We start from the raw sequence: 64,107 nt of genomic DNA, 5'->3' as shown, positions 1-64,107 counted from the left end.
TTTTGCACACCCCCTGATTCCTGTTAATACCCCCCTTGGCTGTAATTTTTTTTATTTTTCATGCATTTCTTTGCATTTTATTTTCGCATGCCTTTTAGTAGTTTAGGCCCCATATTCAGTACTTTATTATCATACATGCATATTTATTCGCAGTAAGAAGTGATCATGGAGGAGAATTTGAAAATGCTTTCTTTGAAAATTTCTTTGATGAAAAAGGAATCTCATAATTTTTCATGTGCAAGAACTCCACAACAAAATGGAGTTGTTGAAAGAAAAAATAGAACACTCCAAGAAATGGCAAGAACAATGTTAAATGAATCAAATGTAGAAAAATACTTTTGGGTTGATGGCATAAATACTTCTTGCTATATCATAAACATGGTTTCAATTAGAAAATTTTTAAACAAAACCCCATATGAACTCTGGAAAAATATAAAACCTAACATCTCATATTTTCATATTTTTGGATGTTATTGTTATATTTTAAATAATAAAGAAAATCTAGAAAAGTTTGATTCAAAATCAGATAAAGGAATATTCTTGGGATATGCAACAAACTCCAAAGGGTATATAATTTATAATTTGAAAAATCAAACCATGGAAATAAGCATGCATGTTATCTTTGATGAGTTTGATGACTTGGTAATCAACAAAGAAGATGAAGAAGAAACTTCCCAAAAAGAAAGTAATGATTCTCAAGAACATTCTTCTCAAGTTCTTCCAAGAAGCTGGAAAACTGTTGGTGATCATCCTCCTGAACAAATCATTGGAGATACATCTGATGGAATAAGAACAAGACGATCATTTATGAACAATGATGTCAACATGGCAATGATCTCTCACATTGAACCAAAGAATATACAAGAAGCAATATGTGAAGAATCATGGGTAAAAGCCATGGAAGAAGAACTCTCTCAATTTGAAAAGAATGAAGTATGGAATCTTGTTCCTAAACCTCAAAATCAATCCATCATTGGAACAAGATGGGTATTTAGAAATAAACTAAATGAAGAAGGAAAAGTTATTAGAAACAAAGCTAGATTGGTAGCTCAAGGGTACAATCAACAAGAAGGTATTGATTACGATGAAACTTTTGCTCTGGTAGCCAGGTTAGAAGTAATTAGAATTCTTCTTGCATATGCATCTCATAAAAATATTAAATTATTTCAAATGGAAGTCAAAAGTGCCTTTTTAAATGGATTCTTAAATGAGGAAGTTTATGTTCATCAACCTCCTGGTTTTGAGAACACAAATAAACCTAATCATGTGTTTAAACTCACAAAAGCACTATATGGTCTTAAACAAGCTCCTCGAGCTTGGTATGAAAGGTTAAGTACATTCTTAATCAAAAATTATTTTTCTAGAGGAAAAAATGAAACAATCCTTTTTAGAAAAGATGACAAAACAAATTTTTTAATTGTTCAAATTTATGTTGATGACCTCATATTCGGTTCAACAAATGATAAAATGTGTGATGATTTTTCAAATCTCATGCAAAGTGAATTCGAAATGAGTATGATGGGAGAGTTAAGATTCTTTCTTGGCTTGCAAATTAATCAAGAATCAAATGGCATTTTTATTTGTCAAGAAAAATATATAAAAGATCTTCTCAAAAAATATAAAATGAATGAAGTCAAAATAATGGCAACTCCCAAGCATCCAACATCTAATTTAGATAAGGATGAAAATGGAAAAACCATTTATGAAAAGGAATACAGAGGTATGATTGGATCTCTGTTGTACTTAATTGCTAGCAGACCAGATATTGTTTTTGTTGTTGGTTTATGTGCACGTTTTCAAACCTCTCCAATGGAATCTCATTTAACTGCTGTAAAAAGAATTTTCAGATATCTAGTAGGTACTACTGATCTTGGCCTTTGGTATAGCAAAGGTTCTTGTTTTGATCTTATAGCATATTGTGATGCTGACTATGCTAGAGACAAAATAGAAAGAAACAATACAAGTGGAGCATGTCATTTTCTTGGGAATGCACTTATAAGTTGGTCATGCAGAAAGCAGAACACTATCGCTCTGTCAACTACAGAAGCAGAATATGTGTCAGCAGCCAACTGTTGTTCTCAAGTTCTCTGGATTAAAAATCAACTTGAGGATTTCTCAATAAGGTACACAAATATTCCAGTATTTTGTGACAATACAAGTGCAATAAATTTATCAAAGAATCCCATTCAACATTCAAGATCAAAACATATTGAAATAAAACATCATTTCATTAGGGATCGTGTCAATAAAAAGGAAATTGTATTGATTTTTGTTGATACAAAAAATCAATTAGCTGATATCTTTACTAAACCTTTAGTTGAGGATCACTTTAATTTCATTAAAGAGAAATTGCATATTATTCAAGATCCTTGCAAAGGATTAAAATAGGAAGAGTCTCTCTTCATCAGAATGTTCTGAAAACATTCTTGAAAGAAATCCCCATTCATAAGACATACTTGATGGCCACGCCTCAACCATGTCCTTTCACATTTCTCTATAAAAGCTGATCTCTAAGTAACTAGGTAATTACCAGGATCAACTAGAAATTACATCTAATAAATGATGTTGTCCTCTCTCTCATCATTAAACCACTAAAAGTCACTTCTCAACTTTTTCCCTCTCTCAAAACCGGTTTTACTTTCTCTCTCTAAAAAACTCCCACTCTCTTCCTTCTTCAAACTGTCTCTTCTTCTTTTCTCAAAACCACCATCTTCTCCACCACAAATGGCTCGAACCAAAGGAACCGGAAACACCAACCCAGATGACTTTCCTCCTTCACCATCACCAACCCGTTCTCCTTCTCCACCATCACCTCCGGTGAAGAAACCTCTGTCATCTCCTCCCCTGTTCGATTCAACCCCACAATCACCCAAGGAAACCACTCCATTCGAAACTCCACCACAATCACCCAAGAATTTTCAGATATCTAGTAGGTACTACTGATCTTGGCCTTTGGTATAGCAAAGGTTCTTGTTTTGATCTTATAGCATATTGTGATGACTATGCTAGAGACAAAATAGAAAGAAACAGTACAAGTGGAGCATGTCAGTTTTTTGGGAATGCACTTATAAGTTGGTCATGCAGAAAGCAGAACACTATTGCTCTGTCAACTACAGAAGCAGAATATGTGTCAGCAGCTAACTGTTGTTCTCAAGTTCTCTGGATTAAAAATCAACTTGAGGATTTCTCTATAAGGTACACAAATATTCCAGTATTTTGTGACAATACAAATGCAATAAATTTATCAAAGAATCCCATCCAACATTCAAGATCAAAACATATTGAAATTAAACATCATTTCATTAGAGATCATGTTAATAAAAAGTAACTTGAATTAATTTTCGTTGATACAAAAAATCAATTAGCTGATATCTTTACTAAACCTTTAGTTGAGGATCACTTTAATTTTATCAAAGGAAAATTACACATTATTCAAAATCCTTGCAAAAGGTCAAAATAGGAAGAGTCTCTCTTCATCAGAATGTTCTGAAAACATTCTTTGAAAATTTGTCTCCCAAAGACTGACTTGAGGGTCACGCCTCAACCATGTCCTTTCAACTTAGTTCTATTTAAGATAATCTCTAGGTAGAAATTTAATTACCAAGTTCAAGGAATTTCTTACATCTCATAAATGCTCTTGTCCCTTCTCTCATCATTAAACCACTAAAAGTCACTTCTCAACTTTTTCCCTCTCCCAAAACCGGTTTTACTTTATCTCTCTAAAAACTCCCACTCTCTTCCTTCTTCAAATCGTCTCTTCTTCTTCTCTCAAAACCACCATCTTCACCACCACAAATGGCTCGAACCAAAGGAACCGGAAACACCAACCCAGATGACTCTCCTCCTTCACCATCACCAACCCATTCTCCTTCTCCACCATCTCCTCCGTTGAAGAAACCTCCGTCATCTTCTCCCCTGTTCGATTCAACTCCACAATCACCCAAGGAAACCACTCCATTTGAAACTCCACCACAATCTCCGCTCAAAAACTCCACTGAACCAATCATGCAAGATGGTTATCTCACCACCGAACCACTCCAGAAAAAACTCCATCGAAGAACGATGAAGAACTTCCCTTCATCCCTGACCCAGAATCTTTCCATCCTCTCGCGATGGTGCTGTATGTTGAACCACAACCAACTTCGGTCAACCTAAATCTCAACACACCAAGAGAAGTTGTTGAAGATCAACAAACCGCTCCTCTGGAACCTCCAAACCTGAACCAAATGACTCCTTATCTCAGAAACGCCACCAAAAGGAAGATGCCTCCCAAGAAGGCTAAATTTGCTCCTAATCCAAGACCTAGAAAATCTCTAAGGCTTCACTCTATTGTTGGAACAAAGAAAACCTACAGTGTGGACACAACTGTCCAAGAAATCTCTTATTTAGATGAAGAGATTGAACCATCTACCCCTTTGGCTGAGAAAACTCCTCCTCTTAAGCCTAAACCTAAGAGTAGCAAAAAGATCTCTAAACCTTAAATCAAGGCTTCTGTACCAAAACCAAAGCCTAAACCAACTATGAAGGACAAAGAAAATCAGAAGCAAACTGCTCAACCAAAACGTTCTCCAGAAGGTTCTTCAGAAAGATCTTCAGATAAAGATCATGAACTTTCTTCAGAATGTTCTCTAAAACGCAATACTGCTTCAAAACCAAAGAACATTAAAATCTCTAAAGGAAAGAGTGTACCTTTGTATGATCCAACACTGAAAAAGGACTTCAAGGAGAAATGGGGAAATAGGTCAATTGGAGTTGGAAGATATTACGACTTTGTCAAGCTGGAAAAAGACAAAGTTGTTCTTAAAGAGTATGTTGATGAGCAAGGCAGGACCAAGTTCCTACAACTTCGTAAGAGACACTACCCAAAGCTCATTCAAGCTTTCTACTTCATGGTAGAAGCATACCCTGAGGAAAGCCTTATTGTGTCTAGAATCAAGGATGTAGAGATTCGTCTCACTCCACAGGTAATTTCTGATACTCTTGGTATCTCAAATTCTGGTCAAACTGTCTTTGGTGATGATTGGTTTGAAAAAATTGAAGTCAATTATGAAAATGTCTACAAACTCCTTTTCAAACCAAATGTCACTGAGTTTGTTTCTTCGAACCTTCTGCCAACACCAAAAATATTGAATGGCATAAGTCAACATTGTGTCTTGCCTAGAAATGGCAATTTTCAACAAGTCAATCCAAATGATCTCTTGGTCATGTATCATCTCTCCATGAAAGAGAATTTGAGTCTACCTCATATCATTATTCATAACATGATCAATGTTATTCAGTCTCGAAACAAAAAGTCTTGTCTGCCATATGGAATGGCTCTTACCAAAATCTTCTATGGAAATATGCTCTATATTTCATTGATATATAAAATAGTACATAGGAGGTATTTATAGAATACAAGGGACTGTAGGTAGAGTGCTAGTCTAGCCAGAAAATAAAACAAATTATTCTGTCTATAAATGCTACTTATTCTCCCTTTAAATTATAATTCTAATACAGCTAATTACAATTAATTAGTATTTACAACCAGTTATAATAAGTCAAACAGCACAAAATATGATTGATTATGTGCTAATATTCAACACTCCCCTCAAGCTGGCATGAATATGTCATTCATAGCAAGCTTGCACACCATGTCATCGAACTGTCTCTTAGGTAGGCTCTTTGTGAGGACATCTGCTACTTGACTTTTGGTAGGTATATAGGACATACAAATCTGACCACTGTCAAGTTTTTCTTTAATAAAGTGCTTGTCCACTTCAACATGTTTCGTTCTATCATGTAGAACAGGGTTATGAGCAATAGAAATAGCTGCCTTATTATCGCAAAAAACTTTCATTGGAGTTGGGCCTGCAATCTTCAATTCTTGCATGAATTTTTTGATCCATAGTACTTCACAAAAACCATGAGCCACCGATCGGAATTCAGCCTCTGCACTGCTCCTGGCTACAACATTTTGTTTTTTGCTCCTCCATGTAACTAAGTTTCCACCTACAAAGGTACAATATCCGGATGTAAACCTCTGATCATTTATATTACCTGCCCAGTCAACATCTGTATAGGCTTCAACCTGTATATGCCCTCTGTTTCTGAACATTAACCCTTTTCCTGGAGTTCCCTTTAAATATCTCAATATTCTTAAAACAGCTTCAAAGTGGGCTGGCCCTGGTGCATGCATAAATTGGCTTATTACGCTCACAGCAAATGCTATATCAGGCCTTGTATGTGACAAATAAATTAGCCTACCAGCCAACCGTTGATAGCGTTCTCTATCTATTATTTCATCTTCAGCAACTGATTTTAGTTTCACATTGGGATCCATTGGTGTTTCTGCTGCCTTACACCCTGTCATCCCTGTCTCTGTGAGTAAATCAAGTATATACTTCCGCTGGTTGAGGAAAATTCCTTCTTTCGATCTTGCAAACTCCATACCGAGAAAGTATTTTAATTTTCCAAGATCCTTGATGTCGAACTCAGCCTCAAGTCTTCTCTTTAGATCACTAATCTCTCCAATATCATCTCCTGTCATAATAATGTCATCAACATACACTATTAAGATGGCAATCTTACCTTCACGTGACTGTTTGAAGAACATAGTGTGATCAGCTTGACTTTGAGTGAAGCCATGTCCCTTGACAACACTTCCAAATCTCTCAAACCAGGCCCTTGGCGATTGTTTTAATCCATACAAGGATTTCTTCAATCTGCAAACTTTACCTCTTCCAAGCTTATCTTCAAATCCCGGAGGTAAGCTCATATATACTTCTTCATGTAATTCTCCATTCAAGAAGGCGTTTTTAACATCATATTGATGTAGGGTCCAGTTGAAATTTACTACAAGAGAGAGAAGAATTCTGATGGAATTGATCTTAGCAACCGGGGCAAAAGTCTTCTGATAATCTATACCATGAGTTTGAGTGAATCCTTTTGCTAATAAACTTGCTTTGTATCTTTCCACACTTCCATCAGCCTTGCACTTCACTATAAAGACCCACTTACATCCTACTGCCTTTTTGTCATAAGGTAGATCAGTGATACACCAAGTGTTATTTTTGTTCAAAGCATTCATCTCTTCTTTCACTGCTAATTTCCAATTCGGATGACCTAATGCTTCCTGAATAGTTCTGGGCACAAACAAATTAGAAATCCTAGACACATATGCTTTGTGATTGTGGGATAACTTCTCATACGACAAGTAATTAGACATGGGGTGTTTAGTGCATGTACGGGTACGTTTTCTTTCAGCAATAGGAATATTGAGGTCAAGGATATTTTTTCTCACAGCAATCGGAAGATTAATATCAGGAAAAGACAAATCAGGTAAATCATTGGATGAGTGAGCAGAATTACCGGAGGAACTAGAAGATGGATTATCAGTAGGACCTTCACTTGGAGAATCCGATTGAACTTCTGCTGGAAAGACAATGGGATCTGTACCATCTTTATGAAATTTTTTCCGAACATACACTCTAAGTTCAGGATTCTTAATTAGTGTTTCTCCCTCTTCTCCCCCTGTTTCAAATACCATATGTTCTAGTAATTCAAGGTTAGGATTTCTAGGTTCTGTTATCTTAGCATCTAGATGATCATTTGTTACAATATCATCAAGAACTGGTAAAATTTCCCAAAAATTATCTTCCTCATTACTACTCTGACTCTCCCCCTGAAGAGAATTTTCTCTAAAAAAAGGTTGATCTTCAACAAAGTGGACATCCATACTTTCACAAAATTTCTTTGTAACTGGGTTAAAACATTTGTATCCCTTTTTATTGGAAGCATAGCCAAGAAAGACACATTTTTCAGCTTTAGGGTCCAACTTGGAACGAAAAATATTTGGGATGTAAACATAACAGAGACAACCAAAAACTTTAAGGGGAATATTTGTAATAATGCGAGAAGTGGGAAAATTATTTTGTAAAACCTGCATGGGAGTCTCATATTGTAACACACGGGATGGCATTCGATTGATGAGGTGACAAGCAGTTAATAAAGCATTACCCCAAAGATACTTAGGTACATTCATAGAAAACATAATAGCTCTAGTAACTTCTAGGAGATGTCTATTTTTTCTTTCAGCAATACCATTTTGTTGTGGAGTATCACGACAAGTGGATTGATGAATTATCCCATTAGTTACTAGGAATGTACTTAAATATTTGTTGAAGTATTCAGTGCCATTGTCAGGCCTTAGAATGCCAATCGTGGTATGAAATTGATTTTTAATCATGTTAAAAAAATCTTGAAACCTTTGTTCAACTTCTGATTTCTTTACCATGAGGTAAACCCAACAAACCCGTGTGTAATCGTCAATAAATGTCACAAACCATTTTTTTCTAGATAAAGTTTTATTTTTTGAAGGACCCCAAACATCACTATGAATTAGATAAAAAGGTTTGGAAGCGGAATAACCTCTTGAATTAAAAGACACACGATGATCTTTAGCTAAATGACAAGCATCACAATGAAATTGTGAAGAACTTATTTCTTTGGAAAATTCAGGAAACAAATGCTTAAGATAAGAAAAACTAGGATGACCTAATCTTTATGCCATAACATGATTTTATTTGAAACAAGAGGTGGACTCGTACGGCTTGAACCAAACATTGTTGTATTGCCAAGAGGGGTTTCATCAAAGTAGTACAGTCCATTAATCTATCTAGCAGTTCCAATCGTCTTCCCCGAGTTCTGGTCCTGAAAAACACAAGTAAAACGACGAAAAAGAACAGAACAATTAGAGTCCTCAGACAGTTTATGAACAGATAGAAGATTACAAGCAAATTTGGGAACATGTAAAACAGATTGCAAAGTGATTTGCTCTGAAATTTTTATGTTGCCTTTGCCTGCAATACTAGAATAACTACCATCAGCTATCTTAACTTTTTCAGAACCTGAACTAGGAAAATATGAACTGAATATATGAGAGCAATTAGTCATGTGTTCAGATGCCCCTGAATCTATTATCCAGGGGTTGGAGTGGTTTTGGACAGATAGTGCCCAAGAATCCTTACCTGTTTGTGCCACAGTACCAACAGGAGTATTAGGGGATGAATTGAACTTTAGAAGCTTAAGAAGGTGATCCATCTGCTCCTTAGTAAATGGAGATGAAGCAGCATTGCTGGTTGTAGGCATAGGTCGGTCACCAAACTTACCAGCCTTGCTATTGTTTGGCCTACCATGTAGTTTGAAACAAGTTTCTTGGTTGTGACGATTGTGATTGTGGCCACAGTAGTCGCAAACTAAATGAGTTTTGTCACCACCTCGTGGGTTACGGAAAGATTTGTGATTGACTTGAGGAACAGCCAAGGCAGATCCTTCAACTGGTGGCGGGACAGCAGCTTTCTTCTTTCCGAGCATCACTTGCCTACGACTCTCTTCGCGACGCACTTCCGCAAAGACTTCACCAATTGGAGGGATAGGATTCCTACCAAGAATTCGGCCACGAACCTCATCAAACTCAACATTTAAACCTGCAAGAAATTTGAAGACACGGCTAACATCCATCATCTTCTGGTAGTGCTTGCAGTCCTCAGGTGACTTCCACTCATATTCATTGAAGAGATCCAAATCTTGCCAAATACGTTTGAGACAACTGAAGTATTTGATGACTGAATCTTCAGCTTGCCGAATTTCTCCAAGCTGGAGAGTTAATTCGTAAATTTGGGACTGGTTTCCCAAATCAGAGTACATTTGAGAGACATTCTCCCAAAGATCTTTTGCGGTAGCATAACAGAGATAGTTCGCACCTATCTCTCCAGTCATAGAATTGACTAACCATGTCATGACCATGGAATTTTCAGCATCCCATGTATCATAATCTGCGCCTACCTTGTCTAGTTGTTTCTTGTCGCCAGTGATATAGCCAATCTTTCCTCTCCCCCTGATATACAACTGAACAGACTGTGACCAACGAAAGTAATTAGCACCGTTCAGCCGAATTGTTGTGATCTGAACAGGGTGGTTTTCATGGTATGTCTTGACAGGTTTGGGTGAAGAATGTTTGGGTGAATGCTAGGACTCACTATCAGACATTATGTGGGATGGATAAAAAAAGATACAGAAGCAAAATAAACCCTATGGATTTCTTGCTGCCACTGATACCATATGGAAATATGCTTTATATTTCATTGATATATAAAACAGTACATAGGAGGTATTTATAGAATACAAGGGACTGTAGGCAGAGTGCTAGTCTAGCCAGAAGTTAAAACAAATTATTCTGTCTATAAATGCTACTTATTCTCCCTTTAAATTCTAATTCTAATACAGCTAATTACAATTAATTAGTATTTACAACCAGTTATAATTAATAAGTCAAACAGCACAAAATCTGATTGATTCTGTGCTAATATTCAACATCTTCATTAAGAATCATATTCCTTTTGAAGGTGAAAAATCTATTTTTGAGTACTCTCAATTCACCCCAAAAAATCTGAGTCGCATGAAGCAGGAACTTGTTGATGAGCCTCCTTCTGACCTTAAAAGAAAGAGGGAAGATGAGTCTGCCCTGCAAAACCCAGTTCCAGAAAATGCTTCTGATGAACACTGCAATTCTCCAAAACGTTCTCCTGTGATGGAGGAAGATCAAGAACTGCTTGAAAATTTTAACAATAATGCTTCTTTGTCAAATGTCAAAGCTTCAGAAATTCTTCAAAGTTTCACTGAAAAACCCCCAATCACAAAACCCTCAAATTTGTTTATCTCTCCTCAAAAGCATGATTATTCTGTTTTGTTTCAACCTGACTCAGTGGACAAATTTTTTGTTCCACAAGCTTTTGATTCATCTGTCCAGATGGATTCTTTCAAGACTCTTCAAACTAATCTCACCTTTCCCTCAAGATTCACTGAATCTCATTCAATGGCGCAAAGGATTGTTGAGCACAATGAAAGGGCAACCAAAAGGTCCAAGGTTGAGAAAGGCTGCAGCAAAACACACAGTGATTTAACTAGGGTAGTTGAAGGGAACAATGCAATTCTGCATTATCTTTCTTGGATGACTTCTGAAATGACTCTGTAAAGAAAGTGGAAGAACTCCATAAGTGACAAGAATGAGGTTGTTAGACCAGAAGAAAACCCATTCCCAGTTCCTATGTATCCCATGTTTATGCCTACTATCTCTTCATCATCTGATGCTTCTTTTCCAACCACTCCACCTACTGCTGCCCCTTTTCGTGATGACAAAGGGGGAGATGATTTAGGGGAGTATGAGTTAGGGGGACCAAGAGAACAGCTAGGATCTAGGGAAGAATAGATTGCAGCTTATGTTGTTTTACTATGTTATGCTTATGTTATTTTACTATGTTATTTTGTTGTTTAGAAACTCTGTTTTTATTTCTCTATTTATGTCTTTTAATTATGTCTGAACAAGGATCACAACTGCTGTTAGTATATGCGCAGGTGAACATTGTATTTTGGTGAATCTCTGATATTTTGATATAATTCCTTGAAATGATCTTCATGATTTATGAATTATGTTGTTTATGTTTTATATTCTCATTTTGCATATTAAATCTTAAATGCATGAATTGAGGGGGAGTTCTTTGATAAAATTATCAAACTCAATTGTTCATAAACTAATTCTGGAAAACTCTGAAAATGGCACAAAATTTTAGTTGCTAAAATTGAGGGGCAGTTTTTAACAAATTTTTCAAGTTAACTCTCACAGTTTTTATGATAACAAAGATTAGATTTTCAATGAATAATTTATTTAGTCATAAAAGGAGACCTATGATATGGAAATCTGCATCTCTTCAGAACGTTCTGTTGAGCATGAGATACACTGAATTCAGACCTTGGCCACACTCATGTAAAAGGGTAGAACTCAGTAATTAGAATGGAGATAAATAAACCATATAATGGATTTGTGTTTGCATTTGTTTGAAAAAGAAGTGATGTTCTTGCCTTGCACAAAAATTACTCCTTTTACAGCAAAACATTTGTTTACAAAGTAGAAAGAGTAAACTATAGACTACAAGTTAAAAATTGTCAGTTTATTGTCTCTGGTTTGAACCCTCCGTTTCTCGATCTGTTAATTAAAACTTATGCAAAAGCGAGATTAATTGATGCTTTTCTTCGAACCCTTCGGTTTATCAAGTTTCAATGCTTTGCTTCATGATACACAGATGTGTAATTGATTTGAAACTGTTTGGGAGGTTTATGGTTACATGATTTTGGAAAGAGTTTACCCTAATCTTGCTACTTTCAGGATTATGATTGATGTTCTTTGTAAAGAAGGGTTATTACAAAGGAATGTTGCTGCTTTGGATCAGATTGTTGGAAAGCGAAATTCACATTCGCATTCGGTTATTGTTAATTTGAGTTTGATTTTGAGAATGTCAGAAAAGGTGGCAAAAGAAGGGAAGTTATTTAAGTTAGTTACATTGTTGAAGAGATAGTTGTAGAAGAATTTTGATTGTTTTGAATTATATAGTTCCACCGATTCCAAACCCAAGCAATATCTCCAATAGAAACTTTTAAAAAAGATTTCACAAAACACTAGCACATAGGCTTTAGGACATAACATGCATATCATTTGTCCATATAGAAATGTTCAATTTTTCGAAATAAAAAGAGTGTTCCATCAAACACGTAGAAACACCCCCCAAAATGTCGTGGTTGAATTTGGTAATTAAACAAATAGGTAACATAATAAAAGAATCCCTCGACGTCATCTAACGGAGCAATGAGAGTAAAATTCCAATACAAGGTACTTGACATGCAAGCTAATCAAATAACAACGTAAATATAAAATAAAAGAAAGTCTTCCAAACACCAATATAAATAGCTCCTTGGCACTACTTCTCACATGTTTCTTGCGCCTGTGCGTCATCCTAATCGTCAAACACAAATACATGAAAGGGGTGAATAATCAAGTTTCATAATGTATAATACTAAATTAGACAAACACTATAAATAATACACTATCTTTCACAAGGCACAAGTTTTCTTCCGAGGGACACACTATCACTCACATGAATTCACATTTCATAACAACACATGTTGAAATTTGGGGCCTAACTCATCCTTACAAAACCGGTTTGTAAGGTGAGGATTGCCTCATCTTTATAAACTCTTCTCAAGAGTCTTGTCTATCCGATGTGGGACTTGGGTTTTTCCCAATAACACATGCACGCACAATTTCTACAACACTTCTATTTCACTTGGTACCATCTAACTACAAACAAATGGCATGTAACGTGGCACTATGCTCTTGTAAGTGAGACAAACAGATTCAGGTTCTCATATATTTACTCGACTTATCCCAAAATTCATATACATCACACGCAAAAATATAGTGGTTGCACTTAAGCTTCTAAAATTTAGGGTTTACCCACTAAACCACTTTGGAATTTTTCCATCATCGTACTCCTATAATCTAACAAGTATACCCCAACTATTAGGCACCACTAGTACATGTTCCCTAACACTTAAGTTTGTCAAACCCTACCTATATGATGCCCATATAAGCAACACTTCGCTGGGTATTTGACCGTAAAACATACTCCCCCCCGCGAGCGCGTTAGCCCAAGTCACTCCTCAAATATAGCACCATTATCAGCTAGAGACCGGGTTATTTCAATTCACATATATTACGCCAACACATATTTCAAAAAAATACTTATTATTTACAACGCATATTTACAACACACATTCACATTATTCACACTCACATTGCACTATTTTCAGATATTTAACCCACGTATCACAACAGCACCGTTCAAGTTCAAACAACACTTAACATCAATGCTCACATATAGGAAATTACACAACATCAATATCATTCATGTCAATGCCTAATTCAACCATAAACTCAACAACCTAGTTATTAGTGTTGCTAGTTCCTTATTTTAATTCCTAATTTAACAAATATAAATACAGCAATTAACTCATTATAAAGCTAAATATAGTTTGTCAATTGGTCAACTCCGGACAATAGGGGAATCATACTTACCATTTGTCACATTCACTATTATACACATAATTTATCGAACAATTATCACCCTTATCTTGATCATATTATGTCCATTTGTTGTTTCCAATTTTAATTAGTCGTTAAAAAAGTCGTTGTAATGCCTGTTTAAAACTCCAACCCTCACTCTCTAATCTCTATATTATACCTCATTATATTGTCATCTAAAGCTTAGGATTATCCACCAATTAGTTTGTCCTTTTTTTGGACTTTAGATAAAATATATGTAGGTCTTAAAGATGTAAGCATGGGTATTTTCAGAGCTATTCACAAAGTTTTATAAGTTTGCATCCATGTGTAAATACCTTTTGACCGCAAAAGATACTCTCAGCTGGAAATAGGAGCTTGCTTGGCTTATAGCCAAACACTTGGAATTCGGGTGGGGAAAGATTCAGTCTATATTGGGAATGGTTAATAGTAAAAGAGCAATATATGTATAGGGTGACTCAAGCCCTATTAAGTAAAGTAGCTAATGCTCATTTGGCAACTCTATGGAGTGGCACTATATGAGAGTAATGTTGTTATTACTCGTTTATTTATAGGGTTGATACGTAGCAATGATTGTGTTATTTTACTTTTTGTCACGTGGTTATGCTTGTAGGAATATATTTAGTATTGGACCACTGCATGAAGATTTGGAAACCTAACTGAGGATGACCTGAGTCTACCATCCATAGAAAGCTGACCATACTAAAAAAAAAAATCAATCTCTAGAAGACTGAGTGAGAGCTTATGCAAGTTACGCCTTGGAGGAAGATGACAGTTGGGGAAGTTCTTTCCCCTGATAGAGTTCACTTACTAAAATGTTTTCATTCTAGATTGCATTCCCACCATTCTCAGTTAATGGACACCATGTGTGTCAACTTCGGATGTAAGTCCTTGTTTTTCAACAAAATAGTTTTCATGAAACAACAAAAAAATAAGTAATATATATATGGGAAATATACAAAAGTATTTTATTTAAATAGCCATTGTCTCTATGCTGATGACATTGATTTTTTAAGGGATTCTTGTCAAATGTGAGGGCTATCATAAATCTTTTCAAAGAATATGGGGAGCAAGGTTTTAAATAACGGTCGCGGTTTCAGTCGCAGTGCGTTAAGACTGTCGCGATTTCGGCTGTTACGGATGTTGCGTTACTGATTGCGGTCGTCGCGGTGTGAATTAATCAGAACAATGCACAAATATCATTTAATCTTTTATTCTATCATATAGTGTATAATAAAAATTGAACTATTATTTTATATATTATAAGATGGTTAAAATAAATATAATAATTACAACATTACAACACCATACAACATGAAAATAGGCGATGAAATGAATATGAGATACTATCAGCTCATCACAGTCTCTCATTATCTATTTTTCCTTATGAACGGTGTTGCATTTGTAACGGAGTCTTATGGTTGTATCGGATGTTTGTCACGGTCGTAACGGGGCGTTTCGGTGTGATTTTTCATCTCACCCGGTAAAAACGGTATCAGTGGCCACCTATACCTTTTTGTCGCGGCCGTTTTCGCGGTAACGGAGCCGTATTTAAAACCTTGATGGGGAGTACTCTGGTCAGCTTGTCAATGCCAACAAGAGTAAATTCTATATTGGTTCCATTACTTTATCTAGACAGAGAATGATCGCTTCAATTACAGGTTTCCATCATGGGGATTACCCTTTACTTATCTGGGAGTTCCTATATTCTAGGGTAAACCTAGAGCAACACATCTTAGGTCTAGGGTGGATAGCATAAAAGTCAAGCTTTGCTGCATGAGCATGTTAGTTTATATATACTTTCCATGTGTATATGCGGCCAGTCAGTTTATTGAAAAAGCTTAAACAAATGATCACGAATTTTATTTGGAGCGGTGATGTCAACCAATTATAGATGGTTAACTAGACCTATTATGGATAGCTGGCATATCCCTGAGCAGTTACATAGTTCTCTCGATATGAAAGATGTGGAAGATGGTTTGTGGAACAAAGATGCTACTTAGGTGCAACAAATCATAAACATCACTTTGCGTATGGAACCTGGCCCTGATAAACTTAACTGGTCTGTGAATGGTGACCTTACCAGCAATCTAGCTTATGCTCTCTTGAAAGGAACTGGTCTTAATCATCCTTGGTGTAAGTTGATTTGGAATAAGTTTTTTCCTCCTACCAGTGCTTTCATTTTCTAGAGACTTACGCACAATGGACTGCCTACTAATGACAATCTCAGATAGAGAGGTTGCATGATTTGACCACCACCCGTATATTCGTTCATTGCTCTGAAACTATAAAAGTTTGGGACTGGCTTAGGAAGGGAACTGGACTGCAAGTGGATACCTCTAGTACAACAAGTAACGATCTCTGCAGTCCTTCATATTATCTGGATAATATGGATTAACCAGATTATCTTTAAGGTTCAACTCAGTTATACTTTGGCTATGGAAGCTGTCACTTCATCCATGACAGATAGGAATTTTCATTGAACTTTCACTCACACACATAGGAAAGGGAACATGGTGACTGATGCTTTGGCAAAAAATGGTGAAAGTTTTGTATCTTTCCTTTGCTTTCTAGGGATAGCCTAGGATTAGATTGTTCGAGAATTATCATGTGAATTTTTGTCAAGGGTATTTTATCAGTTTTATTTAATTTACTAAAAGAAATAGATATCTGCAGATATAAATATCATTATATTTGCATTTGTATCAACTAACTAATAGGTGATTAAAATATCGTTTTATTTTATCTGCGGATTGTAGATACTTGTTAAACAATATGTCTCACGCCCATCACAGATATCCACAAATACGAACTTTTTCCCATCCCAAAATGAAGGATATATCTTAGAATATCTTACATTTTGAGTTGTGCTTATTAATATTAGTTTTCCCTTTAAAAATGTGATAACATTTTTTTTACAAGAAAACAAAACTAACTTATCTAAAGCAAAAAGTTCAAAAGGATTAACTTATATTTAATTTTATTAATAATAGATTTAAAATGAAATATTTCACCTTTTTTTTTTTAAATAAATTATTAGTCCTTGCAGATATCCCTCTTTTTTCTTTTGATTCTTGTTGTTTTATTTTAATCCTAGTAAAATTTATTTATATTAAAATTAGTCCTTATAATATGTCAAGTATTTGATTTTAACCCTCAAAATAAGGACTAAAATGAGTATTACAAAAAATGATTTCAAAATGATCATATTTTGCAAGTATCAAAACAAAACTCAAAGTTCGTCAAGAAAAAAACTCGAATGACTAAAAACAAAAAGATATATATTTGTAAGGACTAAAAATTAAATAAATAGAAAATATTTTTTATTTTTTTTGGGTTAAGTAGTCTGTTGGCTATAAATTCATCTCTTAAGGTGAATAAGTTGGGTGTTAGGTTCGAACTCTGACCCCTGCATATTTTATGCTATGATGCTACCAATTGATTTAAACTCACGAGGACAAATAAAAAGTATTTTTTTTAATAGAGATTAAAACAAAACAAAAATAGTAGTAAATTTTCAAGGACTAAAAATATATTTCAATCTTAATAATAACCGGTGATTCAAAAGAGAAGGAAAAAAATGTATTCCAAAAATTTCAGTTAAGAAGGAACAAAACACTCCACAATCAAATGATAATGAGAATAATTCCCTATTGATGAATTTGGTGTTGCGTACCTTGCAAATGTGAGGATAGATGATGGTCTCATCATTCAATATATTAATTAGAAAGTGGGACTTCCTGTTGACAAAATGTTAACATTAATTTATTAATTAATTAATAACAAATATATCAGCCCTTAACTAAAAATATTATTTTGATTTTTCAATAAAAATAAAATAGTTTGATTATCATACCATCAGTTTTTTTATTTCTAACCAAAAAAATCATACCATCAGTTTTTTTATCGATAAAAGTAACTTATTTCGCGTCAATATAGAAGACAATTTCTCTTTCTCATATTTCATTAGATAATTTTGTTTAGCGAATTAAATCTCAACCTATTAAGACCAACCACAATGATGAGTGTTTAACCTATTTAGCATTATATTAAATAGGCACTCCCATTGTGGAGTATAATACATGGGTGGCTATGGAAGCACCTTCTCTCTTCATTTTTTATGGGTCCAATTTAATAAATCTTAATAAAATAAATAAATTTTGTTGAAATGTAATGATATAAAATTATTTGTGGGCACTATTTAATATTTTCTTTTAAGGTGCTGGGTTGGAGAAAATTGATGCTTATTAAGTATTACGGTAAAATGAGTGATGTGGACATATGAATTTAATTTAAGCACCCAATTTTGGGTGCTGTGTTGTGATGGTCTATAATTAATTTCAAAGTCACGGTCCGAACATGCACCAAATTAATATTGTGAGCCTTGTTTAATCATGTGAAGAAAAAGTAAACAATTTTCATAAATAATAATGACATTGTGTACCTTTTCTATGAACATTTGTTCAATAGTTGTGTTAAGATCACCTTCCCATCGCATGTTTTCTTCTTCCACCTCAATTGATGTGAGGCACGGTGCTACTGTGAGTGCAGATGAGAAGATCTTCATTTGAGGGCATCCTTTAACGATGAAACTGAGCAAAGATGGGAATATGAATGTTTGTTTCCCATAGCAGAAGCTTCTCAAATTTGACAACGAAGTAAATTCCAAGTATTCCAAGTTTTCAAATACGATGTTTTCCTCTGCTTTATCATCGTCAATCTTTACGACATCCAACATCTTCTCACAATTAGTTATGTTTAATGCTTTGAGTTGAACTAGACTTTTAGCTGTTGAAATTTTTATCAAATAGATCAACTCTTTGCAGTTGTCCACTTTTAAATGGGTTAAATTTGTGAAAGATGTCGATGATGATACCAAGCTTATCAAACTTGGACAATTCACTACACATAACTCTTCAAGATATTGTAACAGAGGATAATCCAATGGAAAGTCTTCCTGCCAGACATGGTTGAGCTTGTCCAATTCAAAAAGCCACAAATTTCTTATTTGATTTGACATTTGCATACTGAGATAACTTGTGGCTCCTTTAGCGGGGAACAATGTTTCAAAAGAACTATTACGCACTTGAAATGTTTCAACAGTAGGAAATATTGTATGGAAATCATTCAGAAGAATAGTTGGAGTTTCATCGAAGCATTGTAAATGAAGAAATTTGACTTTATGAAAGATATTTTCTTGACAATAACCATTCAATATCCCCAACATATCTTTGCCATTTACTGCCAATTCCTCCAGGTTTGGGCTCAACTGAAAAATACACATCCATAATGAAAATAAATACTAGCGTATTACTATACATACAAAATAAATATGAAACATAAAAATAAAGAAAAACGGTGTAGATATGGTGGGGTTTACCTTTTCAATACAAAACAGGGGTTGTTGATCAACCGAGTAAGGTTGTTGCAAGTCTGAATTGTTGAAAGAAAACATTCTTAATGCTTCACAACGATATACATTCAAAGTCTTCAATGAAGGGCAATCTAAAGTATGCTTTCCTTGATAGAAACTCTTGAGATTTGACAAAAGACGCAGTGCCATGATTTTCAATTGGGGGAAATTAAATTGAATTTCCATTGATACAGTTTCTTCCATTGCAACAATTTCCTTGACTCTGCAAGAACTTATCTCAAGCATTTCAAGATGTCCAAGATCTGGGGATAGTGAATATGGAAAGACATATAACAAGCTTTGACACATAGAAACATCCACCTTGTGTAAGTTTCCAAAGCTGATAATTTCATGAGGATCCTCATTCCATATGTGCTTCAATTTGGGTAAAGTAGACAAAGTCAATCTTTTCAATTGAGTGTTTTCTTTTATCAATATTTCTTGTGACTTCATACCTTTCACATCAAACACTGCTTCTAATGAATCGCAATCTTTTACTTCTAGTTCTTCCAATGTCTGTAGCACTTGCATTACATTTGATGGAAAAAGTACATGTGATAAAAAATCACACCTTTCCACGACAAGATGTTTCAAATTGCAGAACACATTGCAATGAAGTTGGCCATACCACACATCCTTTAGCTCAGGATAGTCAGATAAGGCTAAGTACTTGAATTTACCAAATGCAACCTGATCATTCAAATTAATAAATCAAAAGACAAATCAAAATTGCATTTAAGCAATCTTTAATTATGCATTGATATTCTAGTCTACTACAATACAAAATTGATCTAGATAGAATTTCTTAAACTTACCCAAAGTAAATAAATTGATAGATGATAATAAAATATACCTTATCACAAAACATTTTCTTTATGGTTCTGTTGAGGTCACCCTCCCAATGATTTCCTTCATCAGTTTGTACATTTTGAAGATTTGTTGTGTTGGTAACTCCCAATGAAAAAAGTTCCATTCGAGGACATTCTTTGACAACTACAACTTTCAGCAACGGAAACTTAATAGGACATGGGCATGAACTAAATCGACATAGCCTTTGTAAAGAAATTAGTTCTAGAGTTTGTAAACTGCAAAATACAATCTCATTCGTCTCATCTTCTTTACCGTTCACTATATCCTCAAGCCAATTACACATTTTAATCTTCATTGTTGTGAGTTTGACAAGACTCTTTGCTGTTGAGTGTGTTATCAATTTTTTCAACCCATTGCAGTTTGTTACCTCCAAAAAGGTCATATAACTAAAGGAAACAGAAGATGGAACCAACATTGTCAGACTGGAACACTGATAAACATAAATGCTTTCAAGAAACTGTAGAACTGGGTCCATTTGAAATCCTTCTTTGCATATACATTGAAGCTTGCTCAGGTTCCATAGTGTCAACTTTCTAAGCTGCGGGATAATTTCAGGTTCCTTTTCTGTTCCTATGATTTGTTCACCTTGGAATATCTCTGTGAAGGAACTCCATTTGACCAACAAGGTTTCTAAATTAGGAACATCTTTCAAGAACCAATATGGAAAAGTTGCTTCTTCAGTGTAAAACTCACAAACGGTAATGTGTTTGATGTTGTTGAATTGAACCCCTGAATATTGGCTCTGCAATATCTTGCCAAAATCTGTATTGTTCAAATTTAAATTCTCCACATTGGCAAGTACCTGTTGAAAAAACTAAATTAAAACAAAACATTTTAATTCTATAATTTTAAAACAACAAAGAAATTTCTATTTGTGCTAATAGAATAATAACACAAGTTAATTATCAATTATAATAGACATGTTGAATAATTTATCTTCAAATTAACTAAACAATGAAAAACAGTTCAAATTTGTACATGTATGTTCAGTGCAAGAGATGGTATTTAATGCTACACTTACCTCTTCAATTACAAAAAGAGGTTGATATTGAGAGATATTGAGCTCATCAATTCTTGAGCTTTTTTGGTGTCTCAAAGGCTCTGCCTTAAATAGCTCTATTTTTGGACATCGAAACAACTTGATTGTTTTCAATGATTTACATTGAAGAGAATGACCCCCATCAAAGAATGCCTTAAGTTTGGTCAAGCAATGAAGTGTAATGGATGTTAACTGCGGAAACACAAATTTAACTATCTCATTTGTTCCTTCTTCCTTGCCAACAATTTCTTGAATCCCACATTTACTAACTCGAAGACTTTGAAGCTGCTTCATATCTCTAGCCACAGAGAGTGGAAAGAGGCTTATCAAGCTTTCGCAATCCCCAACAGACACATCACTTAAATTTTGAAACCTCATAGTGTAATGTGGATCCACCTTCCATACATGCTTCAGTTTTGGAAGATTAGATAGTTTTAATTTCTTCAATTGAGTAGAATTCTGCACAACAATTTCTTTGGCAAATTCATCTTTCAAATCAAAAACTGCTTCTAATGAATTACAATTCTCCACATCTAATTCTTCCAGGTTCATCAGCACTTCTAGCAAGTTAGGTTGAAAGAGAACATCGGATAAAAAATCACATTTATGAACCACTAGATACTTCAAACTCCTAAATGCGGTATGCTCAAGATTACCATACCACAATTCTTTTAGCTCGGGATATTCAGATAGTTTTAAATGCTTGAAACTACCAAATGCCACCTGTAAAAACAATTGTATTGCGAGTTAGTTCAAACAGAAGTAGTAATAAAATATAGTTAATTTACAAAAATTATATACATAGGTAATGATTTTGTTGAACTATCATATTTAAAACTTAATTAGAGACTATTTATTTGGATTGGCTGATGCAGGCTTTATTTGAGCTTATCAACTAACAGAAGAGCTTATGAGCTCCCATATCCTATTTAAAATTGTTGGATATGTAGGAACATCGAAAGACGGGGGCATAGACTTAACTAATACAATAATGGTGCTTTGCCAAGCCAACCAAAATCTGCAGATTTGGGAAATTTACAAAAAACGGGAGAACGAAAAAACATTGAGCCGTTTAATAAGCCTCAAGCAAATAGAGATATAAGAAACAACATGGATAAGCCAATAATCCCTACTAAAAGTGTGGATATTTTTTTCGTAAACTCATGAGAACCAAGATTGTGAATCCAGTCAAAATGATGACATTAGCTCATATGAAACAAAAGTTGAAACTGTTATGAAGTAGAAAGTACTAATTAACATGACATTCCTAACCAACGGAAATTTCAAATATTTATATCCAAGATAGAGAATAGAATTAGGAAAAGATTGCAAAAACAACGATATAAATGATCACACTAATGCCTGTTACAGGAATGTTATCCCAAAAGCAAAATGTTAATTATATTTTGAAATGTGAGGGGAAACCAAACATGCCCTTAAAAATAATTCCTCCACCACAAGCCTAACTTTATTTTCATCTCTAAACTTTGGATAACCAATTATCAAAATGATCAATGATTTAGATAGACAGTCTTAAACTAACTAGAGCAAATAACTTGGTGAATGAAAGTAAAACATACCTTATCAACAAACATTTTCTTTATGGTTCCGTTGAGGTCACCCACCCAATGCTTTTCTTCTTCAGTTTGTACATGTTGAAGATTTGTTGTTTTGGTCACTCCAAACGAAAAAAGTTCCATTCGAGGACATTCTTTGACAACTACAACTTCCAACAACGGAAACATGATGGTGCATGAGCATGAGCAAAATCGAGAGAGCCTTTCTAAAGAAGTTAGTTCTAGAGTTTGTAAACTACAAAACTCAATCTCATTTGTCTCATCTTCTTTACCATTCACTATATCCTCAAGCCAATTACACATTTTAATCTTCATTGTTGCGAGTTTGACAAGACTCTTTGCTGTTGAGTGTGTTATCAAATTTTTCAACCCATTGCAGTTTGTTACCTCCAAAAAGGTCATATAACTAAAGGAAACAGAAGATGGAACCAACATTGTCAGACTGGAACACTGATAAACATAAATGCTTTCAAGAAACTGTAGAACTGGGTCCATTTGAAATCCTTCTTTGCATATACATTGAAGCTTGCTTAGGTGCAGTAATTTCAACTGTTTGAGTTGCGGGCTAATTTGAGTTTCCTTTTCCATTCTTATGGTTTGTTCACCTTGAAATATCTCTGTGAATAAACTCCACTGGACCAACAAGCTTTCACAATTAGGAACATTTTTCAGAAACCAATACGGAAAATTAGCTTCTTCATTGTAGAATTCGCACACAGCAATGTGTTTGAGGTTGTTGAATTGAACCCCAGCATATTGGGTCTGCAATATCTTGTCAAAATCTTTGTTGTTCAAGTTCAAATTCTCCACATTGGCAAGTACCTGTTGAAAAAACTAAATTAAAACAATACATTCTGCTTCAAAAAATTTAAAGCAATTAAAATTGTTTCTATCTGTACTAAGTAGAATAATAAATCCAAAGTAAATCATCAATTATAAAAAGAAAGCTTATTTGCAGTTTTGGTCCCCCTATTTTAAAAGTTGACAATTTTGGCCCCTCCATCGTATTTTTGAACTATAAAAATGTGATGTGATAAATTTTAAATGTCGTAGAATATGATCTAAAGATGGAAAAAGATCAACATCGATGAAATTATAACAAAATCCCCTTGATAGCTTCATTTAAAACATATCATATCACAATATTTTAGACAATTTTTTTGATAGAGGAACCAAAAATGTTAAATTTTAAAATAGAGGGACCAATTTTGCAAAATGATGAAAATAGGGGGACCAAAACTACAATTAAGCCTAAAAAGAAATATTAAACAATTTTTTTTTTCTTGGTAGAGAATATTGAACAATTTATCTTCAAATTAACAAAACATTGAAAAAGAGTTAATGCTACCCTTACCTCTTCAATCACAAAAAGAGGTTGATATTTTGAGATATTCAGCTCATCATTTTTGGAGCTTTCTTGGTGTCTCAAAGGTTCTTCCTTAAATAGCTCTATTTTTGGACATCGAAACAACTTGATTGTTTTCAATGATTTACATTGAAGAGAATGGACCCCAACAAAGAATGCCTTAAGTTTTGGCAAATGTTTAAGTATAATGGATGTTAACTGTGGAAACACAAATTTAACTATCTCTTCTGTTCCATCTTCCTTGGCAACAATTTCTTGGATGCCACTTTTACTTACTCGAAGACTTTGAAGTTGCAACATACCTTTAGCCACTGAGAGTGGAAAGATGTTTATCAAGTTTTTGCATCCCACCACAGATACATCACTTAAATTTTGAAACCGCATAGTGTAATGTGGATCCTCTTTCCATACATGCTTCAGTTTTGGAAGATTAGATAATTTTAATTTCTTCAGTTGAGAAGAATTCTGCACAACAATTTCTTTGGCAAATTCATCTTTCAAATCAAAAACAGCTTCTAATGAATTACAATCCTCCACATCTAATTCTTCCAGGTTCATCAGCACTTCTAGCAAATTAGGTTGAAAGAGAACATCGAATAAAAAATCACATTTATGAACCACTAGATACTTCAAACTCCTAAATGTGTTATTCTCAAGTCGACCATACCACAACTCTTTTAACTCGGGATATTCAGATAGTTTTAAATGCTTGAAACTACCAAATCCCACCTGTGAAAACAATTGTATTGCGATTTAGTTCCACAAACATAGCAGTAAAATAGAATGCATTTACAAAATAGTTTTTTACACACTAATTAATGTAAAACTCAATTTAACAATTCTATTCATTTTAAAATTAAGGATAATAATAATTTTCTCTAATGAATAATCATTTGCCTTTTTATTAAAAATAAATAAATTAGTCTAGTCAAAAGAAATATTAGTAGTTGGTAGTTATTGGGTAGATTGTTTGTAGCTAGTGCTCATTTTTCAAGGTGAATGTTGTAACGCCCTAATCGTTATTTTATTTATTTTGAATTATTTAGAGTCTTTTATATGATTTTAAATAATATTTGTTGATTATGTGGTGTGTATTGTTTTATTATATAGTTTATTTTAATAATAATTAGAATAAGTGGGAATTAATATTATTTTGGAGGTTGGGGAGTTAATTAGGATTTAATAAAATTAAGGGGGAGTAAATGAAATAAGGGGAGTTATATTTTGAGGAGTTAGGAAAAGAAAAGAGTCAGAACTGCTTTTATGTGAAACCAAGCTTGGGGAGAGAAAACCAAGAACAGAGGAGCCAAGAGAATCCAATTGCTGTGCATTTTTTCCTTCTGAATTAAGGTAAGGGTGAGGTTTGCTCTATTGAATTCTGATTTTTGGATTTAACAGGTTTATGGTAGAAATTGAGAATTGAGTTAGGTTTTGGATTTCTTTGATTTTGGGTGAATTGAGGGTAGGAACCCTGTTTTGATGTTAGAAATAGGTTCTGAGTGCATACAATATTTCATTTCACATCTGTAAACTGATTTGGGGAGTGAAATTGAGAAAATTGGGATTTTGGGAAAAAACTTGCATTCTGATCGTGCTGACATTCATCGCTCGCCTAGGCGAGTGGACTTTCCCGCCTCGCGAGGGAGCAATGTTCATAGCTCGCCCCGCGCGCAAAACAACTCGCCATGGCTGAGTACCTGTGAGAAAATCATAATTTTTTTTGAATTGTTGTTATAAGGTGTCGGATGGACAGTTTTGAGTGCTTAGATGATTTTAGAGAGGTCTGAGACAATTTTTAGATTAAAAAGAAGAATAGGGAGCTTAAAATTGAAGTTTTAGTGAGAAAAATGTCAAAACTCCCGAGAGCAGCCTTTTCCAATTCGCCTTGAACTCGCCATAGCGAGTGACCTATTTTCATGAGTTCGCCATAGCGAGTAGAAGTACTCGCGAGGCGAGTAGTCCAGTTTCAGAGCTGTTTGTTATTTAATTGAATAATGTTGAGTGAATTTGATGTATGAGCATGATATATGATTAGTTGTGCATTTCCAAGAATTACTGAATTGATTATGATGATCTGTTGTTGACTGTGTGATGTATGCTTTTATTTAATTAAATCATACATGTTGTTGAATTATGGAGTTGTAAGTCCTATATACATATATGCATTTGTTGAAGTTGTATGTAGATATACACAAGGGGAGTCAGTTGCATAAGCATATAAAGCGGGAGAGCTCTTGCCCTGGAACGCGTTGTCGTTCAAAGCGGGAGGACTCATGTCCTGGCACACTTATTGTTCAAAGCGGTGAGGCTTAGGTCCTGATGAATGCTTTAACCATTCAATATCCGGTGAGGGCTACTGCCCTGTAAATTGATACCACATGCATGTGCATTGTAGAGGAGTCGTAGCAGTGTTGTCGAGTTGTCGCATGAGTCGTTGTCTTGGTTGTAAATGTCATTGTTGTTGATGTGTTGATTATGAAATATACATTTATATTTGAATTATTAGTATGTTAGGGTGTTAGATTTAATTGATTAATTTATTATCTATATTTATTATTGTGAATCTCATCCCTTCTGCTTGAAAATGTTGCCCTTCCTATGGGTAACTTGCAGGTGATCCTGAGTAGTAGGTGGTGGCTTAATGTCTAGGGCTCTAATACGTACAGGATGGGATTTCTTATTGTTCTTCATTCCTTATGCATCAATTTTTGGAATATGATGATGTAGCCCTTATATTTGAGTATGAATTATTTTGATGGGGCTTTTATGCCAATATTATTTTATGGAGAATTAAACAGTTGTTGTTGTTGCTTTTGATGCAAATATTCCGCTGCAAATTAATGATGTTTTTGAAGGATGTTTATTAAATAGTTTTATCTTCTATTTAAGAAATTTTATAAAGTAGTGTGACATGCCCGTTTTGGGATATACTTTGATGTGTTTATTTATTATTTAATTGCTTTGAGATAACGGGGTGTTACAAATAAGTGGGGTGTTCGGGGTTCGAACTGCAGTGTCTGAGTTCGAACACCGATCCTGCATATAATAATGCATGTTCCTGCCAACTGAACTATGCTCATAGGGACCAAGCCCTATTAAGCGCTTGTAGCTATAAGTTCATGTATTATACTACTTCTATAGTGTTTTATTTTATAAATAACGACATATATTTTATTCTTCCCAAAATGATAATTTAAAATTAAATTATCATTATATTTAATATAATCTAAACGCTAATTTGTCTTTCAATTGACGTGCTTTATATATTCTAGCATAGTAGCATTGGATGGGTTAACGCAAGTATATATTTTCTTAACCATCTGTAGTTGTTTCTATTGCACTAACACATAAATTATCATCATTTTTTTATGAAATTTATATTTTCATGAAAATTAATTATATTTTGATTAAAATTATATATATAGATGTTGTGACGTTTGAACTCTTGTTCTTTTCTATGACACCAACGATATATCATTATTATAGGACCCGTACGTCGCAATGTGAATAGCTCCGCAGGTCCTGTTCATGTGCAAGTGATTTGCGCTATTTTGATGATCATGGCAGAAACCCTGATCGCTACTCTATCATTCCTATCTGCTATCGCAACAACAATTATGATCACATCTCAAGATATGGTTTCAATCACGTGGCAGGTCAAGGACCTGTACGCCGCATTCATCGTTGTCATCAGCAACAACATTCATTCCTCAAAGAAGTCTGTTGGTTCTCAAGGTATTCTGACAATGACTACTTTGAAATGAAGCACGGAAACTCGTATTACCCGGGACATATACTTAGCACAGACACATATAATTACATTAAATTATGTGATTTCCTCAAATTATTAGCGGTGTTGGCATATCCGTGTCGTGTACGGTGTCCGTGTCCGTATCCGTGCTTCATAGCTACTTTCTATTTTACCAATACACCTGATCATATTCATTATCTGAAACTGAGACAAGGGTTTGAGGTCTGCAGTATCTTAACGGATCTTTTTGTTTCACGCTATAGAAATAAAAGAGGTAAATTGTTTGGTTTCGTGCATTTCACTCATGTTAGAGATGTTGCTAAATTAAATAAGGCTCTAAACAATGTTGTCTTTGGTCATCTTTAAGGTTTGGGCTAACATTGCATGTTTCGATAGGTTTAGTGGTGTTAGTACTAACCATTACGAGGGAGAAAAAAGTAAGCATGTTAAGGGAGTTAAGAATCATATTAAGGGAGAAAAAAATATATTATTGAGGGAGTTGAAAAATTACAAGACAAGAGATCTATTTCTCGTTCAAGGAAAGAGGTATTTGAGTTGGTGAAAGAAGAAGCACGTGCTAGTCAGTCTAAGTGTGAACGAGTTAGACAAGAAATCCCTAATGGCAAAAACATGTGGTTAATATTGAAGGTGCAGATGATGAGATAGGTGCCTCTTTTGTTGATGTTGTTGGAAATTGAATAATTCTGCAAATGTTTTTGGGAGGATGAAGTATGTCCGGAAATTTTCATCTCATAACGAAGTTTTAGAATGGGCGAGTATGGGGGGCTATAGCAAGAGTCTTCAATGGCGAGCATGTTTTTTTAGTCCAGCAGAAAATTATAGATGTGGGGTTTGAAAATGTCAGAGTTATACCAATGGGTGCTGTTAATGTGTTCCTGACTTGCCATGGCACGGAAAATGTCATGACTGTTATACGGATGCGTCTGAATTCTTTAATTTATTCTTTTCGGGCCTTTGTCCTTGGTCCAAGAAGGATGAATTAAAATATGAAAGAGGGGCGTGGTTACGACTATATGGCATCCCTTTGCATGGTTGGACAACTCAGTTTTTCAACTTACGCCTCTTCCATGTTTGGTAGACTTTTAAAAGTTGATTTGTGCACAGCAAATCTTGAGTGGTTAGATTTTGCTCAAATCATTATTTCCATCACTTCTTTGGAGGAAATCAACTTTATGATAAGCTATGTAAAGTTAAAATTGTCGAAGAATTAGAGCTCGGTCTCCCAACTGATGTTTGTTTTGAGGATCTTGAATCGGACTCGACTTCAGAATCTTCAAATCCGGATGAAGTACCTGAACATGAACATATCATTGATTCCTTAGTTCATGAACTTAAAGAAGTCAGTGACAATTCTTCCAGGAATAATACTATTCAAGAACATAATGCTTCTTTGGATTCCAAGCTACCACCACTTGCCAAGGGATGTCCAATTGTCAAACTTGTATCTACTTATAACAAAGCGGCTTCAATTAGCCTATCTATCTCGCTTTGAACCGAGATAGTTTCTACTGCAGGATGTCTTGATAAAGTTCCACCAAACCAATCACAAAATCATGCTCACATTACTTTACGGTTGTCTCATCATTTAGTTGGCTCACCTATATTGCCCAAATCCTCTCATCTCACCACCCACGCTATTTCCACTAATCCTTCTTCGGCAGGAAAAATACAATCGCCCATCACTGGACCGTGGAGCACTGAATGGATCAATAACCACATCAAATTGGCTGACACCACAGTAAATTCCCCAACTCCGAAACTTCAACCATCTAACCGTTCTGCAGCTTTAAAAGGTAGGTGCAACACTAATTCTCATCACTGTGATCCATCTTTTTTAAGCTTACGGCGTATTTTCTAGAATGCCTGCTGAAGACCGTCATGCCTTAATTCAGTTACTTAAACGTTATAAGAAGAAAAGTAGAGGTAACACTTCAGACAACATCTCAAATGCAGAACCTTTAGGGGTTGACAAGTCTTCAACATCCTCAAACAATGATTGGAAAAATTGGTTAATCTTACATGATTGGCAAATTTCGAGCATCAATTTGCTTTTGCTCATGGTTGGCAAATTTTGGATGGTATATTAATAGCTAACGAGACCGTTGACGAGACTCGCCGTTTGAAAAAACACTTGTTGCTCTTTAAAGTAGACTTTGAAAAGGCTTTTGATTATGTTGACCGGCAATACCTAAATGCCATTATGACCAAAATGAACTTTACTACTTTATGGCGTAAATGGATTATTGAATGTGTGTGCTACAGTAACTGCATCTGTGTTAGTAAATGGATGTCCAGCAGATGACTTCAATTTTCAACGCGGTCTTCGCAAAAAGACCACTTACATGCCATGTTGATGTTTTTTAAGTTTCATATATGCATCTTATAGTACAAAAAAACACCTATTGATAGAGGGTTTTTAAGTGGGTAGCTATCCACATGACTTAAAAAGTTGGACGGAAGAGAAAGTTTTAACTTTAATATATATTAAGTTGGTCAACCCCATTTAAAAACTACAAGTTGTTTAAAAATAAAAACTAATTATTAAGATTAAGCCAACATACAAAAGAGCAACCTATTCATTAGTAATTAGTAATTGGCTTAATTGCACTTTTGGCCCCCTATGTTTCAATAAGTTGCAATTTTGGCCCTCTAACTAATTAAAATACAAAACAGTCCCATATGTATTTGATCTTTGGCAGTTTTGGCCCCCTAGACCAATTTTAACTCAGTCAACGCTGACGTTGGACTTCAAAGCTGCCACGTGTGCATTGTTTTAATTAAAAATAAAATAAAAAAACCACATATAAATTAAAGAATTAAATAAATGAAAAAAACAACAAATAATTAAAAAAAAATAAAAACCAGGAAAAGTTTGTTTTTTTGTCACACTACTACAGGATGTGTTTTCAGCACCTGTGAGGAAAAGTAGTAACTTCTACAAAAGACGAGGAAAGAATGCTTTGGATTATGGACCGCCTTTTTCTCGCATACTTAACACAATTTGCTTATATAGGTAATTCCTTGTTTTTTTGATTTCTCGATTCTAATTAGGATTTTCTTCAAGTGATTCTAGCTTTCTGTAATTGGTGTTGTGGATTTAGAGATTTTCTTTCCTCGTACTCAAATTCAAAGTGCCTACATTACTTATACTTTAGGTATAATTTATCTTGGTATGCACAGTTTGATATGTTGTTGCTGGCCAATTTATTGGACATAGAATCCTTGGAACTTGGCTTAAAATTGATGAATACATAGACAGATTCGTGGTCTCAGGACAAAACAGTATCCTCGGTATACCTAACTTATCTTATTCTATTTCTGTTCCGGTTAACAAGTTTTTGGGCTGATTTGAGCTTCCTCCTGCTATTTGCTTATCTAACTCCTCAACCTCCAACACCAACTTGAGTTTCAAACTACTTTCAATGGTGTTGCATTGGGAGTTGGAAGTGATCACTAATTTTTTAGGTATGTAAGTGTAACAAGATCATTAATTTTTTTTGTTTGTATTGCCTCATAAGTTTATGGATCTTTTTTAATGAGAAAATGTGTTTTAAACTGTTTTTGTTTTCTACTTGCCATTATTTTTCTATTACTGGTGTTATATTATTTTGATTTTCTTCACCTGAAGTTGAAAACTACAGTTGTTCCTTTGTGGTGGTGGTGTTGTTTTCTCGTTATTTTACATGTCTTTCTATAACTCTTGTGGCATTCCACTCTTTTACCTCTTTTTGGCCTTTCTAATTGACTTAAGTTATTAACACACAATCAATATAAAAGTGTTGCAACTAAAGATGACTCGGCTACTTTATTCTTGCCACATCTCTGCTACTTTTTTTATTTCCAAGTGAACTTGTGCAATTGTATATTATTTTGGTACTTGCTACTTGAGTTTGAGTAGAAATATAGTGCTACTTTTAAATTTACGTTATTGGGATCAAATTGGTTACAAAGAATATTAACTCATGCAGTGTTTCATTTATTAGTACTTCCAATTATCCCTTTGTAAGTTTTCTTTTATAATATGCTTCCAATTATCCCTTCGTTAGAAGGGTTGTGTTGATTATGCTAAAATGTACCCTTCTAGAGACAGAAGGTAACCTATCTAACCTATCTTTACCTTCTACTCAATGAAGATGTTGTTCTTAGCTTTGATGCTTATGGACATATAGATACAAGCCTACTAACCTTTTTTAATCAATCTTGTAATAATGCAATTTGAGAATATGGAGCTTAGAATTTGTGTTAATTGTGTTTTAAAGTTAATATGATATTCTAATATATGTTATCTTAACATTTTTCAGATATTTGGAGGCAAAAACCCGTTAATGTTCAAGAACGTTGTGCGATTTTGATTCTTGAAATACTTTGATGTAATTTGATTATGTGAAGCAATGTCTTATGGTTCTGAAAAAATGTCGGTTAATGTTAGTTTGTGTCTATAGTTTTATGGTATTCATGAATGAATTTGTAACTTTGAATTTGTTTAGTGTTAGATATGAAATTTGGTTTAATGGCATTTTATATTAGTGGTTGTGTGTGAAATTTTAGATTAATTTATGAATTTGTAACTTTGAATTTTTTATTTATGAAATTAATTTAAAAGAATTTGAATTTAAGTGGGCTGAACCGAAATGTTTTTTTTTTTATACCTTTTGAGTGTTTTTTAAGTGGGATGAACCGACTTAATTAATAGCTTTTCAGTGTGGTGACCCAACTTAATAAAACTTTTTAAGTCGGATGATAGATAAGACTTAAAATCAAAATAGTTATTAAGTCGGCCACCTATAAGTGGGATCAACATTCGACTTAAAAAATCCTTTTCACCCCACTTAAAGTGTTTTTTGTATTTGATGCATTCTGTTATTTAATTTCTTTCTATATTAGCCTTATTCTCCCATATTATTAGAACTTTAGTTTTCAAAACTCAAGTTACACAAAGTAAATTAAGACTGAAACAAAATGGTTATGCTTAACAGGTCTTGAGGAACATATTATAAGATGACATTGCCAATGTTGTTATACTAAAAAAAAACTTATATCAGCTCTGCGATCAATAGACAACAAAGTTGAAGATACCAATCATCAACTTAAAACTTTAACCTACAATTTCTCAAACAAAAAAAAAAAACTTTAAGCTGCAATTTTTCAGCTCTGCGATAAATAGGAACATTGTAAGACTGACTTAAAACTCATCTCATTATATTCAAGACTGAACCTGGAAACTTTTTCTTATATCAGACCTGTTAAATCTTCTAGAAAACTCATTACTTGAAACTAACGAAACAAGAGGATCATGCTTGATCTTTTAGCCCCATAATAGATGTAGCTTGCAAAAAAGACTTAGTTCAGGTGGTAGTATAAGTTAATAAAAAGAAAGAGATTGGGTTAATTTTCTGTCACTATTGTAAGTAAGTAGATGCCTTATTCTTCATTATCTATTCTTTTGTTTATTACAAGATTTAAGTAGATGATATGTTTTTAGTGGATGCACAAGTATGAATGCTTTGCTGAACAATGAATATGATAAAGAATATTAGCAGATTTAATTGTAGAAAAACAGTTACTAATAAAGAAAAGACTTAATTGCACTTTTGGACCCCTATCTTTCCAAAAGTTGCGGTTATGGTCCTCTAACTAATTTAAATACAAAACAGCCCCCTATGTTTTGTATTTTTTGGCAGTTTTGGACCCCCAGTCCATTAGTGAGGTGCCACGTGGCCCCCTAAATAATACACGTGGCACCTTACTAATGGACTAGGGGTTAAAAACTGTCAAAGAATCAAAACATAGGGGGCTGTTTTGTATTTAAATTAGTTAGGGGGTCATAACCGCAACTTTTGGAAAGATAGAGGTCCAAAAATGCAATTAAGCCTAAAGAAAATTAGTTACTGTTTTTGCAATGCTTTTTATTTTTTGGATTATGGTTAATTGATTTTTACATTTAATGAATACAATGATGAGCCATAAAATTGAATTTGGTGAAAATAGGTGATAGGTTTTCTAATATCTCATCTCCGTTAATTTATAGACTAATTGATTTTATCTCGGTGAAACTCTCACTTATGCTTCTCTTCATTTTTGTAGTGTAGAGACTCATTCTGCTTTTGATGAGATGCAAGCGAAGTAGATGACAGATTTGTTTTTTTGGTGTATTTCGCATCTTTATACTCTAATTCTTTTCATCAAGACCCTAATTGAACAATATATTTATGATTTTCCACAACTTTTATTTTATTGTTTCTCTTCTTATTTTCCACAACTTCTTCGCTATGCGAAACTGAACCTCTATTTGAAATTGTTCTTTTATTTGAAAACCATGTTCTTCAACCATTCCAAAACCGTTGAATTTATATATGTTATCCGACATTTTACATAGTTAGCTATTGATTGCAGATTTACGAAGTTGAGGCCACTAAAAAATACAGCAGATGCGATGTCATTGGCAGATCTTAGCTATGCCAGAGGTTTGATCTACAATTCTAGAATTAAGACTATGGTTCTTCAACCTTGACTGTCAACTACAACTCCACAAATAATGTTATTATATATGATAAAATGTTAGTTCAATACATAGTTGAAATTCCCGTGAAAAGAAACCCAAATCATTAATAAAAGCTATCATGTGTCCAAAGAAAACAAAAGAAAATAGAAACCCAAATCATTATATTGTTACACAAGTAAAGTGGTAAATAAACATACCTTATCTTCAAACATGTTGTATATTGTATCGTTTAAGTTTCCCTTCCAATGCCATTCTGAATCAATTTCTGCAATTTTAACTTTTCGAAGAATTGGTGTACTTGTGTTTCCGGCAGAAAAAATCTTCATACGAGGACATTCCCCCACAATTACTTTCTCCAACGACGGAAACTTCATGAAACATTTGACAGAGCAAAACTTGATGAGGCTTGGCAAACATTCCAACATCAAAATTTGTAAACTCATAAAAGCAATGTCAACATTTTCTACTCCAGTAACTACTTCATCAAGTGAATTACAATCTTTTATCTTCAGCACAGTGAGCTTGTCCAAACTTCGTGCGGTAGGAGTTGTGATCAAATATTTTAGCCCATTGCATTTTATTATCTCCAACTTTGTCAGATGATTAAGGGTGACGGAGGAAGGCATCAAATTTGTCAGACTAGAACAACTATCAACATCTAAGTATTCAAGGAACTCAAGAACTGGGTCAATTTGGGATCCTTCCTCACATATATGTTGAAGTTTAGGTAATTCATTCAACATCAGTGTTTTGATTTGTGTATGAGTCTTCTCACTTATTTCTCCTTTATCTTGAAATATCTTCTTGAAGCAACTCCACTCAACAAGTAGTGACTCAAGAGTATGCACATTTTCAAGAAACCAATAAGGAAATCTTGCCTCTTCACAGTCATAGTCACTCAAGCCAATAAAAGTCATTTTACTAAAGAGGGAATTTGAGTTTTGGGTTTGCAATATCAAGTCAGCATCAGCCTGTGCCATCTTCAACACCTCCAAGTTTGGAATCACCTAAAACATATTTAAACAACAATGTAAAAGAACTAAACATTTTATTATTGAGTCAAACAATAATTACTATTGACTAAAATTTGTCATTTTTTCAATTTCTTTTAAACTCGTATATATCCTTTATCGAAATTATGAAAATAATTTTTTGAATATGAAATACACACCATCTAATCTAATTCAATTGAATACAAGTATACTAATTGTTTGGTATTTCAGAAGAATATGTTAGAATAATTAATCAAGTACTTAGTGGAGATATTGAAAAGTTGCGACTATTTAGTTTCAACTCCACTAGCCATTGTATTGATTGTATTGAATAATCTTCCTTATTAATTAGGGGTTAACTAGGAGACTCTTACCTATATAAATGTACACTCTCACCACATAATATGATATAATAAACATATTTTCAGTTCTAATATGGTATCTAGAGCTTCTTGATCCAGAGCCATGTCTACGTCTTCTCCCTCTGATGCGCAACGCGTAACTGCAAACCTTCAAACAAGTAGTTTCTGTTAAGCTTGATGATACAAACTACCTTCAATGGAAGCAACAAGTCGAAGGTGTTCTTCGCGGAACGAAGATGGTGAAATTTGTGATTTCACCTGATATTCCACTGGTTTATCTCACAGATGCAGCGCGCGAAGCTGGAACGGAGAATCTTGCTTACACTGAATGGGAAGAACAAGATTCATTGCTCTGCACCTGGATTCTTTCAACGATATCGCCTTCGCTACTTTCGCGATTCGTTCTCCTTCGCCACTCATGGCAGGTTTGGGATGAGATCCATAGTTACTGCTTCACGCAGATGAAGACGCGTTCGCGTCAACTTCGATCTGAACTTAGATCCATTACGAAAGGTTCACGCACTGTCGCTGAATTCATTGCTCGAATTCGCGCAATTTCAGAGTCTCTTGCTTCAATTGGAGATCCAGTCTCTCACAGGGACCTAATTGAAGTTGTTCTTGAAGCACTTCCTGAAGAGTTTGACCCTATTGTTGCTAGTGTGAATGCAAAATCTGAGGTTGTTTCTTTAGATGAACTTGAATCTCAACTTCTCACACAAGAATCTAGAAAGGAGAAGTTCAAGAAAGCTGCTATCAGTGAACCTGTTTCAGTTAATCTCACTGAAACTGCAAATTCAGAATCCCAATCTCATGGTCCTAATTCTCAAAACCACAATTATACTGATGGCACCGGAAACAATCAGTTTCCTAACTCTAACCCTAATTTTGGAGGAAGAAATGGCCAGTTCAGAGGACGTGGTGGCCGTTTTGGTGGTAGATTCAGAGGACGTGGTGGCCGTTTTGGTGGAAGATCCAATGTTCAATGCCAAATATGTTCAAAAACTGGTCATGATGCAAGCTATTGTCACTACCGTTTCTTTGCCCCACAAAATGATTACTACAGTCCCTATGGCTCACCAGAAGGCTATGGTGCACCTCCAAATGTATGGATGCAGAACATGTCACGTCCTCAACAATCTGGACAGTTTCTTAGGCCTCCCACACAGGCTGCGAATCAGAGATGTCAAGCTCCCCAGGCCTTCTTAACTGGCTCAGATCCATACAATTCATTCAACAATGCCTGGTACCCTGACTCAGGTGCTACTCATCATGTCACCCCTGATGCATCCAACCTCATGGATTCCACGTCTCTTTCAGGTTCTGATCAGGTCCATATTGGAAATGGACAAGGTTTGGCTATTACCTCTGTTGGTTCCTTACAATTTACTTCTCCTTTACATCCTCAAACTACTCTAAAACTAAATAATCTCCTTCTTGTTCCCTCTATAACCAAAAATCATGTTAGTGAGTCAATTTGCTAAAGATAACAATGTTTACTTTGAGTTTCATCCTAATCATTGTTTTGTCAAATCTCAGGATTCTTCTAAGGTGCTTTTAAGAGGTATTCTAGGACATGATGGTCTCTATCAATTTGAGCACACCAAATCATTCAAGACCACTGCTCCTGTCTCTCAAAATTCTAGTGTCAACACTGTTTGCAATAAAGTTCCAGCACAAACTGATAATTCTGCCTCTTTTCATTTAGGTCCCTCAACTGGTTTCAATTTCAATAATTTTCAATGTAATAATGTTGAACATTTACCTAGTAGTTCAACATCTAGTTCTACTCAGTCTTTTCCTTCCATGTATGGTATCTGGCATAGCAGACTTGGACATCCTCATCATGAGGTGCTCCAAAGTATTATCAAACTTTGTAATATACAATTACCAAATAAAAGCTTGTCAGATTTATGTACTGCTTGTTGTCATGGTAAGGTTCATAGACTGCCATCTTTTGCATCTCAAATGACATATACTAAACCTCTTGAATTAATTTTCTGTGATCTTTGAGGACCTGCACTAGTTGAATCCTCTTGTGGATATACCTATTTTCTTACTTGTGTGGATGCTTATTCTAGATACACATGGATATATCCTCTGAAACTCAAATCTCACACACTTTCTACATTTCAGAATTTTAAAACCATGATTGAATTGCAGTTAAATCACAATTACATCTGTCCAAACTGATGGAGGTGGTGAGTTTTTACCTTTCACAAAATATCTCCATAGCCTTGGCATCACTCACAGATTCACTTGTCCACACACTCACCATCAAAATGGCATAGTTGAAAGGAAACATAGACATATTGTTGAAACTGGTCTCACTCTTTTATCTCATGCACAAATGCCATTAAAGTTTTGAGACCATGTCTTTTTAACTGCAACTTACCTTATCAACAGGTTACCTACACCAGTTTTAGAAAATAAATCACCCTTTTTCTTACTTCACCTTCAATTTCCAGACTATAAATTCCTTAAAAGCTTTGGTTGTGCATGTTTTCCCTTTTTGAGACCCTATAACTCTCATAAGTTTGATTTTCATTCAAAGGAGTGTGTTTTCTTGGGATATTCCAACGGTCACAAAGGATATAAATGTTTAGATGCTTTAGGTATAATTTTTATATCCAAAGATGTTGTGTTTAATGAGGTAAAATTTTCTTATCTTGACTTGTTTCCATCTCAGAAAGTGTGTTCTGTTTTACCTGATGGTCCCACTTTATCCACTTTTCTTCCCACTCCTGTCTCAACAACCTTTATTGTAAACTCACATACTCCCCAAAATTCTCATTCTGAGTCTGGTCCTCACATTGTTAACTCACCTACTCCCCAAACTTCTCATTCTGAGTCTGTTGCTACTACTCCCATATCAAACACCCCTCAGACTCCATCTATTAGTTCTCATCACTCCGAGTCCTCACACAGAAATAATGTGGTCCTAAATCCCACACCCATCACCATTCTATCTCCCTCTGCATCTCAAAATTCCTCACCTGAGTCATCTGCTAGTGTTACTAGCTCTCAGTCTACTAATTCTGAGTCTCCTCCTCCTGTTCCTCACAGAATTCATCCTCAAAACCGTCACACAATGAGAACCAGAGGTAAACATGGAATTGTGCAGCCCAGAATTAACCCTACACTCCTTTTGACTCATGTTGAGCCCACTAACAAAACTGCTCTTCAGGATCCTAAGTGGCATTTAGCAATGCAAGAAGAATATAATGCTTTACTTCATAATCAGACATGGTCTCTAGTATCTCTTCCTGCAAACAGACTGGCCATTGGATGTAAATGGGTATTTAGGGTAAAAGAAAATCCAGATGGCACTGTAAACAAGTACAAGGCACGTTTAGTGGCTAAGGGTTTTCATCAACAAGCAGGTTTTGACTACAATGAAACTTTTTCCCCTGTAGTCAAACCTGTTACAATGAGGACAGTTCTGACACTTACAGTTACTTATAACTGGACTCTTCAGCAGTTGGATGTGAACAATGCATTCCTAAATGGAGTGCTAACTGAGGAAGTCTACATGGTGCAGCCTCCTGGCTTTGAATCTTCTGACAAGAACCTTGTATGCAAACTACACAAGGCTCTCTATGGGTTAAAACAGGCTCCCAGAGCATGGTTTGAGAGATTGAAATCATCTTTACTTAGCTTTGGGTTCAAGTCAAGCAGATATGATCCTTCTTTGTTTACTTTGCACACTCAAGCTCACTGCATTTTTATATTGGTTTATGTTGATGATATTATCATCACTGGAAACTCAAAACTGGCTATTCAGAATCTAGTTCATCAGCTCAATTCTGAGTTCTCCCTTAAAGATTTGGGTATACTAGATTATTTTCTCGGCATAGAGGTGCATCACTCACCATCTGGCTCTTTACTTCTTTCTCAAACCAAATATATCAAGAACCTTCTTCAGAAAGCTAACATGATTAATGCTAATAGCATGCCCTCACCAATGGCATCTAGTACAAAATTGTCTAAATTTGGTTCAAGTACAGTCTCAGATCCTACATTTTTCAGGTCAATTGTTGGTGCATTGCAATATGCAACCATAACAAGACCTGAAATATCGTCCTCTGTGAACAAAGTTTGCCAGTTTTTATCAAATCCCCTGGAAGATCACTGGAAGGCAGTCAAGAGGATACTTAGATATCTACAGGGTACTTTACACCATGGGTTAATGCTTATACCTGCCAGCTCTACTGAACCTATTGCAATCACCGGATTTTGTGATGCTGAATGGGCTTCAGATCCTGATGACAGAAGAAGCACATCAGGAGCCTGCATATTTCTGGGCCCCAATCTAGTTTCCTGGTGGGCAAGGAAACAGACCCTTGTAGCTAGATCTAGTGCAGAGGCTGAATATAGAAGCCTTGCACAAGCTTCGGCTGAGATTATTTGGATCCAATCTCTTCTCAATGAATTGCAAATTAAGAGTAAAATTCCTCATGTCTATTGTGATAATCTCAGTGCAGTTTCTCTTGCTCACAACCCAGTCCTGCACTCAAGAACCAAGCACATGAAATTGGATATTTTCTTTGTGAGAGAAAAGGTTATAAGGAAGGAACTAAATGTCTCGCATGTGCCTGCTCAAGACCAGTGAGCAGATGTCTTAACTAAGCCTCTGTCCACTGCCAGATTCCTTTATCTTAGAGACAAACTGAGGGTTTGTGACACCCTCCGTTTGAAGGGGGACTGTTAGAATAATTAATCAATACTTAGTGGAGATATTGAAAAGTTGTGACTATTTAGTTTCAACTCCCCTAGCCATTGTATTGATTAATCTTCCTTATTAATTAGGGGTTAACTAGGAGACTCTTACCTATATAAATGTACACTCTCACCACATAATATGATATAATAAACATATTTTCAGTACTAATAGAATACACCAATTCGTACAGACATGGTGTGTTCAAGATATGCGTACCTCTTCGGCAATGAAAAGCGGTTGTTCCGTTAAAACAGAGTGTTTGCCATCTCGAAAATTGGAGCTTCTTGTAAATAGTGTCCTGAACAATTTCAACTTTGTACATCTAGAGACACTAATTTTCCTCAAAGATGGGCATGCTAGAGTATGATTTCCAGCATAGAAACCATTGAGTTTATATAAGCCCAAAAGCGATAAAATACTAAGCTGATTAAACTCAAATATGGTAGCTGCATTCACTCTAGATTCTTTCTCCTCTGCAACAATGTCCTTCATGTTCCCACACCATTTTATACCAAGTTCCTTAAGATGTGAGCAACGAGTGGCTACGGAGAATGGTAATAAATACTCCAAGCTTGCACAACTTATTACTTGTACATTTATTAGATTTTGAAAACTAAGAATTCCTTGAGGATCTCCACTCCATATCTTTTTCAACTTGAACAGTCCACCTAGAGTAACCTCTTTCAATTGTGTCATAACCTCTTCACTGTTATTTTGATTGAAAGTCAATTCAAATATCTCTTCAACTAAAGCACAATTTGTAACCTCCAACTTCTCAAGCTCATAATATGTATTTTGCATTGAAGAAGGAAAAACCACCACAATTTTCTTACAATTGTTCACTTCCAACATCTTCGATGTTTCAAATTGGTAATGCCATATTGTCTTCAAGCTGTCCATATCCTTCAGTATGATTTTCTCTAATTTCAAAAAATTAACCTATGAATTCATAAATAATCGCTATTAGTATAAACAATTATTTAAATTACAAGTTTAAAATTAATTGAATGCTCCAATAATAGAATTACCATACCTTTTTTCCTGCATTATTTCTCTCTGTTTTAGCTATAATCTCCTCCATGATAGGACAATTACTTATTTCAAGATGTTTGAGGTTCATAAAACTTTCAACCAAAGTAGAGGAGAATAAATACTTCAATCCAACACAATTATCCACAATCAAGCTAGTCAAGTTGCACATTGGTTGATAATTGTCATCCCAAATTTGATTCAAATGGAGAAGTGAGCTCAATTTAAGGGCATCCAAATCAGGAAATGCAACCTACATACAGAAATCATTACTGAAGGCTTATAAAAAATAAATTAAAAAAAAACATTTTAATTCTATATTTTTAAAAAATAATCAAAGAAATTTCTATTTGTGCTAATAGAATAATAACTCAATTTAATTATCAATTATAGTAGACATGTTGAATAATTTATCTTCAAATTAACAAATCAATGAAAAACAGTTCAATTACTGAAGGCTTATAAAAAATAAATTAAAACAAAACATTTTAATTCTATATTTTTAAAAAATAATCAAAGAAATTTCTATTTGTGCTAATAGAATAATAACTCAATTTAATTATCAATTATAGTAGACATGTTGAATAATTTATCTTCAAATTAACAAATCAATGAAAAACAGTTCAAATTTGTACATATATGTTCGGTGCAAGGATGATATTTAATGCTACACTCACCTCTTCAATCACAAAAAGAGGTTGATACGTTGAGATATTAAGCACATCATTTTTGGAACTTTCTTGGTGTCTCAAAGGCTCTGCCTTAAATAGCTCTATTTTTGGACATCCGAACAACTTGATCTTTTTCAATGATTTACATTGAAGAGAATGAACCCCAACAAAGAATGCCTTAAGTTTGGTCAAGTACTCAAGGTTAATGGAAGTCAAATGAGGAAACACAAATTTAACCATCTCATATGTTCCTTCTTCCTTGGCCACGATTTCTTGAATCCCACACTTACTTACTTGAAGACTTTGAAGTTGCATCATATCTCTAGCCACTGAGAGCGGAAAGAGGCTTATCAAGCTATTGCATCCCACAACAGATACATCACTTAAATTTTCAAACTTCATAGTGTAATGTGGATCCTTTTTCCATACATGCTTCAGTTTTGGAAGATTAGATAGTTTTAATTTCTTCAATTGAGTAGAATTTTGCACAACAATTTCTTTGGCAAATTCATCTTTCGAATCAAAAACTGCTTCTAATGAATCACAATCCTCCACATCTAATTCTTCCAGGTGCATCAGCACTGCTACCACGTTAGGTTTAAAGAGCACATCAGACAGAAAATCACATTTATGAACCACTAAATACTTCAAACTCCTAAATGCTTTATGCTCAAGTCGACCATACCACAACTCTTTTAACTCGGGATATTCAGATAGTTTTAAATGCTTGAAACTACCAAATCCCACCTGTTAAAACAATTGTATTGTGAGTTAGTTCAACAAAAGTAGTAGTATGCATTCACAAAATAAAACTCAATTTAACAATTCTATTCATTTTAAAATTAAGGATAATAATAATTTTCTCTAATGCTAACTTTTAAAATTAGTCTAGTCAAAAGAAATATTAGTAGTTATTGAGTAGATTGTTTGTTCTTTTCTATGACACCAACAACCCGTAAGCCGCAAACGTGAACAGTTCCACAGGTCCTGTTCACGTGCAAGTGGTGTGCGCTATTTTCATGATCATGGCAGAAGCCCTAATCACTACTCTAGCATTCCTATCTGCTATCGCAACAACAATTATGATCACAGCTCAAGACATGGGTTTCAATCACGTGGCAGGTCAAGGACCTGTAAGCCGCGTTATCGTCACACAGCTGCGTCATTCCTCAAAGAAGTGTGCTGGTTCTCAAGGTATTCTGACAATGGCTACTTTATATTTTACCAATATACCTGATCATATTCATTATCTAAATACGAGACAAGGGTTTGAGGTCTGCGATATCTTAACGGATCTTTTTGTTTCACGTTTTAGAAATAAAAGAGGTCAATTGTTTGGTTTCGTGAAGCTGAAGATTCTTCAAGGACATAAGGGAAATGTTAAGATTAAGACAGAGTACTCCGATGTTGTTGAACGACACTTTTTATGTGGATACCGGAGAAGTAAGAGATTCAGGGTGATTAAGGGATGATTGCAACATTAACAGCAACCGCAATATAAGAAGCATAAGTAGGGTATAGCAGAAAGCAGTATTTCTAAAAGCATAACTAGGACTACGAGATTAGAAGAGAAGTTTGATATGAGAAAATTATTCAACGAACAATGGAATTCATAAACTCTTAGTGGATGTAGAGTATGTAAGAAGTGAAGGATTCAAATGCCCGGAATGAGTCGGATTTTGATGCTTGAGTTGTTAAGTGAATTAATTGAAAATTTAGTAAATTACTTTGGAGCAGACAAAGATGATCCCTCTATGTAGTTATTGAGTAGACAATGCAAGCCAGATAAACTATGTTAGATAAGTCGTATCTCCGGAATCTTAAGTGCTATATTTATGAATCAAGAAGTGAAAATGCTATGTAGCCTTAAAGTTAAGAAGGATGAATAAATAGTAGTGGAAAGATTTTGTACGGATCAAAGTACATTTCAAATGTATTTTTATTGGCATAGAATTGTAGAAAAGTTAAGCTAACTAGAGTTGTACACGAAGGAAATTGAATCAGACCCTTGCACCTATCACGAGTTATTAAGTTGTTTTTCGAACTAAGAAATACAAGTTTAGCAGTAGGTGGAAAGAGATACCGGTAATGGCCAGAGACAAGATGTAATCTTCGGTCGAAACGGAAAATAAAGATTTAATAATAAGTTACCAGAGTTCAGTGAATTAGTGGATGGATGATGTCAAGCTCTCTCAACAGGATGTTGAGGGCAAGAATGTGTTAACATATGAATTTTGGGAGTAGAAGTTACCTCAGAGGAGACCATCAGTGTAACTGTAAGTATATTTTAGTATGTAAAAGACGTGAATAGACTCATTTAAGGAACACTTTGCGAGAATAAGTATGTAGTACATGTTTAAGGGAAGATGCAGTACTTGGAAATGACTCGTTAGTGATGTGAGTCAGTGCTCGAAATGGCAAGAAATGTAAAGTTAGTATCTCTGTTTATGACATGTAAACTTCGAAGGATAACTTCGAAATTGGTTAACTTGTAGTAATGGAATTGTGAAACATTACAATTTAATTGGATCAGTACTCCTAACCGAAATAAGTTGATAAATCAGAGTAGCGCATCGAGGAATTAATTCGTAAAGAAGTGGCAGAAGAATACGCAACAATCTAGGAATTGGAAATTAAGATATTCACGGAATGTAGTAAGTGGTGACAAACCAAGCATTTAACGGTCCTTAATAGAAATCTTAAGAGATGAAATTAGGAATTTTCCCAAACTACAGAATTCAGAGATAATAGGACTCAAAGTAGTCAAAGAAAACATGGTAAGAGTATGACAGAAGTGTTCCCACCGCGTTAACTTTACAGAAAGTGGAATCGTCTCTAATATAGTAACTTGGTTAAATAGCTCGGTAATTTTAAAGAATGGGCTGAAAGTACCAGTTTAGTCAGGAAGAAGTTGCGTATGAGGCAACAAATAAGAATGATGATACCCGAATGCAATTTTAGTTGTGAAGTTTAAAGAGTTTAAACACGATGTTTCATAAAGTAAATAAAAGAATGTTGCCATACAAGTTAAGAATTCATCAGTGACCTATGGCATGGGACTACACGTGTTAAAGGTGTAAGTCTGAAATTAAAGGAAAGATGGAATAATATGTTCCCTAGAGTAACAGCTAGAGTAATATTGTTCAAGAATGAAAGGTATCACGAGAAAATCCATGACTATAAATATACGTCATATATTGAGCCATCAATTGTACTATCTTATGTGTTGCATACTCGTCAGTCAGTGCACTATTACTCAGATGGGAATTATATTTGATGTACTCGTCAGTTAGTACTTTCATCAGATGTTTGAGGTAGTACCATGTTTGGATTCATTCTGGATAGAACATGACATATATCAGAAGTAACACCCCAAATTTATGTGTTGAAAATGGGGAAAGATGGAACAATTCTTACATTCGTTGGAATAAACTTAACATTAGATATTGTTCCAAGTAGGAACGATCTTATATGGAGTGTGATATGATCATTATTATAAGACCTCGTTATGTGGGGCATAGTTAAAAAAATAAAAATAATCAGAACTTTCCCCTCTTTCCCTTTCTTCTCTCACGTATCCTTTCCTTCTCCAAACCCTCCAAAAAAAACAAATTCCTCAATTGATGTTTGAGAAAAGTAGTATTCCCATATTAACTCCTATGTTATGTGTAAGCTTAACTCATTGAAATCAATGGTTTTGAGGCAGAGATTGTGAAGTAATGAAGTCAAAATGAATTATCATAGTTAAAACTGATTATGGATGGTTGAACTCTATGAAATGTTAATTAAAATTCGTATGGCTTATAAGTGGGTTTTTCGTCATAGTTTCGGCTGTGTAACCAGGAATTGAGTAATTATTGGAGTTTCGAATTCCACGCTTATTTCCCTCTGGATATAAATTTTGTATGTTTCAGATTAAGAACGGATTCAGAAAACGCATTTAAAGTTTGGAAATTCATACTGCAAATGGCTACGGGTTTGATGTGGATTTTTCCGAAATAAGCTACAATGTGAATTCAAATTGGTTATAAATGATTTCAGGTTAATTACGGATGCCCTCATGGTTGAGTGTGAAGTTGGTTTAGGTTTGAAATGCAAAAGTGAGACGAGCCTATGCTATTTTAAAGGATTAAAGGTGAGTTCCTTTAGCTTAGAACCCACCTTTGGGGATCAATTATGATTATGTTAGATTATTATGTTAGATATTGAGATAACATGAATAATTAGACCATTTTTATGATTACCTGCCGATTGTGCAAGCATGACTATCATGCCATATGAATGGTACATTTGAAACAGAATATATATAAGATAGTAGAATGATTATTTCTGAATTAGGTATCCTTATTTGTTTATTCTAAAATCTCATTTATGTTAATAAGTATGTTTATGCTAGTATAAATGTTGGAGGGAAATTCTATCAACGCAACTGATGTATATAATTATAGTAATGAGATGTATATAATTATAGTAATGATTTGAAAGAAAATTGAAATGAGTAGAAAAATTGAAATGAGTAACATGCTCATAGAAAGAAAGAAAAAATTGAGAAAATATCCGTTTGCTACAACGAAGAGATAATGTAGCCTATGAGGTATGGTTCATAGTAACGAATGTGAAATATCTGTTTGCTACAACGAAGAGATAATGTAGCCTATGAGGTACGGGTCATAGTAACCAAATGAAATAGTTACCGTTCACCACAACGAAGAGATAATATGTATAACTAATGGTATGAAATTTTTAAGTCAAGAATTACTCGGTTAGTATTTGAAAAAACTTATATTTTTCAATTATGGAACCAAGGAAAAATTCTAAGGACCCTCCAACATGAATACTAACATAGCATACGCATATTAACATGAAAATTATGTTTAGAATGAATTAGCTACGAAGCAATATTTTATAGGCATTTTGCAAATCCTTGGAAATGAGGAATTTTGGTTACGGAACTCCGGCTTAGTTAGCCGAAACTAGTTGTTATCAGAAAAGAATTAGATACATACTCAGATAAGTATGTCAAAGTATAAGCTATACCAGAATACGATATATTGTATATATGTTTATGATTATTATTATGATTATGGTGATTATATTTATGATTAAAGTTATGAGTATGACTATATTTACTATATAATCAAGGTAGTATTTCAGACAGCGATTCTAGTTATCCCCTGATCGCTCAGTTATGCATAATGAAATCGTATAAACCCAAAATGGATTGAGTTTAGAAACAGATGGCGATCCTAGGTTCACTGAGATTGCCTACAACCTAGGATAGGTGGAACTCACTGAGACATTCTGTCTCACCCCAATCCCTTTCATTTATTTCTGATATTCAGGTTACTAGACGTCAGAATGGTTCGGGATGAAGAAGCAGAAGTCACTGGACCATATAAAGTTCACATCAATGGTATTTATTTTAAAGGTATAAGACGATAATTTCTATATCTTATCCAGAGGAAGTTTTATTATTGTAATTTTAATGTATCCAATGCCAAGTTTAACACACATGCTAGATATCCTACGTAAATTCTAGTAGGGGTGTTACACGATGGGGCATGCATGAGCCGGATAGACAGTTTCTTACTTTATGAAAGCTGATGTATTAAATTGCCTAATATGATTCAAAGAGCTCTCCTTTGAGGTCTATCCGATCATTGTCCTATAATGTTAACAATTGACGAGGGAAATTGGGGGCCTCGCCAGCAACGTACGTTGAAATGTTGGGTTGATCTTCCGAGTTATCATCTATTTGTCAAGGATAAATGTAATTCTTTTCAGGTATCAAGATGGGGAGGCTATGTTTTTAAGGAAAAATAAAAAATGATCAGAAGCAACCTTAAAGATTGGCATCATAATCATACTCGGAATTTAGATGCTCGAATCAACGACATTCAAGAGAGTATAGCCTATCTAGATTCTAAAGGCGAGGACCTTACTTTGGACACTGAAGAGGTTGAGGATCTTCACACTTTGTCAGCAAAATTTGTTCTCTTTATCTAAGCTCAACACCAACATTCTATGGCAAAAATCTAGAATTAATTGGTTGAAAAAGGTGATGCTAACTACAAAAAAATTCACGGTTTCATGTGCTCCAGAAGAAGAGTGAATTCTATTGTCTCCCCATCAGTTAACGGCTCTCAAATTGAGGTCATTACCGATATCAAAAATGGAGTTTTTAACCATTTTGCTGCCCATTTCAGTGATTCTCATCAAGATAGGCCTTTTGTCGAGAACCTTTCTTTCAAAACTCTAACTTGGGAGCAACGCGGAGCCTTAATAAAACCTTTCAGCGTTGAAGAAGTGAAACAGGCGGTGTGGGACTGTGACAGTTATAAAAGCTCAGGGCCAGATGGGGTCAATTTTGTTTTCATAAAGGATTTCTGGGGGGAGCTCAAAGACGCTTTATGCGTTTTATTTCAGAACTTCATCGGAATGGGAAGCTTTCCAAAGGTATTAACAACACTTTCATTGCTCTTATACCAAAGGTTGAAAGTCTTCAACGGTTGTCAGAATTTAGGCCTATCTCTTTGATTGGAAGCATGTATAAAGTGTTGGCTAAGGTTGTATCCAATAGATTGGCTGTGTCATTGGAAGCGTCATTTTAGAGAGTCAATTCGCTTTTGTTCATGGTAGGCAAATTTTGGATGGTATATTAATCGTTAACGAGATCGTTAAAGAGGCTCAACGTTTGAAAAAACAGTTGTTCCAATATATTTGAATAAAAGATTAAATAATTTTAATGGATATCTTTTTATTGTAGGGGCATCTTAGTACTTTTATAAATAATCAACACTTCTCTCTCTTCTATTTCTCTCATCTCTCTCTTACACCAAACAACACATCAAATCATAATACTGTTACACAAGAAGTAAAGTGGTAAATAAACATACCTTATCTTCGAACATGTTGTATATTGTATTGTTTAGGTTTCCCTTCCAATGCCATTCTGAAACATTTTCTGCAATTTTAACTTTTTGAAGAATTGGTGTACTTGTGTCTCCGGCAGAAAAAATCTTCATGCGAGGACATTCCCCCACAATTACTTTCTCCAACAACGGAAACTTCATGGAACACTTACTAGAGCAAAACTTGACGAGGCTTGGCAAACATTCCAACATCAAAATTTGTAAACTAATAAAAGCAATGTCAACATTTTCTACTCCATTAACTACTTCTTCAAGTGAATTACAATCTTTTATCTTCAGCTCAGTGAGCTTGTCCAAACTGCGTGCAGTAAGAGTTGAGATCAAATATTTTAGCCCATTGCATTCTGTTATCTCTAACTTTGTGAGATGATTAAGGGTGACCGAGGAAGGCATCAAATTTATCAAACTAGAACAGTTAGAAACATTTAAGCATTCAAGGAACTCAAGAACTGGGTCAATTTGAGATCCTTCCTCACATATATGTTGAAGTTTAGGTAATTGATTCAATGTCAGTCTTTTGATATGTGGATGAGTCTTCTCACTTATTTCTCCTTTATCTTGAAATATCTTCTTGAAGCAACTCCACTCAACAACTAGTGACTCAAGAGTATGCACATTTTCAAGAAACCAATAAGGAAATGTAGCCTCTTCCGTGTTATAGCAAGCCAAACCAAGAATGGTCATTTTGCTAAAGAGGGAACTTGGGTTTTGGGTTTTCAATATCATGTCAGCATCCGCCTGTTCCATCCTCAACTCCTCCAAGTTTGGAATCACCTAAAACATATTTAAACAACAATGTAAAATAATTAAAAAAAATATTATTGAATGAAACAATAATTACTATTTACTAAAATTTGTCTTTTAAATGTTTGTGAATACTCTACGTTTTTCAATTTCTTTTAAACTCACATATATCCTTTATAGAATTTATTATCATATACTTTTGAGAAATGGCCAATGTTAGTAGTTGTTATTTTTGTTATAGAAATTATAAAGCACATCTATGAAGTAAAATATTTTAGGCTTAATTGCACTTGTGGACCCCTATCTTTTCAAAAGTTGCGGTTATGGACCCCTAACTAATTTAAATACAAAACAGTTCCCTATGTTTTGATTCTTTGGCAGTTTTGAACCCCAGTCCAGTGTTGACTCGGTCAACGCTGACGTGGCACCCTAAGTGAGTTGCCACGTGTCAAATTTTTTATTTTTATTTTGCCTTGGGGGGCCAAAACTGCCAAAGAATCAAAACATAGGGGGCTGTTTTCTATTTAAATTAGTTAGGTTAGGGGTCCATAACCGCAAGTTTTGGAAAGATAGGGGTCCAAAAGTGCAATTAAGCCAATATTTTAATAACTTTTGATATTAATAGTTCAAAATATTTTGCTCTCAATTGATTATATGGCGTTTTTATCTATTCTTAATTACCAGACATGTAAATAGTCATTATGATATGCATACCTCTTCATCAAAGAAAAGTGGTTGCTCCGTTGAAACAGAGTGTTTGTCATCATGAAAATTGGATAGAGTTCTGAACAAATTCAACTTTGTACATTTGAAAACATAAATGTTCCTCAATGATGAACATTCTAGAGTATGATTTCCAGCATAGAAACCATTGAGTTTAGGTGAGTGAAAAAGTAATAAAGTACTTAGTTGATTAAACTCAAATATGGGATCTTCATTCATGCTAGATTCTTTCTCCTCTCCAACAATTAGCTTCATGTTCCCACACCATTTTATACCAAGTTCCTTGAGATGTGAGCAACGAGTAGCTACGGAGAATGGTAATAAATACTCCAAGCTTTCACAATTTACTACTTGAACATTTATTAGATTTTGAAAACTAAGAATTCCTTCCGGATCTCCACTCCATATCTTTTTCAGATTCCACAATCCATCTATAGTAACTTCTTTCAAATGTGTTGTAACCTCTTCACTGTTATTTTCATTGAAAGTCAATTCAAATATCTCTTCAACTGAATCACAATTTGTAACCTCCAACTTCTCAAGCTCATTATATGTAGTTTGCATTGAAGAAGGAAAAACCACCACAATTTTCTTACAATTGTTCACTTCCAACATCTTCGATGTTTCAAATTGGTAATGCCATATTGTCTTCAAGCTGTCCATATCCTTCAGTATGATTTTCTCTAATTTCAAAAAATTAACCTATGAATTCATAAATAATCGCTATTAGTATAAACAATTATTTAAATTACAAGTTTAAAATTAATTGAATGCTCCAATAATAGAATTACCATACCTTTTTTCCTGCATTATTTCTCTCTGTTTTAGCTATAATCTCCTCCATGATAGGACAATTACTTATTTCAAGATGTTTGAGGTTCATAAAACTTTCAACCATAGTAGAGGAGAATAAATACTTCAATTCAACACAATTATCCACAATCAAGCTAGTCAAGTTGCACATAGATTGATAATTGTCATCCCAAATTTGATTCAAATTGTGAAGTGAGCTCAATTTAAGGGCATCCAAATTAGGCAATGCAACCTACATACAAAAATCATTACTGAAGAAGTTTACAAAAGAAGTTTTGTCACTAAATATATATACCCCTTATTAATATTACCAATTTGTCTGAATATATGTTAAGTTAACCTAGTAATAATCACACACATTTGAGACAAATTTATTACTCCAACAACTTTTCTTAATACCCGTAATTTTGTAAACTAGTACTCATATAAAAAGATACGGAGCGAGTACACGCTTTCTAAACATTTAATAATGTTAGGTCCATAATTAATCAAAACGAGGTAAAAAAGGTCCAAAATATTTGCATTGATTACTGTGAAGTTAGAGAAACCCATAGAGAGAATTTAAGAGATGATGTGCAATACAGCACAAGATTGATGTAAAATGTGATAGTTACTTTATGATTGATTGATATTCCTAATTGTTGTATAAAATGACGATATAATGCTGCTATTAGCTTTTCTAGTCATTTACTCTTTTTTCACTCAATTGTTTTTTCACTAAACATACCAATTTATTCATTAATTAATCTGTTTGTACATATCACACAATTAAAAATTATATCATTTGTATCAAAAGAAGTTAAAAACAAAATTACATACCTGAGCATTATTAAAAAATGGTGTAGTATAAGCACAAGGCTCTAGACCTTGATACTTTTCCTTACTTCTATGATGTGTCAAATAATCAGAGGCGAAATTATCAAGTGTCTCCAAATGTTCTAAAGTCAAAGAACGCAATTGAAGAAACTCGATTTTTTCATCAGTGATATCATTATTAGCACTTGAATTGTTTTCTCTGAACACTATCTCCTTCAAAGAATTGCACTCACAAACTTCAATCTTACAAAGGTGAGAAAGTCCTTTAACCATTGTAAAGGAGAAAAGATACTTTAACTGGACGCAATTTTTTACTTTGATAACACTGAGACTTCCAAAAGAAGCAACTGAAGGTTGACCATGACATATATGCTCCAAGTTTCTAAGATTAAGAAGTACTAGTGTTTCCAAGATGGGAAAGGACGCATGGATTTGATTTCTCTCTTTATTGTCAACAATGTGATTCAAGTTAGTATTATTTTGGACGTGGAGATGTTTCAGCAATGTAAATCCTTCTCTATTTAGGTTAGGAAGCACATTTTGAATTCCATCTACATCATCCAAATACAAATTCTCAACACCTTTAATCAATGCTTTAATTCCATGCTCCAAATGTATGTTTGTACCAAGTTTGAGCATCAATGTTTTTAAGGTTCCATCCTCAATGTCAGACCAGTCCCATACATCTCCAATAGCTATTTTATATCTTTCCAGCTTCTCAAACATCAATCGCAAGTCCCTTGGTAACATCCAAGTCTCACGAATTTGTAATTCTAGAGCTTTCAAGTTGGGTAGCTTTCGAAGCTCAGCAATACTAGCATGTTCATTTTGAACCGTTGAATTCACATCTTCCCAATTAATAGAGGTATTTCCCATGTACAACTCCTCCAATTTAGTCAAGCTTGATATAATGTTGTGTGGGATTACTTCTATTCCTGAACTTCTCAAATCAAGCATTCTCAATTGAGTCAATTGCCCTATTTGTCTTGGCAACTTGATCATTGAAGAATTCCAGAGGCAAAGTATTTTTAAATTTTGTAAAGCTTCTATTGCATCCATATTTTCCAAAACGCAGAAATTTAAACACAATGTTTGAAGGTCGGTTAGGAACTGAAACGAAGTGGGTAATGAAGACAAGTTCAGACATGTTAAATCTAGCACTCTAAGGCTTCTCATACCCTCAAAATAATCATCTGGGATTTTTAAAGGACGATTCCCACTAGCCAAACAGAAAAACTTAATGTTAGGACAATCAATTGTTTGAGGAAGGTCGTGCATATGACAGTAATCTAAAACAATCTGTGTGCACCTTTGTAAAAAAGCATTGGTTGGCCATTCCTCATCCCGTTGTTTCATTAGAATTACATGTTTGTCCCTGCATGCTATGGAGATAGCAAACTCACAAACAAAGTCATGCATTTGGATCTTTCCATCTACTTTAACTTCAAGCAAAAGACAAGTTGCCTCCAAAGATTCGATCATTGTGTAAAGTTTATTTCTTGCATCATCAACGGTATTAACATGTTTTAATATGTCTAGACCCATTGCAATTTTCAGAAAGTACAGTACATCATTACCTGGAAGTAAAGAAAAAAGCAAGAAAAGGTCCCTCATTTCATCACTATCCAATGAGTCATAGCTCAATTCCAAAGCAGAATAAGTTAACGCATCTAATGAGTCATGACTTTGCAATTTCTTTAATGCATATTTCCATGAATGAACATCCCTCTTATTTTTCATTGCACGCGCTACTGTCACTACCCTAAGAGGCAAACCTTCACATTTTTGGGCAACTTGATATGCTACATCTTTCAAAGTTCTATCTTTAACCACATCCCCTGCCATAAATTGAAACAAGCTCCATGACTCATTTTCACTCAAAAGTTCAACTTTGAAAGTGAAATCCTTTGGAACATCCATTTGCAGCAACACTTCTTGATTTCTACTTGTCATCAACAATTTGCATCCATTATGTTCATTACCAACTGGTATCCCCACTTCTTTCAAATCAAGTATGGTCCATATGTTATCTAGAATGATAAGGATACTTTTCTCCATCTTGATTCTTCGTCTAAGGCGTTCTGCTCTGCCACGATTACTCTCCTCGTCAAATTGCAGACTCAAGAAATCTGCAATCTCCCCTTGAATTTTTTTGATGTCTGGATTTTTCGATACTTGTGTCATAACCACTTTATCGAACAATTTATGTTCCTTGGCTATTTGAGCAACTTTGTCCACCAGATTGGTCTTCCCCACACCACCCAACCCATAGACCCCAATGTTGCATGAAGTAGGATCCGCTAAAGCCTTCAAAATGTCCTCCTTAAGCGACTCCCTTGTGTCATACATTTCACCATCTATTGTTGAGGAGGAGGCTACTATATCTAGAGGGGGAAGGTAACCAACTTGATAAAAAATTCCTCTACCTTGAACTTGAAGAACATCTTTTGCAATTTTTGTGGCTTTCCTACTTAATTGATGACGTAAAACCAAGTTAGGGAACGACGATGCTGAGCACCTAACATTGAAACGGCGAGGGTCATTTTGAAGGCAATTCGCCTTTTCAATGACCTCGTTCACTTTCTCCAACCAATTCAGAACATCTTTTTCAATTTCTTTACCATTTCCCCTTTCTCTTTTAACCGAATGGATCATTCTTTCTCTTGCGGCCTCAAGGTCTTCAACATGATCCTTTAACGTCTTGAAGTTACCTTTGTAGAATATCAAGTAACTTGCTTGACGTCCAATAGGCACAATAGTATATTCTGCTATTTTCGCAACAACAGAAATTAAAATTTCCATTGATTTTCGTTTCTTCTCCTCTTCTTTGGGACCTGAGTCAAAATATGAAAGTGAAAGTAAAAGATATTATATGGATGACTGCAAAAGAAGGGAATTTTAGTTTCTACCCTTAAAATATTCGAAAATTATTCTCCTTCCCTTTTGTTGTATACCCAACATTCCATTATTTTTTTCTCCATAAACTCAACCACTTTCCTTCCAAATTAGCCCCAAAAATTGTTTTTGGCCATGATTTACCAAACTTTGGGTTTTCCTTTACGGTGTTCGAATCAGATTTCTAGTATTTTTTCTTTTACCCTTCTTTTATGCTATATTTAATCATTTTCGGCAATTAATTCTAGTAAATATATTTTATCCAAAAATATAAATAATAGGAACAAATATTTTGTAAAAAAATTGGTTTAATGATTATATTTATTATTTTTTAAATTAATATATAGAAAATTTATTTATTTAAATTAAATAATGTCTACATTTATTATTGATCTACATATACATTCAACTATTTTCATGGTGCTAGTCACACCCTAAAAAAAACAAGTTACACCCAAATTTATTTAAAATTTTACAATAATACCAAAATTGCCCTCTTCATGTAAATTTCTAAAAACCCATCTTTTATGATCATTCTGAACCCTTACCCCCTTAACATCTTTGTTATTGATTTGTACTATATTCATAAAGGTTAGTGAATTTCATGAATTTCATTTTCGATGAGTTTCTATTTGTTTATTGTTTGTTTTGGTATGAGATATGCTTGTCAATTTGATTTTAAGTGAGAGGTTAGTGTAAATTAAGTTTACGTGTATGTATATAAAAAGGGTTAGTGTAGTTTACGTATGTAGGCTAATGTAAATTCAAATTTACGTATGTTCAATTTAGGTTAGTGTAAATTCAGTTTACTTACGTTCAATCTAGGTTAATGTAAATTCAGTTTACTTACGTTCAATCTAGGTTAATGTAAATTAAGTTTACTTATGTTCAATTTAGGTTAATGTAAATTTAGTTTACGTGTGTATATAGTATGTATATAAGAGGTTAGTGTAAATTCGTTTACTTACGTTCAATCTAGGTTAATGTAAATTAAGTTTACTTACGTTCAATTTAGGTTATTTAGTTTACGCATGTATATAAGATGTTAGTGTAAATTCAGTTTATTTACGTTCAATCTAGGTTAATGTAAATTAAGTTTATTTATGTTCAATTTAGGGGTATATTAGTCATTCTGGGGTGTAACTTGTTTTTTTTTTGGGTGTGACTAGCACCAGTCTTATTTATTTATTTGTATTTATCCCATAAATAAATAAATGGGTTTAAGACGTTAAATAGATTAAAGGCTTAATTGCACTTTTGGACCACTATCTTTTCAAAAGTTGCGGTTATGGACCCCTAACTAATTTAAATACAAAACAGTCCCCTATATTTTGATTCTTTGGCAGTTTTGGACCCCCAAGGCAAAAAAAAAAAAAAAAAATTGACACGTGGCACCTCACTTAGGGTGCCATGTCAGCGTTGATCGAGTCAGCAATGGACTGGGGTCCAAAACTGCCAAAGAATCAAAACATATGGGGTTGTTTTGTATTTAAATTAGTTAGGGTCCATAACCGCAACTTTTGGAAAGATAGGGGTTCAAAAGTGCAATTAAGCCTAGATTAAATTACAAAAAAAAAATATATATATATTTAAATTATGTTTGAAGAGCATGAACCTCTTACCAGCTGGATTATGAATCAACAACGGAACAACTTGTGCTATTGATGATGCAATCTACAAAACTGATGCAAATTGGCTTCAAAAGAAGAAACTAAATGATCTGAAAATAACAACAAAATATCAAAACAAACTACAATCACAAATTGCAAAATTTTAAGGTGAACCCAACTGGTGGAACAACAAAATATCAAAACAAACTTCATTAGGCCTTTTGATCTTTACCTGCTGGAACAACTGGTGCTTTAGATGATGCGATCTAACAAGACTCATGCAAAATGGCTTCAAAAGCAGAAACTTAAAATCTGCAAATAACAACAAATATTAAAACAAACTTCAATCACAACTATGTTAGTGAAGGAAAACAAATAAATTAATGCGTACCTCTAAAAACTCCAACCTTTGAAAATGCAGAAAATATATGAGATAACTTTCCATCACTATTTTTTTAGTTTTGGTTTTTGGTTTTTTTTTTTCTCTTGTTTGCCATTGGAATGGGAAAATAACAAATATCTGAAAGACAAAACAGAAATACGAAGAGATTAATTCATGACTCAGTTAAAAAGCGATTAACTATGAGATGGGTTTTAGGAATTGAGAAACTATGTTTGGATTTAGAATAAACTATGTAGTAGATGCATGCTTACTGCTTAAGAACAGAAACATAATCATAAATTAATTTAAACAGTGGTACTCTGCACGTGATGCACAGTCTCCGATAATTCAAATACTTTACTAACCCAATGAAAGATAAACTAATTAAGTTAGGCAGTGTTCACATGTGTGCACGTGATGTACATTAACCCAATCAAAAATAAATTAATTAATGGAGAATGTTATCCGATATTCCTGGGGCATTGGTTAAGGGTTAAATACATAGTATTGAAATCTGGCTCGGACCGACCGGTCGGACCGGTCAGACCGTGAACCGGTGGTAGAACCGATTCGAGCCAATAGTTGGATCGGTCATGCATTTGACCCGCCGTGAACCGGATGATTCGGCCGGTTTTTTCGAAAAACCGTAGAATCGGCGGTTTCTTCAACTCGGACCGGGTCAAGTACCATTACAGATTGCATAAGCAAATTACTGTCGCTCAAATTAATTTCTGAAAAGGAAGTGAGAAGGAGGTATAAAGAAGAAATACATGAAATAGAATACAAAACAATTGAAGAAGAAATGTCAAAAAAACAATTGAAGAAGAAGCATCAAGGAAGGAGTTGCACTCTGTTTAAATCGCAGATGGGGAAAAAGTAACGGCGGCTGCAAATAAGCATCAAGGAAGAGACATGTTGTTTTATAGTTAGGGTTAAGAGAGATCAATGGACTTGGGCCTTGTTTTCTCTTAGACTCAAGTCAAATTTTATCTTCTTTTTTTATTTAACCTAATTGTTTGCTTTTTTGTTTTTTGAAACCATATATTTTGTTTGGAAGTATTTATATATTTAAAAGTGGGACATCATTCCTTCGAATTATCATTTATATATGAAACCTAATTTTGAAAATTTTAAAAGGAGAAAGAAAATAAGAATATAGAAAATTGGGAGTTTTTAACAAATTTATAAAATTGATATTTTTTAGATATTGATTCATCCTGTTCAATCTAATTTAATACATAAACAAATTTAATATAGAGATCAAGTTATTTGACCGAGTCATCCGATCTAATCCGGTTCAGTTATGCGGTTCAACAGGTGACTCAGTGGTTCGACCATTAACCCAGTGACTCAGTATCCTTGCCGAGTCGATGGCCAAGCCAAGTTTTAAAACTATGGTTAAATAAAGTAAGTTTTTATTAAAAAGTAATGTAATTATTACTTAATAAAAAGTGACAATTTATATTTTTAAGACAACAATTCTATCTATAGATTTCTTAATCAGTGCTCTGGGAGATCGGTTAACAAGCATTGTTCACATCAATGATAAATGTAATATTAATATTAACTTTCAATAAAAGTTTTTTTTCTAAGCAGGGAGTAAAAGGCAGACATTAGGAGAAACATCGACATCCAAACTAGTTTGCCACCTTGGAAAACTTTTGTTATATGCTGTCAAACTCTAAAATTTTATTAAAAAAAGAAAGAAAAAAACAAAATATATATATATATATATATATATATATATATATATATATATATATATAAGAAGAGGGGGTACCAGGCAAAAACCCTTAAAGAAAAACAAACAAAAAAATGTGAGAGCAAACAACAACAGTCCAAGGGAATCTGCAGTTATGCAAACTAACAATGGCTTATGTGACAAAAATAAAATAAAAATTTAGGGTCCTATTAACCGGTGCTCCGGGGCACTGGTTAAGGAATCCAAAAAAGGAAAATTTGAATTAAAAGTAACAATTTTTTACTTTGAAAAATTGATTACACAAGTTTCAATACAAAAGCTACTATATCTGCTTCCTTAACCAATAACATTTTCCAAAAATTTAACACAATTCTTGTATCGGCAATACCACTGGCATTCCAATATAATAAATTCATTACGCAAATGGAGGAGGATCATCCTTGCACGGGTTCTATAAGGCGACTTTCTCATGATTAGTTTTTCTACTATATGCTTCTGTCTCTTGATTAAGACTCGTGTTAATCCCTCGTCCGCGATCCATTGATCATATTCTCCAACTTTTAAGATAAACATAATACTATTAATTACTAACCCAATGAAAAATAAATAAATAAATTTGGGCAGTGTTCACATCACATCATACACATTTTCACATAAATGTAATATTAATTTGAATTGTCCTGTTTAGGCCCGTCCTAACGGGTTTCGGGCTTTATTGGGCCGGGCTAAAAAGCCCAGTTGAAAAATGGGTTTGAAATATATTACCCGAGGCTGGCCCTCCATGGGCTAAACGGGCCGGTCCGTATTAAAAATTACATTTTTTTTTTAAAAAGTACTATAACTATAGACTGACTATATAAGAAAGTTTTATAAGACATCTAATCATAATCTACCACGTCATTATATCGCTTTATAATTTTTTTCTGATGGAATCACATGTCATAAGTTATCGACACTGTGAAGATGGTGAAAATATGATTGGATGTTTTCTAAAATATTTGTATATTGTCAGGATATAGGAGTAGCATTAGTTTCATTTCATGTTTAGCGGGTATAAAGGAATCAACATTTTCATGTCAACATATCCATGTCCTATTACAGTAACACATCCAAATCAAATGCTAATAAAAAAATGTGAAAGTCAAAAATAGATTATTAAATTTATATTTGCGTAAATTCATTGAATTTTCACTTTTATTTTTTACTTTGATGATCAACTAAGTAAAGAATTATTTAAAATATATATATAATTTATAGGATTTTTTTAATTATGCGGGCTAACGGGCTACCCGCGGCCCGTTCGGGCTAACCCTAACGGGTACCGGGCTTTTTAGGGTCGGGCTAAAAAGCCCTACTAAAATTCGGGCTCAATATTTAAGGCACAAGCCCTATAATTAATCGGGCTAAACGGGCCGGCCCATACGGCCCGACCCGTTTTGACAGCTCTAACGTCAGTGTTGATCGAGTCAAAATTGATTTAGGGGGCCAAAACTGTCAAAGATCCAATACATAGGGCGCAGTTTTTTATTTTAATTAGTTAGGGGGCCAAATTTATTTTTTTTTAACAACCAAAAATGGAATATATTACTAAAAACACTGTAATTGTTGAAGCACAAGACGTGCCAAAACAATCACAAAAAGATTACAACACAGTCAAAATTACATCAAGGATAGTCAATGCCCAAACATAGAAGCGGGCTCGACCACCAACTATGTGTACCAAAAATAAAGACTATGTTACTAGCTTTCAACCACCACAAGGTATTTGATTTTACTTTATCTAGCAATAGTGGTATAGAACTGTGACGATTCTGAAATAACCTATCATTCCGTTCTTTCCATAAAACCGAGACATATTGAAACCAAATCAAATGAAATAATGATTGACGCGATTTCAAGCCACCTGCATATTCAATAAATCGCACAAAGTGATCTGAGATAGTATGAGAATCGACCCCTTCGACACCAAGCCAAGCCCGCACCAGAGGCCACAAAGCACCAAAAGTCGGACAAGACAAAAATAAATGATTCACATCTTCAACCTGCCCACATCCCGTTACACAAAACCGGTTTTCCACAGCTATAATCCCTCGTGCCACCAAATTAGATTTAGTAGGTAAGCGATCCCTCAACAGTCGCCAAGCAAGGATAGAAACTTTTAAAGGAACCTGTTTATGCCAAATTAACTCCATATTTTGATGAACATGAGGTTGTTCCTGTGATGTCAACAAGTCATATGCACCATGAACAGTATAACCAGAAATCTGATCCGGCAACCACATCCACCTGTCAGTTTCTGATTCCTGCAAAGTGACTGTCAGTAATAAATCCCTACACTCTACTAACAATTCCTCCTCCCATACCCATAAACGACGACGCCACTACCACGCCCCCCCCCCATCTCCCTCCACCCCCAACAAAAACATGTTCTGCATTGTAATAACTTTATTGACAGCTAAATCATAAAGCCGCCTAAAACGCACACACAACGGAACACTACCACACCAACAATCACGCCAAAAATCGGTATCAGCTCCATCCCCCACCCTCCTCCTAACACAACCTGAAAACCAGCCCTCCCCACCCTCACCTATCCCATCTCTAATCCTCACAATCTCCCTCCACCACAAAGAACAACTCCGGCCCCCATCCTCCAAACCACCATCCTCCACGCCATACCTAGCCAACAACACCCTACTCCACAAACCTCCCCTATCAACTAACAGCCTCCAACACCATTTCCCCAACAAAGCAATGTTAAACTCTCTCAACCTCCTAACACCCAACCCTCCATACTCCCTCCTCAAGCACACAGAACTCCAACCAACCCACGAAATCTTTCTTTTATCCTCACATCCCCCCCAAAAAAATTTATTAAACAAAGATTCAATAGAAGAGATTATACCTGACGGAGCTTTGAAAAAAGGAAAGTGCATAGACAGGAAGCGCAGTCAAGACATATTTGAGCAGAATCAAGCGACCACCAAAGGAAAGGTACCTACTATGCCAACCAGACAATCTAGACTTTATACGTTTAACAATAGGCTCCCAAAATAATAACCGGCTCGGATTACCTCCAATCGGGAGGCCCAAGTATAGAAATGGAACTTTACCCACTTTGCACCCCAACACAGAAGCCGCCTCAGACAACCACGAGACATTAATGTTGACCCCAACCAGAGAGCTTTTATGAAAATTGACTTTCAAATCAGACATAGCTTCAAACTAAACGAGACCAGCCCTCAAAGCACGAACATTCGCCCAACTTTTATTCCCTATCAAGAGCGTGTCATCAGCAAACTGAAGATGAGACACCACGACAGGATTAGTGCCACCCACACTGTAACCCGTAAAGACATTGGCTTCAACCATGGATGTCATCAACACATTTAACCCTTCAGCAGCTAACAAAAACAAAAAAGGAGAAAGAGGGTCTCCCTATCGTAAACCTCACTTTAAAGGGAACTCATCTGTAGGACTGCCATTCACTAAAACTGAAGCTGTTGTTGTACAAACACATTCCTTGATCCATTTTCTCCATAACGTTGGAAACGACATCCTAACCATAACCTCCTCAAGATACCCCCAGTCAACTGAGTCATACGCCTTCTCAAAATCCACTTTAAACAACAACAGATCTTTCTTAGACTTACGAGCCTCATCAACCACCTCATTAGCTATCAGAATGCCATCAAGAATTTGCCTATTTTTAACAAACGCGGACTGAACGTCCGACACAACACTCCCAATAACCTGATGCAACCTATTAGCTAGAAGCTTTGCCAAAATTTTATAAAGACTCCCCACCAACGAAATCGGTCTAAAATCATTCAGGGATTGAGGGCACTCTACTTTAGGTATAAGGGCAATGAACGTAGCATTTATACCTTTCGACAACCTCCCATTCCTATGAAACTCAGTAACAAATCTCACAACATCCTCTTTCATCTCATTCCAAAAATTCTTAATGAAACCAAAATTAATGCCATCGGGGCCCGGACTTTTAAAGCTATCACAATCCCACACCGCCGACTTAATTTCTTCCACCGAGAAAGGTTTGGTCAAGTTACCCATTTCCACCACTGAAAGCTTTTTGAACTGAAGATTTCCCACGCTGGGTCGCACCACTCTCTGAGATTTAAAATGATTTTTAAAATGCGAGAAAACAGCTTGGCGGACAGACTGAACCCCCTCCACCACCGTCCCATTCACAATGATCAAAGATAAAGAATTGCGACGTCTTCTACCAGCCAGCACAGAGTGGAAAAATTTAGAGTTAGCGTCACCGTCACGGAGCCAATTTAATCTCGATTGTTGCCAACAAATGCTAGTGTTAAGACGAGACAACGAATGAATATCCATCGAAATACCATGCAATTCACTAAGTTCTTCCTCCGACAAATCCGCTTCCTCCCCTTTACTGTATAAAGCCGCCTGTCTGTTTTTAAGGGAATCAATCTTAGCCGGCAAATTCTGAGTATTCGAAGCATGCCAATCCTTAAGAACCACCTTAATCATCTTCAATTTCTCTTTAAGAACAAAACCGCCCCATCCGGTAACCTGAAAAGAATTCCATTTTTCACGAACAAAATCATTATAACCAGGCATGTCTTGCCAACATTTCAGAAGACGCAACGGCCTCAGTCCCCAATTTTCTTCATCTACTGACAACACAATCGGACAATGATTAGACAGACCCCGTAGATGAGCAACCTGCATACAATTAGGCCACACCAGACACCAACCTTCTGACAACAAAAATCTATCCAACCTGCTCATCGACCGCCCATCCCCCTTAAACCAAGTGAATTTCCGCCCACACAGAGGTAAATCAACCAAACACGCATTCCTCTATAAATTCATTGAAAGACACGAACTCGTCTAACACCTGTGAACCCCGAACAGAACGCCTTTCGTCCACACCACGAACTGAATTAAAATCCCCGCACAGACACACATTACGACTTCCCAACGAAAGCACCCTAGATGACAAGGAATTCCACAAAATTTGTTTAGCCCTCCTATCACACGGAGCATACACATTGAAAATGTAGAACTCTTCATTGGACTTAATAAACCTTCCATGAATCATCAGAAAATGGTTGCCTCGACAAGACATCCAAACCTCCACCTCCGAACTATCCCAAATCGTAATCAAACCTCCTGACACCCCCACAGAAGGACTAAAGGAGTAATCATGGCTCGTCTGACCCCAAATCGAAT

At 34.8% G+C, this 64,107-nt stretch overlaps 1 protein-coding gene across 6 annotated transcripts; it reads right to left on the bottom strand.

Moving 5' to 3' along the window:
• Nucleotides 1–12,480: 12,480 nt before the first annotated feature.
• LOC25501253 (uncharacterized) lies at nt 12,481–58,071 on the bottom strand. Of its 6 annotated transcripts, XM_039829479.1 has the most exons (21): nt 58,032–58,071; nt 57,192–57,320; nt 57,033–57,112; nt 56,813–56,910; nt 53,605–55,129; nt 52,299–53,514; nt 51,463–51,711; nt 50,658–51,368; nt 49,164–49,973; nt 42,274–43,014; nt 41,601–41,849; nt 40,784–41,506; nt 34,691–35,500; nt 24,208–24,948; nt 22,857–23,675; nt 21,259–21,999; nt 20,221–21,051; nt 19,335–20,057; nt 18,399–19,223; nt 17,631–17,694; nt 12,481–12,827 (listed from the first exon to the last, which is right to left on the bottom strand). In XM_039829479.1, exons 5-20 carry the CDS (start codon nt 55,095–55,097, stop codon nt 17,674–17,676), a joined length of 11,703 nt encoding a protein of 3,900 aa, XP_039685413.1. In that variant the 5' UTR covers nt 55,098–55,129; nt 56,813–56,910; nt 57,033–57,112; nt 57,192–57,320; nt 58,032–58,071; the 3' UTR covers nt 12,481–12,827; nt 17,631–17,673. The 6 variants fall into 6 exon arrangements, with proteins under 6 accessions (XP_039685413.1, XP_039685409.1, XP_039685412.1 ...); XM_039829475.1 differs by having other exon boundaries at nt 52,299–55,129; XM_039829478.1 differs by having other exon boundaries at nt 20,221–21,039; nt 52,299–55,129.
• Between the last annotated feature and the right edge of the window lie 6,036 nt (nt 58,072–64,107).

Source organism: Medicago truncatula, chromosome 8 (genome assembly GCF_003473485.1).
Source record: "Medicago truncatula cultivar Jemalong A17 chromosome 8, MtrunA17r5.0-ANR, whole genome shotgun sequence".
In the NCBI taxonomy this organism is placed as follows: domain Eukaryota; kingdom Viridiplantae; phylum Streptophyta; class Magnoliopsida; order Fabales; family Fabaceae; genus Medicago; species Medicago truncatula.
Note: the sequence above shows the minus strand (reverse complement) of the source record. Positions and strands in the feature narration are given on the sequence as shown.

What these genes read in the sequence shown, in the direction of transcription:
- LOC25501253 (XM_039829475.1), bottom strand. Translation starts at nt 55,097, where the DNA reads ATGGAAATTTTAATTTCTGTTGTTGCGAAAATAGCAGAATATACTATT. An exon ending in CACTTTTCTTTGATGAAGAG is followed by an intron (nt 49,974 to 50,657) that starts GTATGCATATCA and finishes AATATGTTTTAG; the next exon opens with GTGATTCCAAACTTGGAGGA. An exon ending in CGCTTTTCATTGCCGAAGAG is followed by an intron (nt 35,501 to 40,783) that starts GTACGCATATCT and finishes AATATGTTTTAG; the next exon opens with GTGATTCCAAACTTGGAGGT.